This window comes from Papio anubis, chromosome 9, assembly GCF_008728515.1.
Source record: "Papio anubis isolate 15944 chromosome 9, Panubis1.0, whole genome shotgun sequence".
Lineage (NCBI taxonomy): Eukaryota > Metazoa > Chordata > Mammalia > Primates > Cercopithecidae > Papio > Papio anubis.
The window spans coordinates 49,681,927-49,754,015 of NC_044984.1; the positions used below are offsets into that span (position 1 = coordinate 49,681,927).

The window sequence follows — 72,089 nt, forward strand, 5'->3', positions numbered from 1 at the left end:
AACCTTAGATCTCACCCCAGTTTTGGGAGATCAGGGCTTCGCTGGAGAGGATGAAGTTTCTAGACCTCAGCAAGTTGTCCTATTGGTTTGAGCAATAAAAATAGCCCAAGTTGGTACCAGGCACTGATAGGAGATTTGCCACATGTCCAGGGCCACCTCCACTCAGGATTTCATCATGGTTGCCAATTTGTAAACCAAAAACAGTGTCTGTATTAATTTAAATTGTTCATTTTGTCAAGGTTGAGGTTGTCCCTAGGAAGAAGAGACACAAGCCATAGTAGGATCTGTGGCCCACAATTTTTTCCAAAGAGGATTTTGAGGGCTTCAATATTTAAAGTGGAAAAAGTGGGCAGGTGGGGAAAGGAGGAAGGAAAAGAAAGGGAGAGTATGTCACATTTTTGTGAGGCTTGGGTTAGCCATCACTGAATCTACCCGTTACATGAAAAGGAAAAAGTAGAGGAATAGCCAATTATATATTTGTCTTGCACTTCATAAATCTGTGCTTTGCTTAAGGTAAAGTAAACATAGAGCAGAAGTCAAATATACGTTCATCTCGGGGAGGACAGGGGGACAATTTTTAGTTTCCTTTTGTTCCACACCTGTGAAGATAAGCTGTTAATTTACATAGTCAGGGTGAGGGAGGCCCCTTGAGTAGATATATGTCCTCCTGTCTCATTATCTGTTTAGGAACAAAAGGAAAGTCAGCATTTTACATGACTCAGTTTCAAAGCTTTATTTTTTCCCTTTGGTATAGTGAGTTGGAGTCCTGAGATTTTATTTTCCTTTCACAGGGGTACAGACACACTGAGGATGAAAAGGTTTCAACCATTTTTCTTCTAAGAAGAAAGTATAATAGACTCTCGGGTAGGACCTCAAAAATTGATCAGCAGGAATTAATCATCCCTTTCCACTGCCAATACTTTTACCTTTCTACATGCATATTTGATTTTTAATCACATTTCTCTCTCTCTCTTTTTTTTTTTTTACAGAGTTTTGCTCCTGTTGTCCAGGCTGGAGTGCAGTGGCGTGATCTCGGCTCATTGCAATCTCCACCTCCCGGGTTCAAGTGATTCTCCTGCCTCAGCCTCCTGAGTAGCTGGGATTACAGGCACCCCCCACCATGCCTGGCTAATTTTTTGTATTTTTAGTAGAGATGGGGTTTCACCATGTTGGCCAAGCTGGTCTCGATCTCCTGACTTCAGGAGATCCACCCGTCTCGGCCTCCCAAAATGCTGGGATTACAGGCATAAGCCACCACTCCCGGCCCACATTTTTTCATTGCCATGAATTCTTAAAGGTTTTTCTGAACTCACAGCCCTTTGAATTCTATGGAGAATTTTCGTTTGCAAGGATTTCCAAAGCAGAAGTTTTTAGCATCTTGCTCAGTAACCATGTGCTTCCTCATTATTTCTGACAGTTAGTTCCCTCTGGGTTCAGTCTTAACTTTGTTATGCTGAAATCTTAGCTCTTTCTCTCCTCCCATTCTTTGGCAGGGAAGAACATCCGTTCTCCATTCTTTGCAGGTAACAACGTGGCTTAGATATGTAAGCAATGACTCAGTCCCTACTCAGTCTGCTCTTTCTTCAGCTGAGTCATCCTGACACCCACTAGAAAAACTGAAATAGTCTCTTAGTCTTTTTGTGTTGCTATAATAGAATACCCAAGTCTGAGTAATTTATAAAGAACAGAGGTTTATTTACCTCACAATTCTGATGGCTAGAAAGTTTGAAATTGGGCAGTTGCATCTGGTGAGGGCCTCATGCTGCTTCCAATCTTGTTGGAAAGTAGAAAGGCAGGTCATGCAACAACATATCACATGGTGAGACAGGAAGCAAGAGAGAGAAACCAAGGAAACCAGGCTCTTTTTAAGGAACCACTCTCCCACAACCTTATCTATTCCTATGAGAAAAGAGAGAATAAGAACTCACCTCCACTAGAGAACATTAATCTTTTCAGGACGGATCTTCCCTTATAACCTAAAACCCTCCAACTAGGCCCCACCTCCCAACACTACCACACTGGGGATACAATTCCAACATGAGTTTCAGAGGGAACAAATTCAAATCTACAGCACAGCCCAATGCCTTTTCAAGGCATTTTTAGTAACAGATAAACTTAGACCAAAAAAAATCTCACCCATCTCTTTGCAACTGGGCAGGATCACTTCTTTCTGATGAACTAGACTCCTCAAGGAAATGGGCCCAGGCTTCCCTCATACTGTTCCGTTGGGTAGCTACTAAGGCCCTACTTTCAAATTGCTTACCTTGTTTCCTTGGGCATACATATGAACAGAAGGGCCAAGTGCCTGCATTCTAGTAGTAATATACATTGAGAAACACATTTTATTCAAATGGAAAAATTGAGATCTATTTCTGTTGTAGGAACTAACATAGAATTCATTTCTGTGTATAAGAAAGCCTTTAGATCTAACTTGAATCATTCTGGCTGTTTTTAAGCTCATTGAATGTGGAAGCATTTCTTATAATTCTTTTGGGGGAGGATAATGCAAGGTAGAAAGAAACCACATGGAAAAATACCTCATGACTAAATCAAAGATTCAAACAATTAATATTGGTAAATCTGAAGTCACCTAGTTGAATATCTTTAGTCTTCATTCATTCATGTATTTAGTCACAGAGAGACTCAGGCATAAAGCACTAATCTTGCCCTTGAGGATATAGTGGTGGACAAAAAAGACAAAAATACCTTCCCTCATGAGCTTACGTTCTACTAAGGAGAAAGAGACAATAAACACATTAAATAAGTAAATATAAAATGTGAAATAGGGTAAGTTCTATGGAGGAAAATTATGGCAGGAAAGGGGTAGATAGAAGATGTGGGCTGCTGCAGGTGGAATTGGAATTGGATGAGAACACTGAGGCTGAAAGATGGAGAGAGGATTGTCCAGGGTCAGGCAGCAGGTAGGAGCCATGATGAGACAAGAATCAAGGTTTCTTTAGTCTCAGTCTTGTGTACATTTCTCTACTCCTCCTGCATGTGCCAAGATCAGAAGGCACCGTTACACAGATCACTACATCCTGACTCACCCTGTTGAAAGTAAGTAGGTAAAAATGCAGAACAATGCATTTTTTTCTTAAAATATTGATACAATAACTGGTAAGTTTAGGGAGTGGTGGAATATGAAAAGCGAGTAGCTGTGCCTTAAACTGCAACTTGTGAAAAAATATAATTCCCTGGTATATATTTGACTTATGGTTTAGAAAGCACTCTCTTATTCTTTTGTCTGATCTTCACAGCAGTAACTTGAGAGGAAAGCAACCTTTATATTATTATCCCCATTTTAACAAATGAGGAAACTCTCAGGGTGCTCTTGAGCTATCTCTGAATCTAATCAGAACCAAATACCTGGGAAGAGTTAACTTGAAATAAACACCCAATCCCTAGATTTTAGCAACTCTGGAGACCTTGTTAAAAATTTAGACAAATTATATTTAAAAGAGTTTATTTGAGCAAAGAATGATGCGTGCATCAGTCAGCACTAACACAATTGTTAATATTAGGTGTCAACTTGGTTGGATTGAAGGATGCCTAGATAGCTGGTAAATTATTGTTTCTGGGTGTGTCTGCGAGGATGTTTCCAGAGGAGACTGACATTTGAGTTAGACTGGGAGAGGAAAGCCCACCCTCAATGTGGATTGGCACCATTCAGTTGGTTGCTAGCTCAGTTAGAACAAAGCAGGTGGGAAAAGTTGGGGGTAAGCTGGCTTGCTGAGTCTTCTGGCTTTCATTCTCCTCCCATGCCAGATGTTTCCTCCCTTTTCTCCTGCCTTTGGACATCAGACTTCAGGTTCTTTGGTCTCTGAACTCTTGGACTTACACCAGTGGTTTGCTGGGGGCTCTCGGGCCTTTGGCTACAGACCAAAGGCTGCACTGTCGGCTTCTCTGCTTTTGAGCCTTTTGGACTATTGGCTCCTTTCTTCCTGAGTTTACAGGTGGTCTATTGTAGGACTTTGCCTTGAGATAGTGTGACCCAGTTCTCCCTACGAAACTCCCTTTCATATATACATATATCCTATTAGTAATGTCCCTCTGGAGAACCTTGACTAATACAACACAGAACCAGACAAAGTTCAGAAAGCTCAGCCAAGCATTGTGAGCAGTGAACTTTTACAGGCTACACACAGAAGCTGAGTAGAGATATCATCTGACAACTAGGAATCTGCCTTATTTGGATGTGGTGTGATAAAGTATTTGCCCTTTTTGGACATGATTTGATGAGTTGGCTGCCTGTGATTGGTTGAAGTTCAATTACTTGTAATTGGCTTTTGTTACCAAAAATGTTCCAGGCATACTCATTTTCTTGTGTTTTATTTTATTGTACTTTGCAGATATTGAACTTAGTACAAATAGAAGGTTTGTGGCAACCTTGCGTGGAGCAAGTCTATTAGCATTGTTTTCCCACGGCATGTGCTCCTTCACGTCTCTGTGTCACACTGTGGATGTTCTTCTAATAGTTCAAACTTTTTCACGCTATGGCGATCTGTGATCAGTGATCTTTAATGTTACTATTGTACTTGTTTGGGACACCACAAACTGCCCAAATATGATGTCAAAGTTAATTGATACAGGTTGTGTGTGTTTTCTGACTGCTCCATCAATTGGCTGTCCCCCCGCCTCATCTTTCTCCCTTTCCTCAGGCCTCCCTATTTCCTGAAACACAACAATATTGAAATTAGGCCAATTAACAATCCTGCAATGGCTTCTAAGTGTTTAAGCTAAAGGAAGAGTCACATATCTCTCACTTTAACTCAAAAGTTAAAAATGATTAGGCTTAGTGAAGAAGCCATATCAAAAGCTGAGATAGTTCAACTGCTAGGCCTCTTGCACCAAACAGCCAGGTGGTGAATGCAAAGGAAAGGTTCTTAAAAGAAATTAAAATTGCTACTCTAGTGAACACACAAATGATAAGAAACTGAAACAGCATTATTGCTGATATGAAGAAAGTTTTAGTGATCTGGATAGATCACATAAGACACAATATTCCCTTAAGCCAAAGCCTAATCCAGACAAAGAGTCTAACTCTCTTCTATGAATTTCATAAAACTCTTAGTTCTATGAAGGCTGAGAGAGGTGAGGAAGCTGCAGTAAAAAAGTTTGAAATTAGTAGAGGTTGGTTCATGAGGTTTAAGGAAATACATTATCTTGATAACACAGAAGTGCAAGGTGAAGCAGCAAAGTGCTGATGTAAACGTTCCAGCAAATTATCCAGAAAATCTAGCTAGGGTAATTGATGGAGGTGGCTACACTAAATACCAAATTTTCAGTGTAAGTAAAACAACCTTCTATTGGAAGAAGATCCCATCTAAGACTTTCATAACTAGAGAGGAGACATCAATATCCGGCTTCAAAGCTTCAAAGGACAGCCTGACTCTTGTTAGGGTCTAATGCAGTTGGAGGCTTTAAGTTGAAGCCAATTCTCATTGACCATTTCAAAAACCCTAGCGCCCTTGAGAATTATACTAAAACTATTCTGCTAGTGCTGTGTAGATGGAAAAAAGCCTGACGGATGACAGCACATCTTTTTATAGCATGGTTTACTGAATATGTTAAGCCCTCTGTTGAAATCTACTGCTCAGAAAAAAAAATTATTTTTCAAAATATTACTGCTCATTGAGAATGTACCTGGCCACTCAAGAGCTCTGATAGAGATGTACAAGATGATTAATTTTTTTCATGTCTGCTAACAAAACATTTATTCTGCAGCTCATCAAGGAATAACTTCAACTTTTAAGTTTTATTGTTTAAGAAATACATTTCGTAAGGCTTTACAAAATGGATGGATCTGAGCAAAGTAAATAAAAAACCTTCTGGAAAGAATTCACCATTCTAGATGCCATTGAGAACATTTGTGATTCATGGGTGAAGTAAAAATATCAACATTAACAGGAATTTGGAAGGTGTTGATTCCAACCCTCATGGATGACTTTGAAGAGTTCAAGACTTCAGTAGAGGAAATAACTGCAGATGTGGTAGAAATTGCAAGAGAACTAGAATTAGAAGTGGAGCCTGAAGATGTCATGGAATAGCTGCTTGTGATAAAACTAACAAATGAGGCCGGGCGCGGTGGCTCACGCCTATAATACCAGCACTTTGGGAGGCTGAGGTGGGTATATCACCTGAGGTCAGGAGTTGGAGACCAGCCTGACCAACATGGTGAAATCCTGTCTCTGCTAGAAATACAAAAATTAGCCAGGCATGGTGGAGTGTGCCTGTAATCCCAGCCACTTGGGAGGCTGAGGCAGAAGAATCGCTTGAACCCAGGAGGTGGAGGCTGCAGTGAGCCCAGATCACACCATTGCACTCCAACCTGGGCAGCAAGAGCACAACTCCGTCTCAAAAAAAAAAAAAAAAAAAAAAAAAAAAGGAGTTATTTCTTATGGATGAGCAAAGAAATTGGTTTCCTGAGATGCAATGTACTCCTGGCGAAGACGTATTCGTTCTTGAAATGACGACAAAAGATTTAGACTATTACATAAACTTAGTAGATAAAGTGGCAGTGGGGGTTGAGAGGATTAACTCAAATTTTGAAAGAAGTTCTACTGTGGGTAAAATGCTACCAAACAGCATTGAAAGCTACAGAGAAATATTTCATGAAAGAGTCAATCAATGCACAAACTTTATTGTTTTATTTTAAGAAATTGCTATAGCCACACCAACCATTAGCACCCACCACCCTGATCAGTCATCAGTCATCAACATGGAGGCAAGACACTCTACCAGCAACAAGGTTATGACTTGCTGAAGGTTCAGATGATCCTTGGCATCTTTTAGTAATTAATAGAATATTTTAATATTAAGATGTATACTTTTTTAGACATAAGGCTATCACACACTTAATAGATGGCCATATAGTGTAAACATAATTTTTATATGCACTGGGAAACTAAAAATTCATATGACTCACTTTACTGTGATATTTGCTTTATTGCAGTGGTCTGGAACTGAATGTGCAATATCTGAGAATTCAGATGAGGTAGTCCTGTGCTCTTAAATTAGGTTGCAGTTTGCTAGAAAGCAACTCAAATTACAATCACAGCCTCAGGCTAATAGTCTTCTACTTTTAAAATTTAACAGTCTATATCCTCTTCAAGCCAGATGAATGCCTCCTCTCCCTCACTTCCCATCCCAGCAGCCTCCACTGCCCTATTCCACCCAGCAGCCTCAGAGGCCTTTCTGTAACTCAGGAAAGTGATCTCCTAAATGCTTCTCCACCAATGTCACTTTCCTTGGAATCAGCTCCCTGTAATGACCTTGGCTTTCCTTGGCCTCCCCTTAGAATTCACTTAGGAACTCTAATTTGCATACATACACTTGTCACTTTTTGTTTTTTTGGGCAGCACTTATGAGGTCCCGCCTGTTTCCTGAGGGCAGCCTATCTCCCAGATTGGCCTCTCTTCCTTCTACAGGGCTTTCAGATAATGCAGGATAGAAATAGGGGGTGGGAGAAAGTCATGGCTGAGATAAGTCAGCACTGAAAGGGGATAGTGAAGAATTGGGGGAAAGGCTTGGACAACATGGAGAATGCATATAATAGAAAAAAAAAAGCACTTCTGCTCATGGCCATAGGAACAGAGCTCTAGCCCTGGATGCCAGTCTGCGATCTTGATCACATTCCTTTGCTCTATCTGGCCCTTTTTTGTTTCTTTTCAATGAGACAACTGGGTTAGTCCTTTTGAATTGTGATAGTCTGTAATTTCCAGCCTCAGTTTACCCATTGGGAATGGAAATATTAGCCCCTGTTTTGCTAAGTTCACAGTGTAACAATTTGGTTTACAGCTTGTAAACAAGCCTACAACTTTATCAAGACTGCAGCGCTGCACTCCGCTTAAGAAGCCACTGAATTGCCATGTGTCTAATCCACTTTTCCTAAACAATGCAGCAGCTGTGCCATCCACCCAGCTTCTGTCACTCACATGGGAGAGAGGAGGGAACTGCAGAGTGGGCTAGAAACAATGAGCAGTTGTCCAGCAGCAATCAGCCAGTTCCCTTGGAGTGCAGACTCCGTCGTTCCATCGCCTCATCGTCCCTTCACTTAAGGACAGTTTGTGGCTGGGGAGGCTGGCAGAGGAGTCTGGTACTCCCTGGTAGTCAATTGGAGGAGATGGAGCCAGGCAGATTCTGGAGAGAGCTAAGGCAGCAAGGGAGCAAGGGTAGTCGTTCTCAGGGTTAATAATAGAACTTGCTGCAAAAGATTCACTCTCACCAATTCAGTTCTTTCAGAAACTTTGAGGTGGGTGGAGAGGGTAGGGCAGCAGGGAAGCATGCATTGTTTCTCTCTCCCTCCCTAGTGTTCCCTGTGCAGATCCATCAGTCACTCCTCATGGACTGTGTGGCCTGAGACTAGAGACTAGGAAGCCCCTAGGGAACAGAGGAGATTATCTTGACCATACCCCACTACCTCCAAAGTGAGATCTCTGATAGACATGCTCCCTAGATGCCTTTCAGTTGTCCACTTTCAGTTGTTGAGGAGTAGTGTTTGGCAGAATTGAATGTGGGGATTGCCTCATTCTGCAGCCCCAACCCATTTCCTCATGGAGATGGGATCAAGGATGCTGTTAGTCTCAGGTTCTTAACATGGTTTGCGTCATGCATGTCCTTGTGAAGAGACCACCAAACAGGCTTTGTGTGAGCAATAAAGCTTTTTAATCACCTAGGTGCAGGTGGGCTGAGTCTGAAAAGAGAGTCAGCAAAGGGATATAGGGGTGGGGCCATTTTATAGGATTTGGGTAGATAGTGGAAAATTACAGTCAAAGGGGGTTGTTCTCTGGCGGGCAGGGATGGGGTCACAGGTGCTCAGTGGGGAAGCTTCTGAGCCAGGAGAAGGAATTTCACAAGGTAAAGTCATCAGTTAAGGCAGGAACCAGCCATTTTCACTTCTTTTGTGATTCTTCACTTGCTTCAGGCCATCTGGATGTATATATGCAGGTCACAGGGGACATGATGGCTTAGCTTGGGCTCAGAGGCCTGACATTCCTATCTTCTTATATTAAGAAAAATAACATAAAATAGTGTTGAAGTGTTGGGGCAGCAAAAATTTTGGGGAGGTGGTATGGAGAGATAATGGGTGATGTTTCTCAGGGCCGCTTTGAGCGGGATTAGGGGTGGTGTGGGAACCTAGAGTGGGAGAAATTAACCTGAAGGAAGATTTTGTGTTAAGGGGTGATATTGTGGGATTGTTAGAAGGAGCATTTGTCATATAGAATGATTGGTGATGGCCTGGATATAGTTTTGAATGAATTGAGAAGCTAAACGGAAGACACAAGGCCTGAATAAGAGAAGGAGAAAAACAGGTATTAAAGGACTAAGAATTGGAAGAACCCAGGACATCCAATTAGAGAGTGCCCAAGGGGGTTCAGCATAATTACTTGCTTGGTTGGCAAGTTTTTAAGCTCTATCCTTGAATTTTTATGTTGTCATATACTAGGCCAGATTGATTTAGGTAAAAACAATACCTTTCATTTAAAAATATACAGAGTCCCCTTTTTATAGCAGTAAGTTGAGGCCTCAGTGATTTTGGAGGAAAGAGAAATGCGAAGCTGGCAATTATTTGTTAAAGAAAGATTAGAAACAACTAGGAGAGAGTGAGTGAGATTGATAGTGTGGTGGAGATAGTTGGGGAGAGGTAGAGGGTGGCATAAAAATGGGAACAAGAATAAGAGTGAGTATGAAAGTAAAGACTAGGACGTCATCAGGGTGAAAGTATTGGAAGGTGCCCTGCCAGGAAAGATTATTTATTTACTTTAAGCGGGAGTTAAGAGTGGCAGTTTGGTGATAGAACCAGGAGATATCAGCTGTGATGGCTTGGAGAAACAGTGTAAACTGGCAGTGTAAACAAGAGCAGGGCATTTATGAGTAGTTGAGAACAGTGAATAGGAGTATGACTAGACAGAAGACAGTAGGGATGACAAGTTTTTGGGGTGCAGTCCAAGTTGGGCTGGTGTCTGGAATGAGACTGGGGCTTAATAAAAAGGAGTGTCCATACAGGAGCTCAAATGGGCTGTACCCTGTAGCATTCTGAGGACAGGCCCAAATTCTGAGAAGGGCAAGTGGTAAAAGTACTGTCCAGTCCTTTTTAAGTTGGACACTGAGCTTGGTGAGGTGTGTCTTTAAAAGACCATTGGTCTATTTTACTTTTCCTGAAGATTGAGAATGGTAAGGGGTATGAAGTTTCCACTGAATACCAAGAGCCTGAAAAACTGCTTGGGTGGTTTGACCAGTAAAGGCCTGTCCATTATTGGACTGTATAGAGATGGGAAGGTCAAACTGAGGAATTACGTCTGACAGAAGGGAAGAAATGACTGTGATGGCCTTCTCAGATCCTGTGGGAAAGGCCTCTACCCATCCAGTGAAAGTGTCTACCCAGACCAAGAGGTATTTTAGTTTCCTGACTTGGGGCATGTGAGTAAAATTAATTTGCCTGTCCTGGACAGGGGCAAATCCCCAAGCTTGATGTGTAGGGAAGGGAGGGGGCCTGAACAATCTCTGAGGAGTAGTAGTAGATTAGCAGATGGAACACTGAGAAGTGATTTCCTTGAGGACAGATTTCCAGTATGGAAAGAAAATGAGAGGTTTTAAGAGATGTGCTAGCGGCTTATAACCTATATGGAAGAGGCTATGAAATGATGAAAGAATAGAATGGGCCTGTGAGACTGGAAGGAGATATTTTCCTTGGTCTAAGAACCATTTGCCTTGTGTGGGAAGAGATTGATAGGTGGAAGTTTCAGTGGGGGAGTAGGTGGGAGTAACTGATGAGAAGGAGAAAAACTGGCTGTGAGGGACAGAAATTGGAATGCTAGCTGCTTCTTTAGCTACCTTATCAGTTGAGGCATTGCCCTGAGCAATGGGATCTGACGCCTTTTGATGGTCCTTGCAGTGAATGACTCCAGCTTCCTTTGGAAGTAAAGCAGCCTTGAGAAGAGTATTTATTAAAGAGGCATTAATGATGCAGGACCATTGTGTAGTGAAGAAACCTCTTTTTGCCCATATAACAGCATGGTGGTGCATGATATGGAAGGCATATTTAGAGTCAGTATAAATATTGACGTGTAGTCCTTTTGCAAGAGTGAGGGCTCGAGTTAAGGCAATGAGTTTGGCTTGTTGAGAGGTAGTGGAGGGGGACAGAAAGTATATGTGCCAGATGTGAGGAAGAAAATAGATTTTGGAAGTTGTGAGAACTGTAGAGAGTGAGTTGAGCATAGTTTGTGATTTTGAGAACCTCTAAAAATATTAAAGAAGCAGTAGCCACCTCACACAGACATGAGGGCTAGGCTAAAACAGTAAGGTCAGGTTGTTTGGACAGAAAGGCTACAGGGCGCAGTCCTGGCTCTTGTGTAAGAACTCCGACCACACAGTGATGCACTTTGGCCGTGTGTAATGAAAAGGGGGTGATGAGTTAGGGAGAGCTAATGTGGGAGCTCTTTTTTAAGGACTGGAAAGGGGAATGGGGAAAGGATTTAGGATCTATGGGGTCAGCTAGGTTTACCTAGAATAGAATGATAGGTTGTGGAGGGAGGTATTGAGGATAGGAAAGTATATGGGTTTGGCACCATAGTGTGGATAGGCAAAACAATTTGGTTGATAAGGCACAGATCCTGACCTAACCTGTAAGGCTTGGTTTTTGGACAGGTAAAATGGGGGAATTGTAAGGAGACTTTATAGGCTTTAAAAGGCCATGCTGTAACAGGCAAACGATAAAAGGATAAAAGGCTTTAATCCTTTTAAAGCATGCTGTGGGATGGGATATTGGCGTTGAGTGGGGTAAGGGTGATTAAGTTTTAATGGGATAGTAAAGGGCATGTGATCAATTGCCAGGGAGGGAGTAGAGGTGTCCCATATCTGTGGATTAAGGTGGGGAGATACAAGGGGAGGATGACAAGGAGGCTTTGAACTGGGGAAAAGGGTGGCAATGAGGTATGGCTGTAGCCTAGGAAGAGTCAAGGAAGCAGATAATCTAGTTAGAATGTCTCGGCCTTATAAGGGAACAGGGCAGGTGGGGATAATTGTCCAAGTTGGCACCAGAGTTGGGGAGTTTTAAGAGGTTTAGAAGCCTGGCTGTCAATAACCACAACAGTTATGGAGGCAAAGGAAATAGGCCCTTGAAAAGAAGGTAATGTGGAGTGGGTAGTCTCCATATTGATTAAGAAGGGAAGGACTTACCGTCTACTGTAAGAGTTACCGAAAGCATCTGTGATGGTCCAGGAGGCTTCCAAGGTGATTGGGCAGTGTCAGTCTTCAGCCACTAAGCCAAGAAGATCTGGGAAAGAGTCAGTCAGAGAGCCTTGGGCCAGAGTTCCAGGGGCTCTGGGAGTGGCTGCTGGATGAGTTGGACAGTCCGATTTCCAGTGGGGTCCCGCACAGATGGGATAAGGCTTAGGAAGAATCCTGGGCTGCAGGCATTCCTTGGCCTAGTGGCCAGATTTCTGGCACTTGAAACAAGATCCTGGGGGAGGAGGTCCTGAAGGAATGCCTGACCACTATGACTTAGGTGTTTTGAAGTTTTTGTGTGCTGGAGATGTGGCTGGGGTTTCTCTCACAGTGGAGGCAAGTAATTACAACTCTTCTGTATTATTGTACAGCTTGAAGGCGAGGTTAATGAAGTCCTGTTGTGGGATTTGAGGGCCGGAATCTAATTTTTGGAGCTTTATTTAATGTTGGGTAATAAAATGCATATTGAGAATAAGACAGCCTTCTGACCTTGCAGGATCTAAGGCTGTAAAGCATCTCAGGGTTGCTGCCAAATGAGCCATGAACTGGGGTGGGTTTTTATATTCGATGAAAAATAGCCTAAACACTAACTGATTTGGGGGAGGTCAGATAAAGAAAAAGGAGATTAACCTTGACTATGCCTTTAGCTCCAGCCACCTCTTTAAGAGGAAATTGCTGGGCAGGTGGGGGAGGGCTAGTCACGGAATGAAACTGTAAGTTGGACCAGGTGTGAGGAGGGGAGGTGATAGAAGGATTATGGGGGAGCAGAACCTGAGGAAGAATTGGAGCCTGATTCAACCTGGTGGGGAGTGACCTGAGGAGGAGCAGCCTGGGGATGAGGGGAGAGGTCAGATGGGTTTGTAGAAAAGGAAGATTGAAAAGACTCAGTGATGCTTGGGGTTGGGACTGAGGGGAAAGGTGGGAGGGAAAGAAGGAGGATTTGGGATGAGTTGCATTGGGAACAGAGACTAGGGAGGGACCAATGTGTAAAAGAATGCCTGGACATCAGGCACCTCAGACCATTTGCCCATTTTACGACAAGAATTATCTAGATCTTGTAGGATGGAAAAAATCGAAAGTGCCATTTTCTGGCTATTTGGAACCACTGTTGAGTTTGTATTGGGATTAAGCGGCATTGCAGAAGAAAATAAGGTATTTAGGTATCTGGTGTGAGTTGAAGAGGTTTCAAGTTCTTGAGAACACAGGCTAAGGGACAAGAAGGAGGAATGGAGGGTGGAATATTGCCTCTAGTGAAGGAGGCAAGCCCAGAGAAAAGAGAGGGTAGAGACACAGAGAGAAGGGGTGGGGGGTGCTTGTCACCCAGGAAAGTGGTGCTTGCCACTAAGGTTGAAGGATCAAGGCAGGCATCCCCACGATGATCAGACACCTCTAAAATGTGGGTGAATAATCAAGCAGACATCCCCACAGTTATTAAACACTAAAGGAAGACTGTCTTCCCAAGTACGTGACCGGCACTGGAGTTTTGGGTTCATGGACAAAATGTGTCTCCTCTGTCTCTACCAGAAAAGGAAAGGAACTGAAATTAAGAGAAGGGAGAGATTGAAGGATGGCACCAAGATTGAAAGGAGAAAGAGGTTGAGGGGTAGTGAGAGAGGTTGGAGAAGAGAGTAAAAAGAGGCTGCTTACCCGATTTAAAATTGGTGAGATGTTCCTTGGGCTGGTTGGTCTGAGGACCAGAGGTTGTAGGTGGATCTTTCTCATGGAACAAAGAACAGGAGGACGGAGGATTGATCTTCCAAGGGAGGTCCCCCGATCTGAGTCACGGCACCAAATGTCACGCACGTCCATGTGAAGAGATCACCAAACAGGCTTTATGTGAGCAATAAAGCTTTTTAATCACCTAGGTGCAGGTGGGTTGAGTCCGAAAAGAGAGTCAGCAAAGGGAGATGGGGTGGGGCCATTTTATAGGATTTGGGTAGATAGTGGAAAGCTTCAGTCAAAGTAGGTTGTTCTCTGGCGGGCAGGGATGGGGGTCAAAAGGTGCTCAGTGGGGCAGCTTCTGAGCCAGGAGAAGGAATTTCACAAGGTAATGTCATCAGTTAAGGGAGGAACCAGCCATTTTCCCTTCTTTTGTGATTCTTCACTTGCTTCAGGCCATCTGGATATATACGTGCAGGTCACAGGGGACATGATGGCTTAGCTTGGGCTCAGAGGCCTGACAGTTTGGATCTGCTTCCCCACCCAAATCTCATGTCAAATTGTAATCCCCATTGTTGGAGGTGGGGCCTGGTGGGTGGTGATTAGATTGGCGGGTAGAGTTTTCATTAATGGTTTAGCACCATCTCCCCTTGGTACTGTATAGTGAGTGACTTCTCACAGGATCTGGTCATTTGAAAGTGTTAGCACCTCCCCTTTTCTCTGTTCCTCCTGCTCACACCATGTAAGATACCTGCTCCCACTTTGCCTTCCATGAGTTAAAGCTCCCTGAGGCCTCCCCAAAAGCTGATGTTGCTATGCTTCCTGTATAGCCTGCAGAACTATGAGCTAATCAAACCTCTTTTCTGTATAAATTACCCAGTCTCAGGTATTTATTTATAGCAGTGTGAGAATGGACTATATCATTCTTTAAATGAAATACTCTCAGCTCTTTCTGTTCTCTCGTGACCAAGATAGCCTTAACTTTCCCCTCAGCTTGCCCAAATAGGTTTCTTCCTGACTCCAGGCCCTTGACCTCCCTTAAGAATATTTGCTTTAGAAAAATTTGTAGTAGTTCTTTCTATTTCTTGAGATGTAAATCTTCTCACAGCCTCTTTCCAGTTTTACAACTCAGGAATATCTTTCTCTAGGACCTGAGAACCACCTCTTTGAAATGCAAACATCAAGGAAGGTTGTGCCCCTGTCTCCTGGTTTCTGTGGGTGGGAAGGGTAGGAAACTTGGAATGGGGGCTTTTTCCAAATTGCAAAACTATCTTAATAGGAGAAAGTTCATTTTTTTCTTTTGGTATGGCGAATTAGTAAACACAGATGGTTTAAAATTTTTCCACCCTAGCCCTTTGTCTCTGCCTCACTAGGTATCAGATTTAGTTTGTGCCTTCTCCCCTAATGCTGGCAATAGCATCAGAACAAAATCAACTTCTGTTTATCATGTCTGGTGTAATTTTTTCCTTTTCACTTTTGGTTATGATTTCCCTCAAATTCCCTCAAGTCCCTCTCTTCCTGTCATTTTTTTGTCTCATAATTTATTAGGCAGCCAAATAATACACTTCTGGAAATGCATATATCTTACTTCTCCCATCCTATTAATACTAACACTTTCTCAGGGGAGAAATGTGTCCAAGATGCTCTGAAACCACATACTGCCTAAGAGAGCACTACATGTGCTCAAGCCCTGTTTATTGACAAAACATTTAACTTCCAAAGCAAACTACAGCTGTTAATTGCTTTAAAAACATGCCATGATTTAAAAAAAATTATTTGTGTTGTTTTCTGCCAGCAGAAATAGTGTTTTCCTCCCCCACAATGGCTAGGAGAAGAGACTCTGAATCCTACTTATCTCTTTTTCTATAAAGATGCAAAATTTTGGGTAGAGAAAGAAACTGGATTTAAGGAGGAGCCTCCAAGTTGATTTCTTCAAAGGAGGTCTCAAGAAGAAAGATAGGACTCTGGTGTTGTGGAAGATTTTCTGGAATTTAGTTAGGAGCACAGGGATGAACAGAGGTATAGAGGGAATCCTACTGTGAGATGAAGCATGCTTTTAGAGCCAGAAAGTGAGATGTCCTTCCTCTCTTAGCTTGGGCCCTTTGAAAGTATTAGAAACAAACTTGTCCCCTAAACTTGATCCTGAAGTCTCCTAACTGCCCTTGGCAATGTCAAAGCTTGGGAGAAAATTAAGGCTTTGTTCAGTTTACTGTGGTCCATATTATATATTTTAATACATACATAGTAGATACACCAGTGTACAGAGAAACGAAATGATGTGCCTAAGGTCTTTTTCTGTGCATGCAGCTTGTGGCAGCATTAGGATGTAGATTCCAAATCGCTCAGTCTGGTCTTCTTTCCCATGTACCATGCTGCCTTTCTCCTGCAGAATTTGGGGGTTTGGAGGACCAAGGTGTAGGGGCTGGATGTTGAGGGCAGTGCAGTTTCCTGCAAGAGGTTGGAATTAGGTTCTTCTATGAAGCCACTTCTGTCAGACCACATGCTGTTGTGGTGGTGGAGAAAGCCTGCAATGGGAATAAAAAAGATGCATATCATGCATTTTTGAAACAACTTTGGGTACTGAGGTTAGTAGGAATTTTCATACCTCAGCTGTGGAAATGTTTCTCAGTATTATAAGTGATATTTAAAGTCATTAGCAGCAGCAGCAGCAGAGTCATGTGACTTACGGTTTCTGCTCTTTTCATCATGAGGTGAGATTCCTGCAAGAATTTACCTCTTGCTGTTTAATACTTATAAAAGCATATATTTATACCTTTATTCTTTTGTATAGATTGCTGAGCACTATTGGAGAATATCACTAAACCACTATCAATTCATGTTCTGCACCTTGAAATGAGTCTAACATTATTCACCTATTCAACTAGCAATGCATTTTCTATTAATAATTATTTCTCTTGTTTTTTCCCCATAGTAGAATTCTCAAATTTTTACCATTCTTTTCCTGACTCACACTTTTTAGTAATGACCCTACAGGAAAAAGAGAGAAAGAAATAGGCAGAATTTTTCTTGACTTCCTCTCCAGATGACCAATATAACTGTACTGACACATATAATTTTTTTTTCATTTTGTCTTTCCTCTAATCTCAGAGAAATATCTGTCACACTACTTTATGGCTAGCTACACCCTCCAAAAGTGCCTTGGATCTCATCTCATCCCAGTTCTCAGTAACTTCACACCATCATCATCCCTGATATGGTTTGGCTCTGTGTCCCCACCAAAATATCCTGTTGAATTGTGATCCTGAGTGTTGGAGGTGGGACCTCATGGGAGGTGACTGGATCATAGGAGCAGATTTCCCCCTTGCTGTTCTCATGACAGTGAGTGAATTCTCATGAGATCTGGTTGTTTAAAAGTGTGGAGCACTTCCCCCTTCTCTCTCTCTTCTGCTGACCGTGTGAATATGTGCTTGTTTCCCCTTCCCCTTCTGCCATGAATGAAAGTTCCTGAGGTCTCCACAGCCATGCTTCCTGCACAGCCTATGGAACCATGAGCCAATTAAACCTCTTTTCTCTATAAATTACCCACTCTCAGGTAGGTCCTTGTAGCAATGTGAGAACAGACTCATACAATCCCTTCCCTCCTAAACCATGGCCTTTCCCACTCTATTGATTCTTTCCTTCCAGGGAAATATTTACTGTATGCTGAAACTTTCCCCATCCTAGAAAAAAATTATTTACCTACTTTCTTTTCATCATTTCTTCCTCACTTTTCATATTAACATTTTAAAGTCTTGTCACCCAAATAAAAATATTCTTATCAAGGTTAGTAATTGTTATCTAGTCACAAATACAATGGTATCTTTGCATTCTCCTTCCTATTGGATATTTTATGGTAAATGTGACTGAAGACTACACCCTCCTTGAGAGAAACATCACTTGGTTTCTATTTGCAACTTTTTTTTTCTAATCAATATTACTCCTTTATATACATTGTTTCTTGATAAATCCTTAAATATTAATATTTCTAAGTTTCTTTTTTACTTCAGATTCTGATTCTGCATACTTTCTTGGGTAAGCTATCTTTCCTCATGCCTTCACCTATTATAAGTAAGCCTTGAACTCCAAAAACCTCAATTTCTAGATTCCTTTATCCAACTGCCTAATGGATTGCTGTTTGAGTTTGCCCTCCAAAATTCATGTTGGAATTTAATTGCCATCGTGATAGTATCAAGAGGTGAGGTTTTAGGGAAACAATTAGGATTAGATAAACTCATCAGGTTGAGGCCCCATGATGGGACTGTTGGCTTGATAAGAAGAGGAAGGGAGAGCTGAGAGGGCATGCGCTTGCTTTTTTACCATGTGATATTCTCTGCCATGTTATGAAGCAGTAAGAAGGCCCTCACCAGATGTGGTCCCTCAACCTTGGACTTCCCAGCTCCCAGAACTGTAGTAAATAAATTTCTTTTATAAAGTAAAATAACCAGCTTGTAATGCTCTATTATAGCAACAGAAAACCAATGAAGACATGGGCCTCTTTTTTATAGTATTTTAGAAGTACCTTACACTCACCATGTTCAGATACGAACTCATCAGCTTTTTCTAAATAGTCAAACAAGATAACTAGATATTCTTTCAGTACAGTGTTAATCTTGACTTTCTCTTTACACTGCTATTTTACAATTTTGCAGGGGCAGAGATTACTTTAGAGATTTATGTTGGGTAGAGATGCAAAGAATTTCCATCCAGTGGAACCAGTAATCCGAGAGATAAAGTTTATGCTGTTATTGAATATTGACCAGTTTTGTATCTAATATGGCAATCTATTAAGTTATCTCTCTGTATAAACTGACTTCTCAAATAGTCTTTGGACCAGGTCAAGCATATTGCTGGTACCTTTAGTAATTAATGAGTTGAGTAAAGTCTTTGAACATGTTTATCTACATTTGCATGAGAGTCATTATTTTACCTTTTTGAAAATTATACTTTATTTGCCTTCCAAAGTGTTATTCCTATTTTACTTCATTCTTAATAAAATGATATTTACATCCATTTAATTGCCCAAGAGAAAACCTGTATGCCCTATCTTTCTTTCTGTTCCTTATTCCATTTTTCCTCCCCAAACACAAGTCTAATCGGTCCTGGCTTAGACATTTTACCTTCTAAATATCTCAGAATCTCACTCATCCTCCCCTCCATTCCCACTGCCTACAGCTTATTTCTGATCATCACATTTCTCCTTAGGTTTCTGCAGTCGATTCTTAAATTATTTTCCTTACTCCGCTGGCTTCCTACCCAGTCCATCTCCCATACTTCTGCCAGAATCATCTTTCTAAAAGACAAATTTAATCACATCACTTCCTTTGTAAATTTTTCAGTGGGTTCCTGTCTTAGACTAAATCAAAACACTTAAAATAACACAGGAGACTTTGTTTTATAACTTCCTTTCTATTTATCTTTCTTATTTTCAGTTTTGATCTTTCTCCAGCACATCCCCTTTCTCCCACTAGGCATAAGGTGTAGTTTCAGAACACAATGTGGTATTCCATTCACCTGTTTTTGAACTTATCTTTCTCTCTGCCTAGAATATCAATATTCTGCTTTTCCTTTTTCTACTCTCCTCAGTCACCTTCTCCCTGTTCAATGTTGGACGCATCTGTCCAGACTTACCTTTGCTACATCTTTGCCAACACACATCGTTAAAAAAAGTAATGTCATCTTCTGAGAGGTTAATTTCTGGTCCTTATGGCATTTAATGAAAAGTATTAATAATTGCTGATTTTCTTGTCATGTTTTTCACTAAACTATGTGCTCAAAGCATCCTGTGAACATTTCTGTTTATTCCGTATAATGCTTCTCTTGCTGGTGAGTTTACAAGAAGGCAAGTACATTTCAGTGGTGACAAAGGTAGTGAGAGAATTGCTACTTAGCTTAAAGGGTCAAGGCACACAGTAAATGAAGGTCAGATCCAAGTACAGGTAGTGAGGCTTGCCCTGATCCACAGTAACAGCCTAAACTCTTGCTCAATCAGGGCCATATGCTGTGATCAAAATGGCATTGACTTGAATTTCAGGAGACCTGGGCCTTAGTTCTGGCTCTGATACTAACTAGTTGCATGATCTTGTTAAGTCCTTTTCTTTTCCTGAGCCCATTCAAGTATAAAATGAATTTCAGGTAAATGAAATCATAAAATGCAAAACCACAGACAAAAGAAGACTGCTGTATCTTCTTGTCTCTTCCTCAGTCTTCCCTTTGTCTATACTGTCTCATTCTTTCCTTGGCTATGGAAGGGGGAAAGATAATTTCTATTTGCACGGCATAATCCCCATTTTCTAAGTTGTAGTTCAAATGGATCACCAAGGCTACTTCCAACGCTGCCAAGGCACACAACTTCAGGTGTCAACTTTCACATCAAAAGCAATGTAAGCATTGTTTTTGAGGATGTGCAGAGAAGAGGAGGTCCCGGCTTCATCCACACTACTTTACACAGTCCTTCTGGTAGAAAGAGCCTCTAGTAATTATACTGTACAGCATTTTCAGAAATATTGTCTTACGTAAGTCTTATATAGAGAGATGATGTCCACAAGATTCATCCATGCCATCACATATTGCAAGGCTTCCTTTCTTTTAAAGGCTGAATAATATTTCACTGTATATATATGTCACATTTTCTTTATCCATTCATCCACTGATGGACATTAAGTTTCTTTCCACATCTTAGTCACTGGGAATAGTGCTGCAGTGAAAATAGGAGTGCTAATGTCTCTTCAGGATCCTGATTTCAATTCTTTTGGATAAATACGCAGAAATAGGATTGCTACATCATATGGTAGTTCCACTTTTTATTTTTGTAGGAAACTTAGTACTGTTTTCCATAGCCTTTGCACCATGTTACATTCCTACCAACAGCGTACAGAAGTTCCAGTTACTCTACATCCTTGCCAACACATATCTTTTTTTCTCACTAATAGCCATCCTAACACGTTTAAGGTAATATTTCATTGTGATTTTGATTTGCATTTTCTTGACGATTAGTGATATTGAGAATCTTTTGATATACCTGTTGGGCACTTGTATGTCTTCTTTCAATAAATGATAATTCCAAAATATATAAGAAACGTCTTCAACTTAATAACAAAACAAACAAATAGATCATCCAATTAAAAAATGGGCAAAGGTTGACAACCATCCCTTTGAGATGTAATTATCAAGGAAGATAGAACCTTTCTCTTCCAGTCTCCATGGGCAGGTGGGCGTCTAACTTAAGCACTTTGTTTTAACTTGCAAAATCACTTCCTGTCTTAAAAATATGAGAAGTTAATTTTTTTCTTTGCATAAAGCCACTTGACTGACACAGATGGCCACTCCAATTACCAGGCAAGTGTAGGGTGAACTGTGAGCCACAGATGATTCTGTTAAGTCTTCTTACTTGAGGACAAAGTATTGTTTATTTGACAACAGCCATGTAATGGGTTGTATCTGCTTGGCTACGTACAAGGGTAAGATTTCGTTCTGTCTTTGCAATCTGTTTAGTGGATGTTCTGTAATGCATACCATAGTCTGCTTCAATGCTTATTCAAAAATAAAACTGCTTTCTTTCTTTTGCACCTTTGTGGAGTGATTTCCTGGGGTAGGAGGAGATTTTGTTTTTAATTATATTTTCCTAACAGAGGCAAAACAATGTTGGTAAGAATTGTAAATGAGGTGGAAAAATATTCGCATTTTCATGGTGTGCTCCCACTGTCCCTCCCCCTTGTCTAATCTCTTCCTACACTTCACATCTGACAGTCCCTCTTCAGAATTTATTTTGATATAAAAATAACTGTGTCCAGTATCATCATCTATAAAATGGGGAATAATGAAAGATCTTATATCATAGGATGAAATGATTTAATATCCATAAGTGCTAAGGATTCTGTCTGCTATGTAGTAATACCTACATATATTTGTTGTTATTGGTAATATTATCACACAGAACCATCTTACATCAAAGAGAAGACTGCAGCTACCCAACTTACATAGGTTCCACCAAGCACAAAACAGATAGTGCTTTGAGTTACCCACCATTTGGGGGTATCTCAAACTAGTTTTCTTCTTTGTCTTGTGCTCTGAATGAACATTCCCCCCCGTCCCTCCTGTCTCTTCTGCTGCCACCAGCAGGGTTGACCAAAAAAATGAACTTCCACCTCTAGATATGGTCACTTCACAAAGAGAATAAATATTGGCCTGTGCTACCTCAGATCTGGTAAAAGAAACAAAAAGAACAACAAAATATAAAAACTTTCTCCTTGGCTCTGCCTCTTATAAGCATGATAAAGGTCAAGTGGTTTAAATGTCAACACAGGAAACAAATAGAAAGGGCTGTGAATTTGACATTTTTGAGCATGGTGGAAATCATGAGGAAAGGTGTGGGTCATCCTTCCTCAGGAACTTGGAGGAAGATTAAAACCTCTTTCCAAGCAGACACTAAATGAGAAGGTGGCAAGTGAAGAAAGCTGTTGGCTGGGAGTCAAGGTCCTCTTTCAATAGAAAAGGTGCCTGTTTGACTTCATTTCATGTTGCCATAACAATACCACAGATACGGCAATTTGTAAAGGAGAGAAATTTATTTCTTACAATTCTGGAAGCTGGCAAATCCAAGGTTAAAAGCCCGCATCTGGTGAGGGCCTCCTTGTAGCATCACCCTATGGTGGAAGATGGAGGGCGAAGAGCACGAGAGAGCAAGAAACAAGACACAGCCAAACTTGGTTTTATAAAAAGCTCACTTGAGATAACGAATCCTCTCCCACATGGATTAATAGTGACATTAATCCATTTACGAGGACAGAGCCCTCATGACCTAATCACCTCTCAAAGGTTTGACCTCTCAGCACTGCACTGGGGATTGAGGTTCCAATATATCAACTTCGCAGGATTCATTCAAACCACAGCAGTGCCCTTGTGCTAATTACAGAAAGGCACTCACCTTATGTGAATGAATTAGAAAAAATTAGAACTCGCTCCTAGAAGATGAAAGCCCTAGAGTTTTTGGATGGCAAGCTCAGTAGGGCGGGATTCTAATTCCCATTTGCCTGCTCAGCTGGGTGTCTCTGGGCAATGCACGGGCTGCACAATGCTACACGGTGGCAGGCTGAGTGCTGCTACCACTTCCTATCCACTACTAACAAGTAGTAGTTAATACCTGGGACTTGAAACGACATTATAATGGAAGATCGTTAATCTCCAGGAAATAATTACAGACTCTGAACAAGGGAGAAGTGGGACTATTTCCCAGCAGAACTGAAAAAATTATCCCACTTAGCTCTGCCTTTGATTGTGGTGAGTGAACTTCCCCCTTCCATGTTTATCACACAGGCTTTAATATTGGCAGTACTGAGCTGTTGCTATAGCTCTCCCCTCTTCTTGAGATTTCTTAAAGGGTAATAGAGAAGTGGATTGAGAGAAATAGGTTATAGCTTTGTGAAAAGATGGTTAAACAAATGTACAGGACATTGGAAAAATTTGGGAACTACTGTGACCCCTTCCTCAGCCAAAGACTGTGTCAGGAAAGAAGAGATCTCTTATTTTTCTAGGTAATTATAGAAAAAAATTCTACAAAATATTTTCCTAATTTACTTGAGAGAAAAAGTGTATTTAATTTATAAATTTATTCTATTTCATTGATATGATAAACTATCTTTTGTAAGACTCGTAATTATTTTACATTTTCACTTAAGGAGGCAAATAAAGACAACTAAATTGGCTGACACTATGAATTTTAAGGCACAACCTAATTTCAGAGATGTTAAAATGTGGAAAAATGTGTGCCTTAGAATCAATAAAATACAGCATTTTAAACCATACAGGTAATGGTTTAAATGCTGTAATGAAGCCCCATCACAGGCAGAAAATGGAATCTAGTTAGGTACTGGAAATGTGTGACTCCTAGCAATACTTTCTCCCTAGCAATTCAATTCTGATATTTTAAAATACTAACCTTTAGACAAAGTTGGGACAGGTTTGTGAGAGGAACTTGCGTTCTGGGCGTTGCATAGATTGCCCAGAAGTGTATAACCATATAAATCCTGCACACAGCCTGCTTTGTGGACCATCTTGGCATTTTTCTTGTGCAAGCCTGACATCTGCTGGACAAACGACACTTAAGCAAAGTGCTGCATTTTAGAGTATATTCAGTTCTTGGCAAGAACCTACTTGTGGAGTGAGTATACACTACACATTTTCTGAGAAGAATTTGCATGTAATTTTTATCTTTCTTCTTTTATAGGTAAGGTGTTTTTTCCTTCTGTCTTCTTTTATGATTTTTCCCTTTATTTTTGATTTTCGGTAGTTTAAAAGTTACATGCTTAGGTGTAGATTTTTGGGGTTTTTTTTTTGCGTTTATTCTTTTCAGTGTTCTCTGAGCTTTCTGGATCTGTGGTTTGGTATCTGACATTCATTTGGGGGAAATTCTCAATTGTTATTGTTTCAAATATTTCTTTTATTCCTTTCCCTCTTTCTTCTCCTTCTGGAATTTCCATTATGCATATGTTACACCTTTTGTAAGTGTCCCCTTTCTTGGATATTCTCTTCTATTTTTTTTTCAGTCTTCTTCTCTTAGCTTTTAAGTTTTGGTGGTTTTTATAGCTATAGTCTCAAGCTCAGAGATTCTTTCCTCAGCCATGTCCAGTCCACCAATAAGCCCATCAAAGGCATTCTTCATTTCTGTGATGCCATTTTTTATCTCTAGCATTTATTTTTTATTCTAAGGATTTCCATCTCTCTGCTCATCTGTTCTTACACACAGACTACTTTATCCATTAGAACCCTTATCATTTGAGTTGTTTTAAATTTCCAGTTTGCTAATCCTAACATCCCTGTCATATCTGAGACTGGTTTTAATGTTTTCTCTGTTTCTTCAACCTGTTTTTGCCTTTTACTATGTCTTTTTTTTTTTTTAATAACTAGACACGATGTACTGAGTAAAAGAAATTGATGTAAATAGGCTTTTAGTAATGTGGTGGTAAGGTTTAGGGAGAAAGGAAGTGTTCCATGGTCTTAGGGTTAGGTCTGAGTCTTCCAGTGAGCCTGTGCCTCTGGATTGTGACTCTCATCGGTGCTTCTCAGTCCTCTCTGTCCCCTTTGATGGGACGGGTTGGCTAGAGTAGGCTGGAGTTGCATGTTTCCCTTCCTTCAGGTCAGTTAGTCTCTGATAAAACCTCATCCGGTTAGGTTTTTGGTATCTAGTTTCTCCCGAGGGAAGACTTTGTTAAGAGGAATAGAATGCTCTGGTGCATTTCAAAATGGTTCCTTTCTCCCGTCCCCTGTTGGAAACACTAGGGGATTTTTCTCCAGTATTTCCTGTGAGAACCTGATGGAGCTCCTAGAAGTAAGACTCCCAGAAATAAGGTCTCCCTAGAGTTTTTATTTCTCAGACTGGTCCATGCTGAGCATCCAGTAATTCCTCGATTATTGTACGGGTTCTCTACTGTGGTTCTGATTGCTGGGGGAGTTTATGCTTTGCGGTTTTTGCTCCGATAAGTCATAAATCTTTGTATTTGCCCATTCTCTAATTTGAGGGGAAGTGGTTTGCCCTGTGACCCACTTCTCTGATGGGTCTAGGACGGTTACTAATTTTTCAGTCTGTTCAGCTTTTTACTTATTGTTTGGGCAGAGTGGCCACTTCCAACTCCTGACGTGCCAAACCAGCAACTGAAACCATCTGAAACTTCCTGAAGTGCGCATGACATATTGATGCCTTCTGCTATTTACCTCTTTTGTGGGTGACTAAGTATATACATATGATTCATATACCCTGAGATGTTGGTAGTAGGTAAGAAAGAAAGAAGAGTTTTAGATTCCTAAAACCACAGAGAATTAGAATTAAAACAGTTAGAGTTGTAAATATATTTGTGTGTCTGAGCAAGTACCACTGATATTTTGGAGTATTAACCAAGAAAACAATTGGACTAGAAAATGCAGAAAATGGTACCCAGATATCCAAAACAAAGGAATCTCTAAGCAAGATTTATTTACTTAATTCAATAAAGATTTTAATTTATACTATCTGGGGAAAATACCATTATCCCTTATGTCATTTTCTTTGTGGTTGTAGTAGATGGGTGGTTAAAACTACAGGAAGACTAATTTTCTTTAGTTTAAATAATAAATTACTGGCCAAACTATTTAAAGGTATAAGAGATACCTCTGAAAGAAAATTAATACTGAAAAACTCATATCTGGAGGAAAGAAATTTTAGCTGCAATAAATAACAGTGTGAAATTCATTTCCTGCTTTGACAAGGGGAGGGAGAGCTATGCTCATCAGACCGTAGTTGCAGAAAGGAGATCAGACCCTAAATGAGCATAACTGGGAGGTACATTGAGGAGTCTGCCGAGTCCAATGATGTGGGCTGATTAGAACATAGCTGAAAGCAGGTGTTGGGATATTGATTGCCATGGCTGGTCCTCACCTGTTACAAAACTTCTACTACAATGCGTTTCAAACTTCAATATGCAATGAATTATCTAACCTAAAGATCTTGGTAAAACTGTGATTCATTAGGTCTGGGGTAGGGGCTGATAGTCCACATTTCTAACAGAATCCCAGGGGATGCTGATGCTGCTTGTATCTGTAGACTACATTTTGAATATTAAAGTTCTACACAATGTCTCAGGAACAGCATTTCTCAGACTGTGATTACCAGACCAGCAGCAATAGCATCACCTGAGAACTTCTTAGAAATGCAAATTCTTTGGTTCTATCCAGGCCAACTCAATCAGACACTCTGGGAGTTGGGATCCAGTCATTTGTATTTTAACAAGCCCTCCATGTGATTGTGGTGGCTGCCAAAGCCTGAGCATCATTGATCTAGAGAAGTATTTTCCAGCCATAATAGAATCACCTGGAAGCTTAAAATAATTAGTCATTGGTTTCCAATTAAATCAGAACCACAGGATGTGGGACCCTTTATTATGGGTATTTTTTTTTAAAACCTTCCTCATTTGATTACAATGTGCAGCCAGGTTTGAGAACTGCCTGAGAGAGGCCCACTTACTTCAGGAGTCTTTGCCAGCAAAAGTCTGGTGGTGGGGCGGGTGCCTCTGTCTGCTGGGCCAGCGACTCTGACTCTCCTCCTCTTCACTGTTGCTTTGTACCTGTAACCAAGATCCCACAGAACTCAGCCAGAGCCAAGGGGGAAAGGGGGTAAGGAAAGGTGCAGGTGGCAGGTAGCTGTAGGGGAAGGAGGCTGAGTGTATTTGAGAGACACCCTCTTCTGTGGTGTCAGGGACACAGTAATGAGGAAGGCAGGAGCTGAGGTGTGGCTCTACATTCAAGGAGAGGTGACATACATGCAAATGATATTTCAAATAATCACGGCTTCTTTTGTGGCAAAGATTAAAAAGCTTTTTAAAGAGATCCCAATACCTCATGGAAGTACCTTCCACAGACCCAGGCAAGAGGAGTTCTGAGTTTTAGAGGGTCAGAAGAGTTGGTGGACTTAGAGAATGTGCCCATGTGTCCTGCACTATTTGTTTTAGAACGTTCTTTGGTTACTCAGAATTACAAGGTTTGCTGGTCAAATGGCCCCAAGCCGGTTGCAGGAACGTGCGCTGGTTTTGACTGACGACTGTTCTCTCAAGGGCTGACCTCTCCGGTATTGTATGCAACCTAGGCCCAAATGATGACTGATGGCTGTTTGTGTAGGTGGGAGCTTGTGGCATTTGGATGTGCAGGCTCGGGTGACCAAACATGGGCATGCAAGGTCCCTGATGGTATAGGACAGGTCCGGGCATGGGAAGAGAAGGGGACAGATCAGGAGCTGGGGAGTGGTTCTGCTCACACTGTAACGTTCTAGCACAGAAGGCCTAAGAGTCTGAGAATCCTAGATTGAAATCTGGACTTCTAGGTCTTTATGGTTAGATATTTGTCAAGGTAAGGGAGAATTTATTTTATTTAAGAGTGGTTAGCTTTGTGTAAAACTGTTCTCCATTTGTAATCTTATGAGGACCACAGCAAATGGTAATGACAGGTGTACTTTATGAGAACATTAAATGGCAATCAGATCAGGTAAGTATTACCAAAGGAGCTCTGAAAACTTGACTGCTCTTAGGAAACCAGGCCTCTTTCTCTTTCTCCTTGTATATTAAACCTGAATTCAAATCAGAAAGTATATATCTGGCTAGGACAGGAAGCCTGGATTTTTTTTCCCCCAAGGGTCCTAACCCTTCATCTTCTGGGAAAGAATCTACAGCCTTTCTCTGCCAGTCTCTCCCTCACCTCCAACCCACTTACCTCCTCCAAGTCAAAAGTGTCCTGTGGCTGCTGGCTTAAAGACCGACGCAGTTCTGGTCTGTCTACACTCTGCTTCCATTTCTCCTGGGTGATGGACAGGTCCAAGGACTTAACCTTCCTGCCCATGAGATTCTTCTGGAACAGGCTCTTTCTTGCTCTGCTCTTTCTTTTCCAGAAAGTCTCATCCTTGGCTGGATGGGTTTCCGTATTGGTGGCTGGTAGACTACACAGCTCTCTCCTTATCTGAGCGGGGTCTGTGCTCCACTGTGGATCTTCTATGGGCAGAGAATGTGTGCAACAGGGTACCTTGGGGTTCGAATCCAGAGTTTGCGATGGTGCTAGCACTGTGGACATCCCCTGCTGTGTTTCCTCTTTGCAGCAGAGGACAAATGGATAAGGAGAAGTGGGCAGCTTTTCACCCTCAACAGGGGGCACAGGATCTTCCTGTGAGAATTGTCCCAAATCAGAGTCTTGCTGGAGGACCTGCTTCTCTTCTTTCACTTTGTCCATCACTTCCAACACAACTTGGTCCAAACTGTTCTTTCTGGGGGTGTTGTGGGGTGGTGGTGGCCGATCTCGGGGGCATGTGTACAGACACATCTTAGAGATGGCTTTCCGAAGGCGGTCTCTGGGTGAGTGGGGTTCAGGCTCTCGGGACACAATCCTGATGGATGGCACATCAGTTGGATGGTTGCAATTCCAGAACATGTGGGATGGTGTGAACTTTTGGACGGGTGTCTTAGACACGTAGGAGTAGAGACAGAAGAAGGCATCAGCTGTGACAGCCAGTGTTTGCACCTGCTTAAACCTGCCTGGGTAAAAGAGTTAAAGATGGTGAGTCTGGGGTTCATCAGCAAATTTTCTTAAATCATTCCCTGCAGAAGGCTCCCCAAAGCTCAAAATTCAAGGAGAAGCTTCCAATTTTCCTACTAGTGTTTCTCCCTTTTAGATTTCTAACACCCAGGGTTCTTTTTCTTGAATTTCATGATTTCTTGACACCCCATCCCATGTAGATATTCCAACTGGGAAATAAAAAAGAGGGATAAGATTTATAGACATCATGCTGATACGATTCACCAAAAGGCAAGAAGGCCTAAAGGAAGCAGTAATGGCCTGAAGTCTCTTGAAGGCTATTTCTTTAAGAGAAAGAATCAGACAGAGTTCTCCATCTTCAATGAAGACAACATAAGAGGAAATAGACACAATAGGCAAAGGGTCAAAGCTAACCAAGAGAAAGCAGGATTTGAAGTCACTGAGTCCTGCTGTGAAAATCTAAAGGGTAAGGGAAATAGAGCCGGTGTCTGGGAGGGATACTCACTGGCCAGCATGAGGCAGGGGTCTTCCATTTCAATCCTCCGCACCTGGGACTTCAGGAAGAGCTGGAAATCAATGCCCTTGGCCTGAGAGGGGGTGGTGAAAAATCGGGCGGGTATCCGAGAAGTGTCTTTGTGATCCTCTTGGCAAAAGCCCAGACTGAAGAGGACATCTTCTGCATCTTCTTGCACTTTGTCGAGAATCTCTGAGATGCTGAAATGAGGGAGTTTGGGTAAATAAGGGACAATTTTGAGACATACGTTAATTCAGAACATCAGAATATCTAACAAAAGTGTCAGAAGACTGAAATTCTTTTCTGTTCATTTCTCTGCTTTTCACTGTGACTTTGAGAAAAGCTTTCACTTCTCTGAATCTAAATTACCTGTCTGAAACAGGGAAACTACAATCCAACCCTAGTTATAAAAACTGAATAAAATTTTAGAACAGTACTTTGAACAACTTATTGCAGATGGATAAAAATTTAAGTAAATATGAAAAGATTTTGAAAAATGAAGAGCAGTATAGATACAAATAAATTTCACGGCTGAATCATTAAGTGCTCAGTTCCCAAATTTGCCATCCGACTTGCCCCAGTGGTTTTTGTGTGGGACGCCTAAGCAATGAATGTGTAAGAAACATAGAACCCCTGAAGGTCAACATTTTTATTCCTGACCTCAGGGCAAAAAGTAATCAATAAGTACATCCAAAACCTGATTTTGAGAGGTATGCTCCTTTCTAGCCTGTTTTTGGTACGGAAGTCCTGTGTTACAGAAAATCGCGTGCATGCACTCTCCCTGTATCGTATCAACCTGGATTTACGTCTAAATCGGAGTTCCACCAACCTGGGTGACACTAGAGCTTAGTAATTGTGTTTCAAACAGTGAGGCTAAGGGAAGCTATTGTTATTTGACGCTTTGAATAATCACTATCACTCTCTTCAGAAAGTATTCTGGGCTTTTTGATCAAATAGGGAACATCTTGTTTAGCTAATAGCTGGACAGTCGGAATCCCTGGATCTACTCTTGTGCTTGCCAGCTTTTATCTTCATGGTCCTAAGTTTCCCTTTCTGTGAATTGTGGGCATAAAACTGGATCAGTGCTTCTCAGCCATGGCTACATGTAACGGCCACTTTTGCAGGCTTTAAAAATGCATATATTTGAATCCCATCTCCAGACATTCTGATTAAATTGAACTAGGGTATGAACTAGGACTAAGGCTCAGTGAGGATAAATTACTAAACCTGGTCATGTGACAAAATTTAGGTCTCAGAACCAGGTCTCAAATTCAAATTTTGACTTCAAATTTCAGATACATTTCATTATATCATACTAGTTTTCCAGACTTTTCATCTTTTTTAAAGAGTTATTTGTGTGTATATTTTGCCCACCCTATTAAATCATTCAGCTCCTGGGGTCAAGCTATTTGTCTGCTTCATCTTTTCTTTTTTTATTTTTATTTTTATTTAAGTTCTGGGGTACATGTGCAGGATGTGCAGGTTTGTTACATAGGTAAACGTGTGCCATGGTGGTTTGCCGCACCTATCAACCCATCACCTAGGTATTAAGCCCAGCATGCGTTAGCTATTTTTCCTAATGATCTCCCTCTTCTCACCTGACCCCCTGGCAGGTCCCAGTGTGTGTTGTTCCCCTCCCTGTGTCCATGTGTTCTCATTATTCAGCTCCTACTTAGACGTGAAAACATGTGGTGTTTGGTTTTCTGTTCCTGTGTTAGTTTGCTGAGGATAACCAGCTTCCAGCTCCATCCATGTCCCTGCAAAGGACACGAACGTGTTCCTTTTTATGGCTGCCTAGTATTCGTGTATATGTACCACATTTTCTTTATCCAGTCTATCACTGATGGGCATTTGGGTTGGTTCCACGTCTTTGCTATTGTGAATAGTGCTGCTTCATCTTTTTCAAATTCCGTACAGTCATTGCCTGGCCTGCATGTCTGAATGAATTAATATTTTACTGCTTCATTCAATCAGCAAATTAGTCAATCAATCAATGCATTGTTTACTGAGCATCTACTCTGAGTCTTGGAACTGTGATGGTATCAATACTGTATCTCCTGGGTACAAGTTTCAGTGGGAGGAGACACCTATATTTTACACATAGTTTTCAGCTCTGAGAAGACTCCTCTGCATCTTTCACAATTCTTGAAACAAATATGGTCACATTTTTCAAGCATGCAGTAAAAGTACATAACAGCTCCAGTAAGATATCCGAGAAAAAAGAGGCCATGGCTCTTGGTTCTATTCTCCTATGCTTCTCATCTTCTCCACCCTTCCACCCTGCCAAACTTTAGTACCTACCTTGAACTAGTCTTGTTGGTCCCTGCAGTCATGCTGCTGGAAGCCAAACTACAGCCAAGATCAAGTAGCTGGAAAGGCCTGGCTGTCTCGAGGAAACTCCTGCAGAGATCAAAGCTGATGTCATACAAATCTTATTTCCAGTTTGCACCCTGGCTTCAAGGAATCCCTGCTGGGCTTATTCACCCCCTGATGGGTACCTTTTAGTCTATGTAGTTGTTGTTCATTGGAAAGTCTCACTTTCTAATGTGAATCTTTAGGTCTTTATTTTAATCTCTTTGACCTACCCCAATTCACTGATTTTTAAAGGAGACATCATTTGCCCTGGCTGAACCTAACACTTACCTGGAGAAGAGTTTGCCATTGGCGGCCAGTAGTGTGGCTGGACAAGAAACAGAGAAGCAAAGAACAAATTAGAAGGGAAAATGAAAATCACCTGCGTTGCCCCTCTGAACTTAAAACTCAGTCCCCTCCGTTTCCTTTTGTCACTGTGACAGACTAGCTGGACCCCATGAATTCTGTACTTCTTGGGGCCTCAAGATTACCTAACACAGTTCTGGAATAAGGACAGATATGCCAGAGAGTAACTGGCCTTAAGCCTCTGAACTTCTGACCCATGACTGATGTCTAGGGAAGAGCCCCTCTGTGCTAAAAAGGATAGAGTCATTTGGTCCTCCTGGCTAGTGTTCCTGCCCCCCCTACACGAGTCTTTACAGGTCCCAGGAGACACTGGTAGGTTGCTGTGCTTTCATTCTTTACTGATGCCCTTCTCCTCCTGAAGTATCGTCTCTATTTTACACCCAATGCACAAACTTGTTTGGAGTTTCTGTACAGAAAACAGTCTTAAAGATATCTGGGCAGCAAATGTTATAGTAATTTTATATGTCATTGTCCCGGGGTCAAAGGAAAGTTCCAATGATGAACCAGTAGGAGTCATGATAGGCCGATGAGGAAGTGTTTCTGGGCATGTGATGCCTTCTGTATTTTACGTTAGATAATAATGAGACTGCCCTTTCCCTATAGATAAGACCCCAGGGATGGGCTGTTTCTTTTTGAAGTTTTGCACTTCCATCCTATCCAAAACTCATCCAATGTATATCCCATTCTCATCCCAACCTCAGAGAACTGTGCCACTTACCCTCTGCTCCCAGGGTCAAGTCATCTTCAAAGCTGGTCCCATGGCTGCAGAAGCCTGTCCAATAAACAGGTGAGGGTCACAGAAAATAAGGATGGAACGTAACGCATGCACACGCACACACCCCTGCATACACGAACACCTTCATATGCCCTTAGACTAGACTTGCACAACTACATAATCATACTAGATATCCACATGTTTGTCAAATTATTGTACATATACCACCTCAGAAGTCATATTCGTTTTTGATTCAGAAAGAATCATACATACATTCACCTATAACCTCTCCCCTATATCACATAGTTATGTACACAATCCCCTGCCAAACAGCAAACACACGGGGGTGTGCACTCACACCCATATAAACACATATCATCAAATATATAAGAACTTTATAAAAGTTCTTATCCTACAGCAGTGGTTGTTATCTGAGCAACCCCTAGCAGAAGATAGCCTATGACTGTTAGTGAGCCTGTGGGCTCTGAGCCAGCATTTTCTTCTGGATTTCCTGAAGCCTTGTGACCACGAACAGTGTTTTGCAGCCAGTTTAAGAACACTCAGGTACTCTTTTGCATGCCTATACACGTACATGTACATAAACACTCACATACACACACGCACAGGTATGTCACTCTCCAGGTAGAAGAACAACAGAAGGACAGAACCTGTACTCACCACTGTAGATAAACTGTCCTGCTTCCTCAGAAAGTCCTTCTTCGGAGTATCTAAACCAAAAACAGTCTTATAGGTTGAAGTCACTTACTACATTTTCCCAGGAGCTTTTAAAAGCTCATACATGTTCATATTCTTTTCCAATAAGAGTCAGTAGTATTTAATTTGCTTTTATATTGGAGAAAACAAAGACAGAGTGGTTACTTGACTGAAAAATTCACAGAAGTAGTTGGGGAAACCGAGGCTGGAATGCACTATGTTTTAGATTGTGCTTCTGTTGTCCTGGCCACAGGACTAAGAGACAAAAGTCAGCTTAGCAATGATTCTTCGATCTTTAGGTAAAATAGGAAAGAAAGAATATTGAAGCAAAACTGGAGAATTACATTCATAGAAGCAGGGGTTTGCGTGCCATAATTTCCAAATGGCAAACATAAATTTCTAGGTTTTCTTAGAACTTTTAGATCACCTTAACTACCCACACTTCCTTCCTTCTCTCTGAACCATGTTATTGCTGAATATCATGTCATTCAGGAAACAGAAGAAATCGTATCCTGGTTAGAGATATTTTAAAATTTTCAGACATGGTCTTATCAAACATTTACCATCTCCACCAGAAGAACAAACAGAAATCAGCATAAATGGTAGTGAGAGACAGCTCAGTTTTACAAACAAGGAAGAAATTCTGTCTGTCAAAAACAGGTGTGTGAAGTAATCTGTGACAGGGCTTTGAAATGGGACCAGCACATCTAGATGCTAGTCCCGGCTCATTGTGGCTCTTTTGTTCTCGAATATCATGTAAGGGAATTTGGATCCCTAGATATTATCATCATCTAAGTCTACTTCAAACACTGACATGTTGTGAATTTTGTAGAGTTTGCTTTCCTAAAGCTTTTTACATGGAAGTTGTTCATGGTGCTTTAAATATAATCTCAAGTGGAGGTTGGAGGGAAAAGGGTCAGTAACGTGAGTTAGCAGGGAAACTGAAGAGCGTCCACTGGTGCTGGTCCTAAAGGAGCTTTTCTCTTCATCAGTCTCCAGCAATCCAGATTACTCTCAGGCTACTGGAGTATCACTTCATGGCGTGTGTAACAGTGGGAATGGGCTTACTAACCAAATATCTCTAGGTCAAGTTCTGCCTAAATTTTACAAAATAAGTCATTACATATATAGATATCTTTTGCTTGTAACTCCTTTCAATAGTAAAAAAACCAGCCATGCTTACCAAAATCTGAATTTTCATATGTCCTCATGAAAATTCATAGAAGCAGGTTCTACATCAAAGGTTCGTTATAAAATGTGAAATAATAGGCAAGCTCATTAAGAATAGGTAACTCTAATAATGCACCTAGAACTATAAATATATTTTTCTCTTCCTAATATATAATTACATAAAATATGCGATGGTATAATACTACAAACATGTGTAACTATATATAATATTTACTATTACTACTAAAAACAGCATGATAGCTAATATAGTCAAGTACTAGAATATTGCAATTTACTACTGCATTTAATGCTTGTGTTGTAACTGCACAGTAGTGCAACTACTAAGGCCTACTATTACTAGAGGTACAATTTAAATAGACTACAATTCCATTTCTAGGTTGTACCCAGTGGACATGCCTGTATATGCTCCCCCAAGTAAATACTAGTAGTGATAACCAAGAAATAGAAGCCTCCAAATCCCTATGTATTATAAAATTAAACAATTATGTAATAACTATACAACTTAATATTGCACAATAATAAGAACGAGTTACTACTGCATGCGAATACATGGATAAGCATCATAAACATAATGCTAAGCCAAAGAAACACACATAAAACAGTACATGTTGTATGACTATTTCTATAAAGTTCAAAATAATCCCAAACATATCTATGATGTTACAAGTCAGGGTATTTGTTACCCTTGGAGGCAGGATAGTGAATGGAAGGGATGGAAAGGAGGCGCTTGGAATGCTGGCAATGCTTTGCTTTAGGTTTCATGGGTGTATTCCCTTTGTGAAAATTCACTGGGCCATTTATGTATTTATTTATTTGCCTATGATTTATTTGTTGACAGGGTCTCACTCTGTCTCCCAGGTTGGAGTGCAGTGAGAATAGCTCACTGCAGCCTTGAACTCCTAAGCCCAAGCAAGCCTCCTGCTTCAATCGCCTGAGTAGCTAGGACTACAGATGCTGCCATGCCTGGCTAATTTTTAAAAACTGTTTTGTTTTTTCTTGTAGAGTTGGAGTAATGGTACATTGCCCAGAGTGGTCTTGAACTCTTGGGCTCAAGCATTCCTCCTGCCTTGAACTCCCAAAGTGCTGGGGTTACAGGCATTAGCCATGTGCCTGGCCTCAGTTATATATTTAATACTCATTTATTTTTCAGTAGGTATATTATACTTCAATATAATTTATATTAAAAAGAAAAAAGTTACTGATATGTATGCTGAACTTCAATACGATTTACATTTAAAATGTCACTGATAAAATTTCTGGTTTGTCCAAAGCAAAACTCACTTGTATTCATTGGATACAAGTTTTTATTGGGTGCTCATCCTACATTTTTCTGCTTTAGTTATTATCTGCCAAGTATTTCTATTCTGTTTATGAGGAACAGCCCCTGATGGGTCTTGGGGAAGTCTGTGGAACCTTCAACAGAAGTGTGGACATGGGCCTGGAGCTATTGATGCTTTCTCACTGAGCACAATGATTTGAGACTTTATGGCCATCACTCAAGTCCCAGGCCTTCCATGGGTTATTGGATAGGCCATAAAATCAATGACCAGGGACTAGATCTATAGCTGCTCCCCTCTTCCCACCCTTGCACTGAAAAATTCCTTAGCATCGTTTTAAGTCTCAAATGAAAGAGCCAAGATATTGCTCTTCCTGTATACCCAGTCCCTAAACAAATAGTAGGGAGGAGGGGTTGGATTGTGGGAAGAAGTATATGGCTATTTTTAGCTTCTTCTAGATGTTTCCATAGCTACCTGCCTGCAGAGATTTAAGCTGAAGCCCACACAGATGATTTTTGGGCTCCCAACCCCACCTCTGGTGATTCATGAGCAACACAGTCATGTCCCAGAAAATCTCGAGAGCTTAGGAGGAGAAAGAAAAAAGGAGAGGCATAGTTTGCAAAGACATGCATGATCAGATCCGGTGGCAGAATAGCCGGCCGCTATATTCAATTGCACTGAGAAACATTGACACTAAATTGCCTGAGATGTTGGTGTACTATCCTGGAGAGCTTGTCAGAAAAGAAAATGCTCTTGCTACCAGAGGATGTTTGGCTTTGGAAAGAGAAATTGAAACTATGTGGTCTTGGAACAAAATTTGAAAAGTGCCCCTCAGGGCACCTGGCAACAGAGTGGACAGATAATCAGTAAATGTGGGCTCCTTGTTTATCCTCTTTTCTCTGTGGTCTTGGAGCGTGGAATATTGTGGTAATTCAGAATCTCATATTTAGAATGCATTTTCCCTCTATCTTCTTCATTATCTATTTTTTTTTTTTTTTTTTTTTTCTGAGACGGAGTCTCGCTCTGTTGCCCAGGCTGGAGTGCAGTGGCCGGATCTCAGCTCACTGCAAGCTCTGCCTCCCGGGTTTACGCCATTCTCCTGCCTCAGCCTCCCGAGTAGCTGGGACTACAGGCGCCCGCCACCTCGCCCGGCTAGTTTTTTGTATTTTTAGTAGAGACGGGGTTTCACCATGTTAGCCAGGATGGTCTCGATCTCCTGACCTTGTGATCCGCCCGTCTCGGCCTCCCAAAGTGCTGGGATTACAGGCTTGAGCCACCGCGCCCGGCCTTTCTTCATTATCTATTACCAAAAGTCAAGTGTACTCTCACTATCAATCATCGTCATTATCATCCTTTAATTTTTCTAGCTTTTCCATGCAATTAAGAAGTATCACATACTTAGACAGAATTAGAAAACAGAGGAAATTGGAAAATTTTCTGACTCCAACAATTCCCCTTCCAAAGACAAATGCAAGTATGTTGATTAACTCTTTATGGCTGTTTTGAAGTTTAAATATTTGAAACCTTTCCAAAACACAGATACATAATGAAAATGTAACAGATACCCTTGTTCCAGTCACTCCATTTTCACACATGTAAACATTTTTCCATATTTCCTTCAGAAAAAATAAAATATTCAGTAATATATAATATAAAATAAAAAATCAAATACTAAAGATATAACTAAAGTCTTATTTTACTTCTAAAGTCAATTCTTTTCCTTCTTCCAGATAATCACCATCCAAGAGTTAATATGTATCATTTATGGGCATATTTTTTCTGATAAATAAACAGATGTAGATAGATGGATAGATATAGACAGACATTTTGTGGAATGATAGGTAGGTATAAACTCCTCCTTTGTAAAACTCACCAGTCACTATTAAAAGCACAAAACACATACACATATATTATCTCATTTAAACCTCAAGAGAGCCCTTAGACTGTATTATTCTGAGTGTCCCACTTTATAGCTCGGGTGTCTACAATGAACAGAATTTAAGTTATTTGCTTATGATTGGTTAAACACTTAGTAGCACAAGAATTAGGCTCAAATCTTGGAGACTTTTCACTAACCAGACCACCTTTTTGTCATAAATTTTGGTTCAGGGTTTATCTTTGTAGAGCATGAGTGAAGAAAGATGAGTTCTAGAGTTTATTATCTTGTATTTCTGTGAATTTGTTATTTTCAGTTAGAATGAAAAATGTTCTAAGTCAAGGAGCATATTTTAAACTACTTGGCACCCCTCTAGGTTATTCAGATAATCAGACAGTTAGCAAAAGCGTAATTAATAATTGTTGACATGAATTGACGACTCAAGAGTAGTTAATGAGATAAGGACATTAACTGAGCTGACTGTTTCCCCTGTACATATCTGGTAAGCATTTTAAATCCTAGGACAGTTCTCATTCTAGGCTTCTCACCCAAACCTGCAACCATTCTGATTACCACCATTCTTTTCTTCCTGTATTTTGTGGGTCCTCTAATTGACTTTGAAGTCAATGAATTGTGAATAAGATGAGAGCAATGAGAACAATAGGTTTTTTTTTTTTTTTCAAACAACAAAACAAACACAAAATAAATCCTTCCTGGCATTGCCTTCTTGGGCACAGGTGAAATAAACAACCTTGGATTATTTGGTGCTATTTATTTCCTACCAAATAAGCAAGAATGGGTTTCTTTATGCCAATTAGTAGATGAGTTTAGATTAAAGGCTATATAAAACTTGAGACATTCCTGGAGGGAAAATAAGGAGCAGGCAGAAGTTGTCCATTCTGAGAATTCATTATTACACAGAAGACTAAATAGGTCACAGAATCCTTCCTTTTGTGTCTGGGAATACTGAGCCTAAGAACGGTCTAGGCTGATGGGCTGTGGGGTCTCATATTTAAAGTATCTCTGAGGAAAGAGATAATGCACTGCCTTGAAGTGCCTGCTCCAATTCTTCCCTGCTTTGAATCACTGTCATAAACCCTTCTCCTATGTTCTGCAGTAGAAATAAATAACACAGATGAATTGCTCTTCAGCAAGAAAGATCAGGTTTCCAATTCCTTTTGTTACACAATGTAAGACTCCAATCTAAAGGGGAAGTCAGGGGGAGTAGGGGTCTGGAACTCACCCCAACTATTCCCCATCCACTCTTAGCTTTAGACCGAACACAACCTCTATTCCTAGACCTGGTGCCTAATTTAGTCTTAGCCCCGAGTTGCACTTGATTCACAGTTATGATTACCGGTTCACCCTAAACCCGCAACACCCCTCCAACAACCACCTCGACCTTACTTCTAATCTTTAGGCCCAATTCAAATCCATCTTCCTGTCTCTGAGTTTCCAGGAGTTGTATCTGTTAGCAAATCCAACCATCAGTCACATACCACCCCGTTGCCTGTCCAGCACTTACCCACAATCCTGCAGCCAGTCTTCAATTTTATTGATTGGATTCCCTAGAAAAGTCAGATACTAGATCACTGTGAGAACTGAACGAAATCAGACCTCCTCCCTGCAACTAATTCCATTCCACAAGTTTATTCTTACATAAGCTGCGTCATGAATCTTTTTTTCTACATAAAGCTTTTCTTTAAGATATGAGAGGAATACACCGTATATAAAAATAGTGGATATTTCTTCTCTCTCTCTGCTTCTTTTCTCCCTTCCTCCCAAGAACCTGGAAAGTGCCCAAGATGTCAGGCCCACTGCTGTCTTTTGAGAGTTCCTTTCCCACAAGGGTGGATCCTTCTCATTTAAAAAGAAAAAGAAAAAGAAAGACAATCTTGTTTTTGTGCTTTTTTGCTTCCTACCAAATAAGCATTTATATCCATCAGAATTTTTGTTTTACTCTTATGACTGTGGTCTCATTTGAACCTCAAAGAAGCTCTGAGAAGTGTAGGAAAGGTACTACTATTTCAACTGGACAAATAAGTCTTAGAGAGGTGAGGGACTTCCCAAAGGCCACACAGCTTGTTAGTGACAGCATTGTGGCCAGAGTCTAGGCATCCAGCTTGTGTGTGGTCTTGTTACACAGACAAAAGAGAAACACCGCAAAGCATTCATAGAGAACCCCCAGCCTCGGGTTCTTACAGAAGCTTCTCAGGATGATGAAAAATGTGCTTTTCCCTTTTTCCCAATCTTATGCCTGTCTCTTTCTCACATAACTCATATTTTGTATTACTTTAGCTTTTCTCTTAAACATATTTAAACCAGTCAAAACAGCCCTCCACGAGGGCCTCGCTAAACAAGGGACCTGTTCACACTCTGCAGACCTGGGCCTGCTGTCACCTTTTATCACCAGACAACATAGACATCTGTCTGATGTTCATCTCTTACCTTCTTGGAAAACGTCATCCAGGCTGGAAGGCTCAGGATCTGGGACATCCTGCAGGGCGGCGGCAGCCTCCTCTTCTAGGACCTGGGTCTGCCAGTTACGGCTCTGACGGAGCCAGGCCCGCCGTTTCTCCCAGGATGTGGGGCTCAGCACAGAGTCCTCCATGGCCCTGGCTCAGACTTCAGAGCCTCCCGTAACAGTAATGCTGTCCTAAGAGTTGAAAAACAGCGATGCTCCCTCATCCTGTGCTCAGAAACCACCATGATGCTCAGGGTTGCCCCCGAATTTTCCTGTCTCTGCCCAAAGGAGCTTGGTCTCTCTACACATTCAAGAGTAGGGAGGACATCCCTAGCTCATTTTCTGTCTCTCCTGCAAAAAAGGAATGCTCTGAAAACTCTAAATATCAGGGTAAGTCTTTCAAGTCAGTAAGTTTGAAAGCTTCAGACATCACGATTTAATGGATATTAAGAAAACTCTTCTGACTTAAAGAATCTCAATTTCTCAGGGTAGCTGAAATGCTGTATTAGAAAACATTTTTTCTTTAATCCTTAAGAATGTTATCTACCAGAATCTTCCATTATGACTAAAACATCTATAAATTTAAAATGTATAAAATTCATTTATTTTTTAATCCTCATCAAGACGTATGAAAAAGTTGAAGGTCTCAACGGTGAAACAGATTTTCTAAGGTCCCACAACCAGGATGTCACTCCACCTATAGGAATTCTAGGTTTGTTTGTTTAGTTTTTCTCTTGATTTTTTATGTTCCTGTTTTATATATTAGGAGTCCACATGTGACTTATCTCAGAAAAAAATGCCCTGTGATTAAAAGCAAGGAGACACTGCCTTAACCAATTAGCAGCCAGCACCTTCAGGATAATCACTTTCTAATTTGTCAACCTGTGCTTCTACCTAACTATGAATTTATTCCTCAGCTCATCAATGCAATTACTAATCCTATAGATTCATATTTCATGTAACATTACCTAAACATGCCTGTATTCTTCCAAGAGACACAATGATGGCACTAGATACACATTCAAAGAGGAACAGAGGGGAAGAATCATTCAATTGTCCAAATAGAGCTTTAAAAAGCTTGAGGCTAATGTAATATTCATTGGCTCATACTCTGTTCTGCTGCCTCTCCCCCGCTGGCCATACTTGCATCCCACCTCACTGAGCAAGTAGGAGTGGGGCTGAAACTCTCCAGGTCTTATCCCCCTATTCCCTCAAGCTGCCATAAACAACTTCATCTTAAGAGCTACACTTTTAACTATTGGAATAAAATAAAATAAAATAAAATAAAATAATAAAATAAAAATGAAGACTACCAGTTTACAGAGACTTCTGTTCCTCCAACACTTAAAACCATTAGTGAGGCATCCAGTGATTTAGGCACTAAAATAGCTTTTTTGAAAAGAACATCCTGAACATAAAATGCATTCCTAGGACAATAAAATTGTTTTTAATGCCTCTGCTTGTTACAGACAAAACATACCTAGGAAAAAATAGTACATAATTACTGTTGTCTGATCTAAATTCCTTCACTTCAGGTCCGTCCAAGACATATTTTTCTTCCAAGTGAGACAGTAGTTAGCACTATGAGACTTTGCTCGTTAACCCTGGGTACCTGGCTGTTTGTCTACTGCCTGTGCCTTTCAGAGAAAATTAAATCATTAAATTAAGTTTGTGTCATAAAGAAGCCTCAAAGAAGAGTAGCAGAGATGACTTGCTATTCTCTGGTCAGAGCTGTCGGGAGGAGATAAAGACAGGATGAAACTGCCACTAGAATGACCTTAGGACAAGAATCTAAAAAACCTTGATCAGTTTGTTTACCTAGTCCTGTGATCCGAAATATTTAATAGATTGGTTCCAGAACCCAGAGAAGAAAATCACAAAGGCTAACTTGCCTATTGTTTTTAATTTCCAAAGGAAATGGACCTCCCTTAAATCACCGGGAATCTTCAGCTCACAGAATATTTTTGGTAGTAGAACTCAAAAGGAAGGTAGGAAGCCAGGAGGGCAGGAAGGCAGAAGGGCAAGAGGGTAGGCAGAGAAGGAGGAAGAGAAGGAGGGACGGAGGGAGGGAGGAATATCTGGCTTCCATACTTTATTCTGCCACTTCAAATGGGATAACCCTGGAAAATTTCATCCCTTTATTTGGTCTCAGTTTGTCAATGAAAACATTACAGCCGTAATATTTGATGCGTCTGGTACTACAAACTTCTGGATGTGCCGTTTTACAGTCGAACCCCTACAATGCCTAGCACAATCCCAGAATCTCACTAATTGAAATGGAGGTTGGGGCTTTCAACATCCTCTGTGATGTGACTCTATTTTACATTCCTCCCACATCTTCAAAAATATATCGCAATAATATAGGGTAATTTCCTCTGCATCCCCTGAAAATACTTACCTCTTTTTTTAACCTCAGTTTTCTCATATTCTTCCCCCTTTCTCTTCATCTTCCTCAGTCTTTGCCACACTCATCCTGCAGTGTCCAGCTTTTAACCAACCTCCTCCATGGAGCCATGCCTGGCTTCCACAGTCTACCTTAATCACTTTCACTGAGCTCTTTCTCTGCTTGAGTTTTTTCTTCTTAGGTATTATCACTAACATACTTTACATTTTACTTATTTACCCAATTTATTGTTTACTCTTCTGATTAGAATACAAACTCTAAGAAGACAGAATTTTGGGGTAATTTACTACTGTGTTTCTAATACCTAAAACAGAATCTAACACATTGTAATAACTTAATGAATACCCATTGTCTAAATGAGTGAATGTCTAGAAGGTGACCGTTCCTCATAGGAGCCCAGTGCCTTTCAGAGTCATCAGAGACACATGCAGGGAGATCAACTTCAAAACAGTAACAATAAGCTGGTAACTACGTGCTTACTAAGCATGTAAAAATGTTGTGGGTTCAAAGCTGGAGAGAAGAGAGAGGGTTATTCTAAGACTTGTTTCTATCCTAGAAGTTCCTACAATTGAGAACAAAAGTTGTATTTTCTTGACTAGTCCCTGTTTACTGCCTGTCTCTATGTCCTATGTACGGAAGTTTTACTTAATGTTAATTCCTAAAGGAAAGTGCCTATGGAAACAATCCTTAATGCTTAAGAGTTCCAAAGAAAGGCTTACAAATAAATGGCAATTGTAGGTATGACAATAAAAAGACCAGACAGGTTAAGTGTTCACTGAGAATGACAGACATTTTCCTGGCAATTTGGGTGAGAATGTAATAATTTTTCTACTTGAAAAAGTAACAGTGATCTCAAGTCTAAAGAAAAGACACAAGGTAGATCTAAGCTGATCTTCACAACTCTAGCACACATGATAGGGGACTGGGAAATCGCACAAATAATTTTTTTCCCAATCTCAGCAACACTTGAGTTGTAGAAACCTGTCGATGGAGTGTTATATAGGATTAGTATAAGTACAGCAATATCAAGAGGCAAAAAGAAATGGTAGTGTCTGGTTAGTGGTAATAGGAGGAAGTTGTACTGCTGGGAGATAAGAAACTGGGTTTTTTTTTTTTTTTTTTTTTTTGTGGAAATCTGCAGGAAGCAGCAAATGATTATCAGACAAACACATCAGCCATGAGAATGTTAGAGAGAATTAAAAAACGAGTGCACACAGATGTCAAGATAGCAGCTTTGTAGGTCTTGGGGCCCCTTGTAATAGAGACAAAGACATGAAGATGTTTTCTCCAAATAAGTCATTCAAACACGTACACTGATAATACAATGGAGTTTGGTGCAGTGAAAAGAAAACTGATTAGAAATCAGGAGACTTGGACATTTTTCTGACTTGTCCAATTAATTGACTTATGGCATATCAGTTAGGTTTTTTATTAAGGTTTCAGTTTAATCCTCCAGGAAACGGATTGGTTGGACTCAACGTTTGTGTAAATTTACTTCCACTACCAATGTTTATTAACTTATTTAGGTGAGTTTGAAATACGCATAGGAGTAGTACCCATAAAAGAAAGTGCATTTATACAGTTTCCCCATTAAAAAATTGGAAATGGGTCAGTGGTCTCTGGAGTTACTTCCCATTTACCAAATTCCCTTTCAAATTAACACCAACATATGGAGCTCCTGCACATGTGGCCTTCACACTGGATCCAGGAAACTGGTGAGCCTGAACATGAAGGCCATATGGGAACTTATATAGGGAGTCAGTCAGGTGCTACGCATTGACTGTCAACACTGCTTGAACTTTTCTGCTTCTTTGCTTTAGCTTATAGTTTCATCCACTTTCCTCTCTAATCAAACAAATTCTTTCTACCCTTTAACGGCCTACTTAAGTCATCTCCTTTCTCTGACCTACCTGTAGCAACTAACATCCATGCCTGCACCATATGCAACAAAACAGTAAGTGGCTACCTCTCTTGTCATCATTTACCACTACTTGTAACTTCTCCCCTAAACCCATCATAGAACATAGCACAGTACTTTGCAAGAGAAGGGACTCCATAAGTGCTGTACCTGCAGAGGAGCAAGAATCACCCTGGCACTGGGAAATTATCCCCAATTAGTATTCATCATAGGACAGGTGCTCCTGACTGTCCTCATGGCCTTGGATCCTAATGTACATTTTCGCACAGCTTGTAGTAAAGACGAAAAAGGCTTAGAGCATAGTCTTTCCAGTCCTTTGCTGATATAACACAAGGTCACCCAAGTCTGACTTAATTTATGAAGCTTGAACTACCAAATTCTCCTATTTAAAAATAAATATTTGCCAGTCTTTCAAGTTTTTATTCATTTCTTCATCAAAATTTCCTTCTGGAGTTCATCTGTCATCTCTCTTGATGCTGGCTTATAGTATATGATCACATTTGGTCTTCTCTGTGAGGATAGAAATATAAAGCCTGCAGATATCTGTTCTCCAATTTTCCCACGAAACTTAAGACATTCCCACACTGGTACTATTGCTTCTTGCCTGAATCAGCCCAAACCTTATTTCTCCCCTCTGCTACCATTTCCAGCCTTTTGTTCTTTCCTCTTTTCTACATTTCTTTAGAGGTTCATTCCATAAATCCTTCTCCACAATCTGTCAAGAGTTCTGAAATCCTGTTACAGCCAAGTGGAGTAAGACAGAATTCTTGTTCTGAGGATGCTATAGTTAAAAGCAGAAATTGTAGCAGATAGGATTGAGGTTAGACAGGAGAAATATCCTCTACTGGTTAAGATTAGGGAGTTAAGAGCTGTGAAATGAGTATCTTCCAACAAAAATTATTACTAGAGGCAGTAACTGTAGCAGCAGCAGAAAGCCTGTAGAGGTATGTCATAATTATGACATGAAGAATATCACCTATTTCTAGTCTCTGTTTTCCAAGGGAAGCAGTCTGGGATTCACTACATATTGACATGGGCAAGTCAAAGGTAGGTACTCATAATAACTGGTATGTAGAGAGGACGGTATATGTATCCATAAAACTTTCCTGTAAACTGCTTAACTGAATCCTGACAACCACTGTAGAGCTAATCACTGTTACCTGACACTCACGGAGATATGTTACTTGTCCAAGGTCACGTCCCTGTAGTGCTGAGATTGAAACTCAAGTTGGTCTGACTCCATGTTATATAGTTTTTCTGCTGACATTACAATAAGAAAATGGCCCAATGTCACCATCCAATGTAATTTGGGATTTAAAAAAAAGGAGAAGTAGTTTTAGTAAATTCTCTATTTCGCATGCTATGCAAGCTCTCCATCTTATAGTCTAGTAGAGAAAAGGCAGCATGAACACAAGGTAATTTATATTTGGTTCTGTGACAGTCTTAGTGCGGGAAGTGTTGCTTTGTTTGTGTTATTAGAATAGTTTCCTTTCTGACTCCAGCGAGGTGATTATGAAGCAGTTTAGCCTTCCTCAGGCTTACAGAGTGGTTTTTTTGGCAAGGGTCCCACTAACTTCCAGTTGGGAGGAGAGAATCTGCCTGGAATTCCACATTACTTTCAGATTGTTGTGGCATTCAGAATATTTCATAATGGTTTGGGGCACCACAGAGCTATGAGAGCTGATACTGTCACAGCCCTGTGGTGGGGCCCCACTCAGTACATGGGGCCTGTCTGGGGAGTCTTGAGGAAAGAGCTGGGATAGCTGGGCTGGTGACAGGTACTCAGAGGGCTTGGGAAAATGGATAATTACCATTATTTGTTATAGACATATTTTAATATTTTAGCAACTATTAGCCTACCAATTTGCACCTGACAAATACCAGCTCTGCTTACAGATACTTCACTATGGGGAAATTTTCAAGGGGCTCAGTAAGGAAAACCAAAGCTTCTTTTACTTTAAAGTTCAGAGTGTTATTTAGAAATTAAAGAAAAGGAAAACTGTGGAAAGAGTTTGGGCCTTGGAATCAGAGTTAGCCTAATTTGGAATCATAGTTCTGTCTACTTCCTGCGTATTTGTCCTTGGTAACACTATCTTTCCTTCTATACCTAAGTTTCTTTTTCTTTTTCTTTTGTCTTGCTGTGTTACCCAGGCTGGTCTTGAACACCTGACCTCAAGCAATCCTCCCACCTTTGCCTCCCCAAATGTTGGAATTATAGGTGTGAGCCACCACACCTAGCCTATACCTAATTTTCTTCATGTGCAAAATAGATACTGTGCCAAATTAGTTGGGTGACTGGCAGCTGTAATCAGATAACATATATTAAGTCCCTGATGTATAAAGGTGGTGCTTAATAATTGATAGATATGATTATGAATCTGCCCTCAGTCTAAGATGTTCACTAAAGTTGAAACATCTTGAGGAATAAGGAAGGAAAGAAGGAAGGAAGAAGGTGTGAACAGCAGGGTACAGCTGACAGTATAAAACCAAGATGGTGAAAAAGATTTTTTTAATATGTGGTAAGCAGAGATAAAAAGTAAACAATGAAAAGTCTTTCTTTCTTACCTAATTCTCCAAGGGACCAGAGAGATTATCTAATCCTGGTCACTCATTTTGTAGTTGAGGAAACAAGAGAGAGAGGAGGGAGAAAGAGAGAGAGAGAGAGAGGAGAGAGAGAAAGAGAAAGAGAGACAGAGAAGCAGGCTTGTCTGGAGTCACAAAGAATATTAGTGGTTTTAAATGGGGACCAAACTCACAAGTTCTGAGTTCCAGATGCATGCTTTCTTCCTTTATATCATACAGCCTTCCTCCTGCCACACTTGGTTTCCAAGGTCCAGTCCTAGGTTTGTCTTTAGTGCTCTGGGGGACATGTATGAGACAGACTTCTCTTCTCTTCTGTCTGTTTTGTGCCTATGCCCCAAGCAGTGCCTGTAAGTTGAGACTGAGAGTGAGAACCAGTGTGGGAGGAGAGAAGAAGGAAATGGGGTTTCCATGATGTGGCCCATAAGACCTTCTACATCCACAGCCAAGATATACATCATTACCATCGCAAAGAGCTGTGGGAAATCCCAGAGCAGCTAACATTTCTCTGTTTGTGAACTGGGCAAATTCCACCTCAACCCAGGGGAATTGTCCCCCATTTGACATACCCCAATCTGCAACAAATTCACACATTCCTTCATAGATAAGAACTGTCTTCTAGCTCCTAACCCTCTTTAATGTCACTCAGGTTGGAAGATCATCAGAACAAGAATTTCCCAGAGAATATTTGAGCATTCTGAGACTTCTGTTGTCCAAGGAGCAGTTCAGTCTGCTCAGGGAAAAGGGGAGATGTTATTTGGTAAATAATAGAAACAAAAAATGCCCATTTATCAATGGAACTCCTATTTCCCTCCCTTTTCATACTCTTTCTGCCACATATAAATGTAGCTGAATAAATACTGAAAGAAGATCATCTAAGACCTTTTTCCTCTCCTTCCCTTTCTTTCTTACTTCCACTTTCAGGATATGAATTTTAAGAAAGGCTTGTATAATGCTACAGGAAATACTGAAGTTGTGTATTTGGAAAAAAATCCCATATTCTCAATGTAGGGAGACATCAAATATCTTCATTTGAATGGGCAATAAAGACATCAAGAATAAGAAACAGCAGTTTATCTGAGCTGATTTGTAGATGGTTTCATCAAGAGAAAGTAGGAAGAATGAGCAGATTTCTCAACCATTGAGTTAGCTCTGTGAATTTGTATCTTTAATTCTTCAGTTTTATCTCCTTGGTAATAAGCTCTGTCCTGCATATACTCATTTTCTTCTTTCCTGCTTTTCCTTTTCAATATCTGCACACAATCTTCTTGTCCTCATCCCTCTGCTTATTTGACTGAACTCTTTTCTTAATCTAGAATCTGTGTTTAGGTCACTCTGTCTCAGGCCTGTGTGTGGTAGGGTACCTAGTACTGTGGGTACTGGAATATCCACTTTGGTCTTGTTCCTTAGGTGGAAAAGAGAACAGTTGTCAGTTTGCAGGTGGAAATAAATGTGTGATCTTTTCCCCTTACTGTAGCCCAGAAGGAACCTTGTAAGTCACAGTATTGGCTGAGACGAGACCTCCTTTTAATTCTCTACTAGAATCCAAATCATACACATTGAACTGAAAATGACAATTGGGCCTTCATGTTCACTACATAATGCTGAACCATAAACATTGAACTGAAAATGATGGTTGGACCTTCATGTTCGCTACATAATGCTGAATCGCAGGGTTCCATCTTAATTTTCAAAAACCCAAGAGTTATGAGGACATGTTGGTAGTATGGCTATATATGGTTTCTAAACACCCTGGGGTGCATGTGAATAACTCATATGTTAGATTGCTCTCTATCCCTCCTGCTATATCTTCAGCTTGTTATTTCTGATAATAGTCTAAGTAGAGACAGACAATAAATCTGACTTCCCTTCTTCCTCCTAACACTTCATGCTGCAAGAGAATCATACAAGATCTTTATCTCTAATCACTCAGCTGAACAACTGTTGAGTCTGATACTTGGGCACACAAGTTGAAGGTTCCTACCTCCAACCTCCCATCCTAGGTACTGCCCTGCACCATCTAGAAAGTCTTCTTAGCTCTCTACTCAGGACCACTTGTGGTATACAGAGGAACTAGTACTTCCCTGGATATCTCCTGTAAATGCTCACAGTCTTGTCAAATCAATTCTGTGGAACTCTCCTCTTGGCCTTGCACTGCCCTGGGGACCCACCCTTTCTCTTCCACCCACTGGTGAGCTCAGTGGCACAGAAGGGGGATGGGAAAACCCCAGGGTGGAGGATCTTTCCACTCCTCCATCTACCCCAAAACTCATGTAGGTGGTAACAGGCTCTGCCTGCTACCACTGGGGCAAGGGGTGTTGGAGGATCATGAAGCTCCCAATATTATGTAGGTCACTGAGAGGTCAACACATCCATCTATCCGTCTTTGAGATGTGAACCCTGAAATCCGGTCCTGACGGTGGCTCTCCATCTATCTTGAGCCTCCCAGTTAATTTGACCTTGCATCACTCAAGTGTGTACATCCTCCCTCATAGCTGACCTCAATATATCTTGCTGCAGTTTATCTCAACAAGTTTCTTCTACAGCTTCTGAAGAAAGAGGTCGTACCCATAGAAAGCAAAGTTGATTTCAGCCAGGTACTCTCAATGCTTGGAGCTATGGACACTAGAGTAGGGCCCGAAATGAAACCTGGAAACTTCTTCCTTGAGAACTTTTCAGTGTTATAATCAGATGGAAATTGCAGCAACAGTGAGTTCAGCAAGACACAGAGAAACTTTGCAGGTGAGAAAAGTAATAAAATTCCTAAAATAGTTATTTAAGTCATCAAAGAGACCCAAGTTTCGAGAATCTAGAAAGATTACCTCTCTGATAATAAAAAGAAAACAAACAAACGAAAGCAAAAGGCACCCGGTATCATTCTCATAGGCATAATGATGGATGCTTTTAAGGTTGAAGTAAGAGCGGTGGGAGATTTTCTCCTGATTTTCCCTTGTCTTGATCTTGATAGCCTGATTTTTCTCTGACACGTTTCCTTCTTTCTCTTAGCATCACCCTAAATCAGTACAGCCTTGAAACTGAGATAAAGGCTGTACTTACCTGTCCGCTGGTAGAAAACTGAGTTTGAGGCAAAGCAGTTGTCGAAGCTGGGCCGAGGCCTTCACAGGTGTGGGCACAGAGGTGAAGCGAGGGAGAAAGTATCATGTTGTAGATTATGCCTTTCTCCCTGAACTCATTCAACTGCTGTTGCCTGCTCAAAAGGGGAAGCGGAAATGAGAACACACCACACACACACACACATCCACACATGTAGACGCAGTCCCCGCCTCCCAGCCCAGCCACATCCTTTGCTCCGGCTCAGGAGACTGAGGGCAGGACAAACCATCTGGAGACACGGTGCTCACAACTAGGAAGACCTTCCTGCCCCAGAGTTGTCTCTGTCTTTCCAGAAAAACAGATCTTTTCCTATTAAGGCAAAGGTACAGTCCATTTAAAGAGGTGTGTGCAGGAGTCTTCCTACCATATAACTAGAATTCCGCTGCTGCAGACAAATCCTTCTGGCCTCCGGAGAGCTGTCTGAAAATGGGAAAGCTCTCTCTCATAAATGATCTGGCGTTTATCTCAGAGAAGATGTTTCCAGCCCTGTCACACACTTGAGAGGGATCCGAGCCAGTCGCTCTGTGTTTATAACTTTCAAACTCTGGTAAATTCCCCCGAAGCTTGTTTTTGAATACTGCTTACTTTTTTTTCTGTTAGTTTCTTAACTTTGTTTTTATGTTCAAACCACTTCAAAGTTTTCGTTTTTGTAATAAATGACTGCTTTCCCCCACGTTTTCAAAGCTGAACTTTTAAAATCAGTTATACCCTGAAGATGTCTTCAGTTTATTGGTTTTCAGTTTGGAGAAGGCTTAATGAACTCTAAAAGGTTTCTTCCAGTCCTCAATCACTCTCACCCACCAGGGGCATTCAGCACTGCTGACGATCCCTCCTTGCTTCTCCAGTATCTCCGAACACACTTTCCTCTCTGTATGATACTGCTGCATTTTGGGTATCTTCTTTCTCTCTCTCTCCTGATTCTACTGTTTCCTTCTTTAAATCATTTATTTATGAATATATATCACAATATTTATTCTACAAGGCACTCCTCTAATGTGTTAATTGTGACTGATTTCCCATGTTCATTACCTTCTTTCTGATTTTTTGGCTATTTTTTTTTTTTTTTTTACCATGTTTCTAAATTCCATTTCCAATCATCAATAGGACAACTCCACTGAGTATCCATAGTATAGCTATAATATGATAGAAATAATCCTAAATAAAATTCTCGCTTGGCAAATTAAGTTCCCAAAACATTATTTTCTTCAAGTATAATGTGAGGAAAATGACAATTCTCTCTGTTTCTCACTCAACCCTTCCCCCACCCTATTCCTTTTACATAGGCATGAAAATATCTAACATGTTTTCTTAGGACATAGTAGGTGCTAAATATGTGTTTTTCTGAGAATTAGCTTCACAGTCAACAAGTAAAACACTAAACCCAACATGCCTAATTCTCTTTATTTACTATTCTTTTCTGTACAAATTAACTGTAAAAACTCAACTAATGGAAACTTAACAACTCTTAAATCCTAAGTTTCTGGAATTCAATGTTTTCCTGAACAGTTGTTTTTCAATATGTTTGGGATATGGAGAATATCACTTCTGTAGGGAGTTTGGAAATATGTGAGGGAGATTTAATTTTCAAAGAAATGGGAAGCTGATACTGGTATTTACTTCTGAGGGTCAGTGATGATAAGTGCTTTGGAAGGGATAGGACTGTTCAGCACAAGGAATAATTGTCCTGGCCCAAATGTCAGCATTTTGTTAACATTGATAGTTTGATGGTTAGGAGAGCAGGCTTTACAGTGAGGCTCTGGCATCAAGTAGCTCTGTAGTCTTGGATACACTAACATCTCTAGGTCTCAGTTCGTTGGCTGCTAAATGGGGATAACCTTACAGGAGTGATTGTAGAGCTATAAGAATAAAGGAATACAGAGTATTTAGTCCAGTGCCTACCTTACAGCAAATGCTCAAGAAATTGCAGCTATTTTTAAGACTCTTGAAATATAATAGTTTCTTTTCTTTTAACTTTTATTCTAAGTTCAGTGGTACCTGTGCAGGTTTGTTACATAGGTGAACTCTTGTCATAGGGGTTTGTTGTACAGATTATTTCATCACCCGGGTATGAAGCCTAGTACCCAATAGGTATTTGTTTTGATCCTCTCCCTCATTCCACCCTCTACCCTCCCATAGGCCCCAGTGTGTGTTGTTTCCCTCTACGTGTCCATGTGTTCTCGTCATTTAGCTCCCACTTATAGGTGAGAACATGCGGTATTTGGTTTTCTGTTCCTGTGCTAGGTTTCTAAGGCTAATGGCCTCCAGCTCCATCCATGCTGCTGCAAAGGACATGATCTCATTCTTTTTTATGGCTGAGTAGTATTCCATGGTGTATACGTTCCACATTTTCTTTATCCAGTCTATCATCAATGGGCATTTAGGTTGATTCCATGTCTTTGCTTTTGTGGATAGTGCTGCAGTGAACATACACATGCTCGTATTTTTATAACAGAATGATTTATATTACTTCAGGTATATACTCAGTAATGGGATTGCTGGGTCTAATGGTATTTCTGTTTTTAGGTCTTTGAGGAATCGCCACACTGCCTTCCACAAGGGTTGAACTAATTTACACTCCCACCAACAGTGACAGTGTATAAACATTCCTTTTTCCCTGCAACCTCGCCCACATCTTTTATTTTTTGACTTTTTAATAATAGCCATTCTGAGTAGTGTGAGATGGTATCTCATTGTGGTTTTGATTTGCACGAAATATAATATTTTCAATTTATCCAAATGCTATGTCTATCTGTCAAAATTACCTCATTCATTAAAGATGCCATTTCACAAGCAATTGCTAGAGATCTTTTTATTAATAAAAAAGATTTATTTATTTTTTGATTTTTATTTATATTTATTCTTAATTTTTGTGGGTGCATATGTAGGTTTATATGTTTATAGTATTTGTGGTTTATTTTTTGAAAGAAATATTTTTCTCTTCTACAAGCAGCTTCTGAAAGACGAAGATGAAGACTACATGATTCCTAGGAGGAGAAGGAGGCCCAGGGTATTTCTCGGTTTATCTTCTTTCTCTGTTGTATCATCTTTCTCTTTCTTTCTTTGTTTCTTTCCCTTTCTTCTTTCCATTCCCCTTCCTTCCTTCCTTCCTTCCTTCCTTCCTTCCTTCCTTCCTTCCTTCCTTCCTTCCTTCCTTCCTTCCTTCTTTCTCTCCTTCCCTCCTTCCCCTTTCTCTTTTTTCCCTCTCACCTGCCCTTCCCACCCTTTGAAAATGTTAAGTGTCTCTGTCTTTGGCACCATGAACTTCTCTGAGCATATATTCCAGGTGCTTCATGAAAACGGCTTGTTCTTTTTATACTAGATGCAGTAGTTCAGGGTTTCCGAAGGGTTTTTTGTGAGCTTGTTCATTTTTTTCCCTTGGTTAAAAATAAAAACCCTTATGCTAACTGAGATAATGAATTTGTTCTCTACTGCCTGTGTGATTCAGCACTTTGGTGCCTCATGATAGGGCCTATTTGTCATTCCATGGCTCCCTCTCTTGTGTTTTATAGAACTTAGTAAAAACACTGAACTAGGGGTAAGAGAACTATCTGAGTTTAAAACTATACTAGTTACTTAATTTCACTGGATATCAGTATCATCTTCTGACAAACAGAGAAATGTTTTCTAAGATCCTCTTGGCTTTAGATGTCTGTAACATCTGTACAGACTATTTTTCTCTACCCTTTTATAACTACATGTAGCTTATTATGGAAAATGAAAATATTAAGTGACAGATATTTGGTAAGAAATTATTATAAAGGTAGTAGAAAAAGTACTTTGAAATACTCTTTTCCATGGAAAAGGCAAGTAAATATTGCTTTTGAATAATATTATCCTCCACACATGTAACCTGAAAACACTGATAAATAAGAACAATTTCTGAACACTGATGTGCCCATCAAACAGATGGGCTGTAGTTGGGTATAAGTTCTGGAGCTGCAGAACTAAGGGCTGAGCTGGCAAGTTGCCCAGACCTGGGGCAGAGCCAAGACAGCTGTCCATAGAGGCTGTACCAAGACAGAGAAGCTGCTGCTCAGAGCCACTGCTCTGGGCCGAGCAGCTGGGCCCCTCTACCCAGGCCCAGATGCAAATCATCTGCCTCCATTTCAGCTCTCAACCTTCTTCTTTCTCAGATCCTGGGGTTTGCAAATGCCGTTTTTGTTTGGTTTGGTTGGGTTGTTTCGTTTTTTTCTAGGAGTCTGTTCCTCCAAAATGCTGATGTGGGAGTTTGAGTGAATTTGTCTCCTTCCTATCCCAAAGGCTCAAAAGTAGAAAGAGAGAGTGGCTAGAATTGTAGGGGAGAGAGCAGTGGTTTAACTCACCACAGATTTTCTGAACTTTCTCCAGGCAGAAAAGTGTCCACCAAGGTCATCTGGTTCTTTTCTCTGCTTCTATGTTCTGGTTGTTAAGGATACAGAAAATGGGATTTGATAACTATTCTAGTCTAACCATTCTCCTAGATTACTCCACTCAATGCCAGAAAGTTCTTCCTTCTGTCTGGCAGTATCTTCCCTGTGTAAAAGTCCAGCAGAACAGAAGAGCAATCCATCTCAGGCCTCTGCAGAGGTGTTCTTTCGGTGATCTGGATTGCAGTTCTACCCAAGATGTATTTTACTGGATACCTTCTGAGTGCTGGAAATGAGATAGATCTGGGGAAGGGGCTGAGGGGAGTGTAGAAGGAGAGGAAGAGATACAAGGGGGAGAAACAGTGTCAAATATTATCCCTTAGAGGGCTTATTTTCTAGTATGATCAAGTAATTTGGGGAAATACAGGGTTAACAAAAGACAAACATGTTCCTTTAAGGCAGTGGTCCTCAATCTTTTTGGCATCAGGGACTGGTTTCATGGAAGACAATGTTTCCATGGGAGCAGGCTGAGGGGGATGGTTTGGCGATGAAACTGCTCCACTTCAGATCATCATGCCTGCCACTCACCTTCCTGCTGTGCGGCCAGGTTCCCAACAGGCAACCAAACTGTGCTGGTCTGGGGCCCAAAGGTTGGGGCCCCCTGCTTTAAGGCATAACTTCTTGAGGTTTTTAATAGATTAACATGAATTATGACGCTCTTAGAAGGGAAATTTTTGTATTTCCCAAATGTATTGGCCTATGGATTCCCCTCCCTTCCCCTCCCCTCCCCTCCCTTCCCTTTCCCTCCCCTCCCCTCTCCTTCCCCACCCTTCCTTCCTTGGAACATCCCAAGGAAATTATTTTGGAAAAGTTTTCTTGCACTACAGCCACTTCTCTGGATTAAATCGTGACATTAACATCTTTGATTATATTCAGATGGCTATGAACACAGGATTGACTTTTCAGTGAGGCTATGTTTCATCTTTCTTTTGATCAAGCCCATTTAACTCAGAATCACAGGTCTTAATTGAGTTCTTCAGTGTGATTTGCGTGGCGAGTACTCAGTGTTTTGTAAGCCCACGGAGGAGGGCAGAGCCTGGATGTGGGTGTAAGTGCAGTGGAGGAGGAGAGATCTGGGGGTTTCATAGGATGGGAGGCAGGAGCCTTTTGGGGCTAGAGAGAGATCTATCAAGAAAAATCGCATGGACTTGACAAACAAGAAATGTGGAATAGTTTTAAAACTTGATCTCTCTACCTAGAAGAAAAGAGGGCTTCTAGCAGGGTTCCTCCCTACACCAGGGACCTGGTACAAAGTAAATACTCACAGCAATTGTATAATTATTGATGGGGAAAGAAAGAAGAGGAGGAGTGAGAAGCAGTCAAAATTTTTAGATGAAAGAGGATTTAAGGTGGTTTGAGCTATTACTTTAGTATGTTCAAGCTGCTATAACAGAGAAAAACCCATAAAATGGGTGATTTACAAACAACAGTAATTTATTTCTGGCAGTTCTGGGGTGATGTCCAAAATCTAGGTGCTGGCGGATTTGGTATCTGGTGAGCGCCTGCTTCCTAGGCCATAGACACCTGTCTTCTCACTGTGTCCTCATGTGATGGGAAGAAAGAGCTAGCTCTCCGGGGTCTCTCTTATAAGGCACTAATCCTGATCATGAGGGCTCTGCCCTCCTGACCTAATCATTTCCCAAAAATGCTACCTCATAATACCATCACCCTGGGGGTTACAGTTTCAACATATGAATTTGAGGGGCTGGTATGAACATCCAGACTATAGCAACCTCGGAGAAACCATGAAGGGAGCGTCAGGGGTCAGTGACTTCATGGATTTGGGGAACATTTAAAACTGGGTTCTTCAGGCCCAACACTCCAAAGCCTTGAAAAGGATAAGCATCAAAAGACAAAGTAGCAGGTAAAATTTGGGGGTTGTTGTAGATTTGGTATAAGGGAAAAATAGGTAGGGTGAGTGAATATGGCGTTAGAGCTTAGAGGTAGAACATGAAAACCTGGGTTATTGTGAGAAAGGGGCAGGAGGTCACAGATTGGAGGAAGGGGCAGATTTTTTTTTTTTAAGCCTAGGTTCATCTCTCATCTCCACAAAGCAGAAGCCTTGAAGTCTGAGGCCACTCTACCGAAGTCAGACTGCATTCCCCGTCCACAGGAGTCTGGACTCCCTGGTGCGCAGAATGGACACTGGTCAAAGCAGAAGAGGGTGCGGGGCAGAACCCAGCAATGAACTGCAGAACAATAGACCAAGGTTTCTGGAAAGATGTTAAGTGTTTCCTCAGTGTAGTGTCAGTTAATCAGAGGAAGTGGGACAACTGCGGCCTTCTCATCAGAGGGATATCTGCAGGTGGCGAGATGGTGCATGTGGCACCCCAGAGTGCGGTCCATGCACGCAGGAGTGTCAGGTCCAAGGAGAGTTCTCTTTGTTAGGTTTGAGAAAGAGTAGGAGGAAGAGGTGGAGGAGGAAAAGAGAGAAGAGAGACTGAATCAGAGAAAAGCAGAGAGAGAATCTGAGGGAAATGATTTACACGCAAGAGAAAGTGAAACTGAAGTGTAACCACCCACCCAAATTGCAAAAGGCAACTTTTCTTGTCCACCCACTAGAGGAAACATCTTATCTTTTTCAGGCACCTGGCCTGGCAGCAATCATCCTCCTCCCATCGCCTGCCCTGCCTCCCTTAGAGGTGGGAGCAAGAGCAAGTGGGAGTGAAGGAGATGTCAATGACTTGAAATGCTCCACAGCTACATATTATAATTTTCGCTATACTTATATTGAACCTGTCTCTTTTCACCTACGTGTTAAGGAGTGAGAAGTAAAAAATCCTGTCCTTTAGGCCTTACTCTGCTTCTTTTCTTGATTGCAGATTCCTTAAATGTAAAATGAGGAAGTAAAAATAAATTGTCTTTAAGGTTCTTCCCACTGTAATGTTTTACATTTCTAATAATACTATCATTTAATGAGTGAATACTCTGTGAAAAATGACTAATATATCTCAACTTGAATCCTCAAAACAATCTCAAAAGTGGATATTGTGATCCACAGATGAATTACGTGAGATTGTGTCTCTTTCTGACTTTTCCCACCCTGCAAACCTCTGTCTTCACAGATGAACCCCCAACCTGGTACACAGTCATGCATCGCTTAGTGACGGGGACATCCTCTGAGAAATGCGTCCTTGTGCGAACATCACAGAGTGCACTTACACAAACCTAGATGGCACAGCCTACTGCACACCTTGGCTCCACAGTACAGCCTATTGCTCCTCGGCTGCAAATCTGGACAGCATGTTACTGTGCTGAATGCTGTAGGCAATTGGAACACAGTGGGAAGTGTTTGTAGATCTAACACATCTTAACGTAGAAAAAGTACAGTAAAAATATAGTATAAAAGATAAAAAATGTTACATCTGTAAAGAACACTTACCATGAATGTGGCTTGTAGAACTGGAAGTCGCTCTGGGTGAGTCCGTGAGTGAGTGCTGGTGACCATGAAGGCCTAGGACATTACTGTACATCACTGTAGACTCTATAAACACTGGACACCTAAGCTACACGAAACTTACTTAAAAATATTTTTCTCTCTTCATTAATAAATTAATCTTAGTTTACTGTAAATTTTTTATTTTATACAATTTAAAATTTTTGACTTCTTTGTTAGTAACAGCTGAAAACACACATTGTACAGCTGTACAAAAATATTTTATTTATAGCCTTATTTGATAAGCTTTTTAAATGTTTAAATTATTTTATTTTACTTTTTAAACTTTTTTAAAAAATTAAGACACAAATACACACATTAGCCTTGGCCCACACAGGGTCAAGATAATCAGTATCACTGTCTTGCACCTGCACGTCTTATCCCGCTGGAAGGTCTTCAGGGGCATGGAGCTGTCGTGTCCCTATGATGATGATGCCTTCTGGAAGAGGTCCTGAAGGATCTGCCTGAGGCAGTTTTACAGCTCACTTTTTAAATAAGTAGAAGTAGTGCACTGTAAGACAACAATAAAAACTATAGTGCAGTAAATACATAAACTACAAAAACTATACATAATTATACATAAACTATACATAAAAGTTTGGTGCAGTTCAGTATATGTATAGGAGCAGAGCAGTATACATAAAAGTATAGTGCAGTAAATACATAAACTACATACATAAACTGTTACTCCAGTAACAGTTGTTTATTATCATTATTAAATATGTGTTATACATAGCTGTATGTGCTATACTTTCATATGACTGGCACGCGGTATTTGTTTACACGAGCAATCAACACAAACGTGTGAGTAAACGTGAGTAATGCGTTGTGCTACCACATTACCATTGCTACGACGTCACTAGGTGATAGGAATTTTTCAGCTCCATTATAGTCTTACCGGACGGTCCGTCCTTGACCAGAATATTACTATGCAGCTCCCGACTGTACTCCTAATAACCACCAGGTGGCAGCCTATACACATTCTTTAATCTCACAGTTACATAGGTGGAAATCTGAAATTAGCCCACTGCCCAGGAGGCTGTCTAATCCAGACTGATGAATTAACCCAGTTATGGAGTATCTGGGCAAGCCCTGTTTGTCTGATTTGTATCACAGGAGACTGAACGAATTTAGGAGCTGAATAAGCAATTGAAGATTTCTTCCTTTGATGTTTTGGATTTATTTTTCATCTTTGGAGACAGGGTGTCCCTATTGCCCAAGCTGGAGTGCAGTGGCATGGTGACGGCTCACTGTTGCCTCGACCTCCCGGGCTCCAAAGATCTTCCGACCTCAGCCTCTCAAGTAGCTGGAACTAGGCACCACCACCATGCCTGGCTAATTTTTTGTAGAGACAGGATCTTAGTTGCCCAGGCTGGTCTCCAACTCCTGGGCTCAAGCAATCCTCCCACCTCAGCTTCCCAAAGTGCTGGGATTACAGGTGTGAGCTACCACCATGCCCGGCCAGATTGCTCATTTTAAATTAAAGAATGTTCAGGGTTGAATAGAATTTCAAAAGGTTAAGGAGTAAAAAGAAGTCTGTCCTTGCAGAGAGATCTGAGTGAGCATAAATACCAAGATGGAAAAGTATAGAGTATGTCTGGGAAAAATCAAGTAGCTCAGCATGGCTATACTGTGAGTTGTGTTATGAGAAAGAATGAGTGGAATCTGGGATAACCTAAATTAAGTTTAGATCTAAGAAATCTTGAATACCGTATTTTGGGTTAGGAACTTTAACAGTTTTCCTTTGAAATGGAGAACTTCTGTACACCTGTCACTCTGACTTAACATTGTTAATATTTTGCTTTATTATAATGTCTTTTTTCCCAACATTTTGAGAATCAGTTGTAGATATTACGCCCCTTACCTCTTAAAATTAAAGACAATGATTTTCATAACTATAGCATAATTATCAAAATTTTAAAAATTAACATTGATACAGTCATCTAGTTTACAGACTTTATTCAAACTTGATTATTTTCCAAATAATTTGTAGGATCTGCATATAGTTTTCATGTCTCTTTTGTCTCCTTTAGCCTGAAATTCTTTCTCTACTTTTCTTTATCTTTCATGGAAGTTGACTTTTTTTCCTTCCCAAGTTTTGTTTTAGGTTCAGGGGGTACAAGTTACATGGGTAAATTGGGTGTTGGGGGGTTTGGTGTACACATTCTTTCGTCACCCAGGTAATGAGCACAGTACCTGATGGGTAGTTTTCTGATCCTCACCCTCCTCCCACTCATCACCCTCAGGTAGACCTCGGTGTCTGTTGCTTCCTGCTTTGTGTCCATGGTGTACTCAATGTTGATAGTTTTAAAGAGTATAGTCCTTCTATTCTGTAGAGCGTCTCTCAATTTGATTTGTCTGCAGTTCATGTTATTCAGTCTGGGTTAGGCAGTTTTGTCAGGATTACTACATGTGATGATGTCTCCCCAGTGTATCACATCAGGAATCATGTGGTATCAGTTTTCCTATTATTGGTAATACAAGGTGGTATTCTTTTTTTTCACTGTAAATTTATAATTTTCCTTTTTAAATTAAAAAGTACTTTTAAATATTTTTAAACTATGTCAATATCCTATTCCTTATTAAACTTTCAACTCTCACCCACTAGTTTTGGTATTTTATCTTCTTAAGAGTTGGGAGCCATCAAAAATACATTGAGTTGGATAGGATAAAATCAGAACCATGTTTAGAAGTGTCACCCTAGAAGCTGTGTGTGTGTGTGATTTTACTATCTTCAACTCCGATGCATTGTAGGCCTTCCTTTTCTTTTCTTTTTTTTTTTGGTTTGTTTTATTTTTTGAGTTGGAATCTTGCTCTGTCTCTTAGGCTAGAGTACAGTGGCGTGATCTCAGCTCACTGCAACCTGTGCCTCCTGGGTTCAAGCAAATCTCCTGCCTCAGCCTCCCGAGTAGCTGGGATTACAGGCGCCTGCCGCTACACCCAGCTAATTTTTGTATTTTTAGTAGAGACGGGGTTTCACCAGGTTGGTCAGGCTGGCCTCGAACTCCTGACCTCAAGTGATCTGTCCACCTCGACTTCCCAAAGTGCTGGCATTACAGGCGTGAGCCACCGTGCCTGGCCTAGGCCTTCCTTTTGTCTGGGACTCTGGTACTCAAGTTCTGACCTGCTCCAGGTAATCTTTTAACCTTGAGTCTAGCACATAAGAATCTTGGTAGATTGGGGATGCCCTCCCATCAGGCCAGTGCAGCCAGGCTCAGATCATACATTTTGGATGGATTTATTCCTTTGGGCAGATTCCCTTGTGCAAGGCACAACCAGCGCGATCATAAGTGCAGAGACCTAACAGCTCTGGATTAGATTTGGGGAACATTCGAATCTGGGAGAAAACAAACATACATTAAGGTCTTCCAACTCACCCATCTCTCTTTTGGTTGTTTCACTGTATGTCCTCTCATGTAAATCTCACAACAACCCTTCAAGGAAGGCACTAGCATTCTAATTATACAGATGAAGAAACTGAGATTCAGGAGTCTCTGTAAAAGGCCACAATTTAAAGCTTGATATCTGTGATTCTGAAACCTATATGCATTATATATGCTACTTATAATCCATTGATTGCAATGACAATTCTAAGAGCAAACCCTGTCATTGATTGTCACTGACATACCAGCTTTTTAAATACACATTTTCCTCACATTCTCATGACAAGTTGTGGGAAATAGAGAGCAGATGACATTTGTCTCATTTGATAGATGAAAATCAATGCCCACACAGCTAGTGGGAAAATCAAGCCTTTTGACTTTTAGTCGAGAGATCTTTGTAATTTTATCATGTGCCCTTTTTGGGCACATGAGGATTTAGGGGAGTGAGGGAGAAGAGATAAGGAGAGAAATCGATAGGGGTGGAGGACATCAGCAGGAGGAAATCTGTACAATCAAGATGGCTTCCTGGTCGTGAGCTGTGGAGCTGCCCAGCGATGCCCGCAGGCTTCAGGATGCAGGACACATCTGTGCCCCTGGTTCCTCTTGCCAGAGCCCAGGAGATTGGCAGGGACCCTAGGGAAGACCCACTTCTGGGTGCAGGGCAGATGCTGAGCAGCTGAGCAAGCAGAACTCTGCAGGCCGGCGTGGGGGGTTCTCCTCTAGCTAACTTGGGTTTCCAGAGGCCTGAGAGCACAGCCTCCATATCTTCCTCCTTTGGGAGGAGGAAGGCTGGCTTCTCCTCCCTCTGACTCCCAGTGGTTCTCAAGGCCCCAGTGGGAGGTATTTGCCTGGGAAAAACAGAGCTGAAAGAGCAGCAGAACCTCAAGGTATGAAGGAAAAGGAGAAACTGGCTTCTCCTCTGCTTTTTCTTACAAGACAGGAGGCAGTTAGGATAGGGCCAAGAATGATTTTGTGAGTCCTTGGAGGGGAGAGGAAAGGTTAAAAGCCACGGGGAAAGTTAACTCTGAGGGTAAAGAAGAAGATCCCCAGTGTGTCCCTACATGTCTACCTACTGTCTGCAATAACAGACACATCTGAGTGGGACTGGCTTAGGTTTGTCATAAAGAAAGATTTCCAAGGTTTTCTGACAACAGGAGGGATGTGATGATGCCTGGAGGGGCCATGTGTTCCATAGGGAGGCAGTGACTAGAGAATGGGCTGTCTGGGTTTGACTCCCTGCTCTGTCATTAACCTGCTATTTGAATTTGGGCAAGTTACGCAGCCTTGAAGCCTTCGCCTTCTCATGTAACATGAGACAATCATGGTGGCGACCTCAAAGTGATGTGCAAGTGAAATGAGGGAGTATGTAAAGCTTAGCATATCATCTAGTACATAAGAAGAGAGCAGAGACTTTAGCTGTTGTCACACTTGTCACTTCCAGAGAAAGGGCATTGGGTTGAGGGTGAAGAAACCCGGTTTCTATTTGTTTTTGTATATCCAGTTCTTTCCTTGGCAAACAATATCTTCTTCTTTTCCCCCATATGTCCTCTGGTAAAGAGGCAGTATTGCGTGAGCTCCAAATTCTATTTTAACTTCTGATAGTAACTCACATTTTGAGCGAATGCAAATTACTTTCCCGCTCTCAGCCTCAGTTTCCCCATATATAAATGGAGAGGATGATAGCAATTTGGAGTTGTGGATTATTAGCATAATGTTTCGGGTCAGACAAGCCTGGATTTGAATCATACCTTTAAAACTTACTAGCTATGTGACTGTGGGCATTTTACTTAATATCTCTGAGCCTCAGTTTCCTCAATTGTTACATGAGGCTTATAACACCTAACACTTTTGTTGAGCTTGACAAAGACCACTTAAGACAGTAAGTGTAAGCAGCTTAAACTAGAACCCAGCTGAAAGTAAGTACCCTGGCAGCAAATTTGTAGCTGGTAGCTTTCCTGTATGAACGAACGAAATCACCTAAGGAGTACTCTTTTAATCACATTGCTTCTGCCTGAAACAAAAAGGAGATAATAGATATGCAAATTTCATGTCCTCATTTTGCTTCCCCCATTTAGATTGATCCACCGAAAATGTATCTAAGAATATTTGTCCCAAATTCAGCCATAACCTGCTCCAACATCCCTCATCTATTCCCTCCAGGGTAACTCACAAGGCCCATCCATCAATTCTCAAACTCACCTTTGTCATGCAGAGTGGACCAGCCTGGAGCTACAAATCCCCCTCCCCCAACACCCACACACCCCAACACACACGCACACTCACACACACACATACACTGCACACGTAATTTCTCAAAAGCCAAATTAAAGTCACCGTCCATCCACTGCCAGAAGCCCCTTTCCTCTTCCTTACTCCCAAAGGAATCCTCGCCCTTCATTGACATCACCCTCCCTGCCTGACTCCATCCTGTATCACAGACGCGCACTGGTCACCATCCCACTTCTCCTCCCCTTCTCTATTGCTTGGTAATTATATTCTCCGCCTCCCAGTGTCATGCTAATATAAGCTCCTGGCACAGCTGCCCAGATTAAATTAGAGTCCAAACCAGCAGGCCGACTAATTATATTTTCTGGGATGGAATTGTCTTCCCCCACCTTTGGGGTACGGGGCCAATAAAAAGTAAATGAGCACTGCCAATATTTGCAGAGGATATTTGACTCTTCTTGCCTGGGTGGTTTTGTCCTCCCCAACCAATCTGGGCCCTTGAATTAGATTACACCAGAATGAGAGAAGAGAGTTTTACTCAAATGACCCTTCTGAGTCCTATCCATTTTCCTGCAGGTCAGCTCAGCTGGGCCTGACCACCATCGTCAGGCCAAGGAAGAGAAAATGGCATGGAATCCTTTCTCAGGAATGAGACTCTTCTGCTACCTTTGTGAGTCCCTCCCTCAGTCCCAGCACCGAAATCTTTCCTCCAGATACTCACTGCAACCTGTCCTGAAATGATTGTTGCTGAATTATTTTTACTTCTGTCTCATGTGAAAAAGAGTGTTGCTTCCCTTGCAGAACACTGTTCCAAGGCCGATCCTTCAACTTTTACCTTTCCTTATTTATGGCTAGAACAACATAAAAGTTTCAATTGTGAAAAAAAAAATATTTTAGACAAGTTAAATTTGACAGAGTTTAATAGTTTTTTTTTAATTAAAAAAAAAATTTTTTTTTCAGAGACAAGGTCTTGCTATCTTGTCCAGGCTGGTCTCAAAATCCTGGGCTCAAGCAATGCTTCTCCTCTGACCTCCCAAAATGCTGGGATTATAGGTGTGTGGCATTGTGCTGGCCAACAGAGTTTAACGGAACAAGAAAAAAAAAAAAAAGATTCATGAATTGGGCAGCCCCCAGAATCACAGCAGATTCAGAGAGTCTCCAGGGATGCCTGGCGGTCAGAGCGAGTTTACGGACTGAAAAAGGAAAGTGATTTACAGAAAACGGAAGTGAGGTACGGAAATAGCTAGGCTGGTTACAGCTTGGCGTTTTGCCTTGCTTGAACATGGTTTCAACAGCTGTCTGTGAATGGCTGGAGTATGGCTGCTGAGATTGGCTGAGACTCAGCTTTTGTTACAGAAGCATACTCCTCAGTTAGATTTCCAGCCTGCCTACCTACTAAGTTAGGTTATGGATAAGGACTTAAGTATGAAAGTACGGAGGCTTTCCAAGGCCAGGTCTTAGTTTGATATAAAACAATTTCCCTAGATTCAAAGTTTACTTCATTTCTTGATTCCACAAACATTTATTGTGCACTTGCCATATGCCACATACTGAGATGGGTATTGAAACATGTAAAGGCAGAATTCTCGCCTTCAGAAAGATCAGGGCCTCACGATGGGTCTAAATGTGTGTAGATGTGCACAGATCAAGAAATCTGTGCAAGGTGCAGTGGAGGCATAAGAGGCTTGCAATAAGAATCAGAAGAGGCATCACTGAAGAGGTGATTCTTGGTGAGGTTTTGAAAAATTGTTCAGAAGACCAATAAAACGAGGATAGGAATTCTGGGTAGAGAGAGAAAAGATATAGGGGCAAGAAAGTCATAGCAATTTCATGACCTGCACACATAAAGGATAAGATGAAAGGAGTAGCCAGAGACGGCCTTGAGCAGCTGAGGGATGTTTTACTTCTGGAATTTTCTGGACCCCAAATTAATGTCCTTCTAACTGAGGGAGAGCCGACCTGCCTCTTAAAGGTCCGGGCAACCCCAGTTAGGGCCTTTTCTTTTGCCACCAACTTTCCTCTCAAATTTGCCTACAATAATTCCTCCCACAAATAATTGTCCCATTTAGGTGTGACTACTTCCTTTGGAAGTGCATTTAAAGAAGAATCTGATATTTTCAAAGCATTGAAGGAAAAAATTCTCGTAGTAGAATTTCTAAAAACAAAAGAAAACATCTGACTGGCTCTCTGATGTTCTTCCACATACTCCGCAACCTTCTCTGCCTCTTTATTTATTAATTTGTTCGTGCAGCACCAGGTTTTCAGCACCATACCAAACACTGCTCCAGAGATGATTTAGGGGAGAAGAAAAGGAGAGTCTTTCCCCTACAGGAACTCAGTCTAGAGAAAGAGAGACAGATACATAGGTAATTAGAAAGAAGATGCAATGAGAGCTCAGAGGGGAGGCATGGTGTTTGTTTCCAATCACAGCCGTTAACAAAGTACTGGAAATTGAGTGGTGTTTATTGTAGGCTAGCAGCTTGAAATCAAAGTATCAGCTGGCTGCATTCCTTGAAATTTATAGGGGAATTCTCCCTTGTCTTCTCCTAGATTCTGATGGTGTGCCAAAAATCTCTGGGATGGTGTGCCGGAAATCTTTGGCATTCCTATGCCTGTAGATGCAAATCTCTGTCTTCACATGGAGTTCTTTGTGCGTGTTTTTGTCTTCACATAGTCGCCTCCTTTTTTTTTAAGTCGGAGTCTCACTCTGTCGCCCAGACTGAAGTGCAATGGCGCCATCTCAGCTCACTGCAACCTCTGACTCAGCCTCCTGAGTAGCTGGAATTACAGGCGCGTGCTACCATGCCTCGCTAATTTTTGTATTTTTTTTTGGGACGGGTCTCGGCATCTGTCACTAGGCTGGAGTGCGGTGGCGGATCCGCCAAGCTCTTTTCAGCTCTCCGGGTTCGCCATTCTCCTCAAGCCTCCCGAGTAGGACTGTGAGCCATGCCTGTTGTGTTTGTGTGCTTTAGTAGAGCCAAGGGTTTCACCTGGTAAGCCGGATCTCTCAGCCCTCATTGATCAGCCCGTCTAGGCCTCCCAAAGTGCTGGGATGCAGGCACGAGCCACGCTTGACCAATTTTATGTTTTATTTGAGGGTGGGGTTTCACCATGTTGATCAGGCTGGTCTCGAACTCCCAACCTTGTGATCTGCCCATCTCACCCTCCCAAAGTGCTGGGATTACAGGCGTGAGCCTCTGCGCCCGGCCCATAGTCGGCTTCTTATAAGGACAACAGTCATATTGGATTAGGGTCCACCCCACTCCAGTATAACGTCACCATCATTTAACTAATTACACCTGCTATTGCCCAGTTTCCTAATAAGGTCACATTCTGAGGTTCTCATTAGAATTTCAAAGTATCTCTTTGGGGGAAACACAGTTCCACTTGTAATAGGCACCTGTTTTTTCCTCGGTGTATCAAGAAGGTTCTTAGAAGCAGGAATGATTGAACTAAGTGTTTATTCCAGAGAGTCAAGTAAAAATGAACTAAAACAGTGATTTAGAGGGAAATAGTCCCATGGAAGAAATGACATGAGAAGAGCATGAACGTATGGAAAAGGCACAAATAGACCAGGGCAGTGTAAAGAACTTCCTGTAGCTATAGCATACAGTATTCAAAAACAAAGTGGTGAATGATGGGATGTGAGAAAGGTACACAGATCAGATAATTACGGGTTTGGTAGCTGTTTTATCCTGGTATCAGTTGAGACCATTTCTTACTTATGGACTTGGGATTTACTGCCCTGACACCACTGAAAAGCAGAAGGCTGAGCAGTTAGTAAGTGTGACGTGGGAAAGCGGAAGTGGGAGACAGTTCTGTCCTTAGCAGCTGCAATCGACCCCCTGCTCCCCTCCTTTCCTTCTGGAGTAGGCACAGCCATCATCACTGGACTTTCCTGTGAAATGGAAATCCCAACAGAAAGAGACTCTGTCGTATTCATCCATATATTCTCAGCACAACAGCTGGCCCAGTGTACACACTGGATTTAGATTGGTCGAATGAATGGATAGATGGAAAAGTACATTCAGCTCAGCAAAACCCTGAGCCGGCCCTGCTGACCAAGTAATGCACCTAGGCGCATGCCATTTCCGCATCCTGGTGCCTACTTTACTCCTCTTTGTTTCTCTGTCTTTAAGGTTCCGTCAGGGATGGTCTTTCAGGTGATGAAGAAAGACTCACAGAAGACTCTAGTAATCTGTGTGTTTACTACAAGGCTATGTGGGGAAGTGAAATAGCACGGGAGTATGCAACAACAGAAGCCTGATTATTCCGAGTCCCGGGGATGCCAGGACGGGTGCACAGAGAGGAAAGTGAGATAATTAAGGCACCAACCTGGACTCGAACTCACTTTCTGTGTAACCTTAATACTGTTACTTCCCAAGAGAGGATCTGCTAAATTCCTCTCACCAGCATCCAAAATGAAGCATTTCTACTGTGAGAGTTTTGCCTTCGGCCCCTTCAGAGGGGTTTGGTCTCCACGTCAGAGCTACACAAGGTCTTCTCTGACCCTTAGCCCAATCAGCTACACTGTTGGGCTTTAATTTTTGCACAACACCTATATTATAATTTTAGAGAGAATGAACCACTGTTCTCAGAAAGGGACAGTAGACCAAACAACTTATTTTAAGATCTCTCTTCAGAATAAACCAGACTGTATCACCATGATACAGGTCTGGAATTCCATAGCCCTTGACAATTTTTACACTTCCTAAACACATGCCTTATATGGACATACTTCTGTCTTTCATGCTGTCTTTCAAGCATTTCCTCGCTCAGTTATCTATCTCCCCAACCACTCTGAACAATAAGAAGGTTATGAACATTGCAGTCAGGCAGACAAGGGTTAGAGTCCAGCCATGGCATTTAATAAGGGTGCACGTTGGGTGATTAATGTTCCTCTTAGCTTCTCAGTGTCCTTATCTGTTGTAAAAGATGCAATAGGCTGGGCGCAATGGCTCATGCCTATAATTCCAGCACTTTGGGAGGCCGAGGCAGGCGGATCACAAGGTCAGGAGATCGAGACCATCCTGGCTAACATGGTGAAATCCTGTCTCTACTAAAAATACAAAAAATTAGCTGGGTGGGGTGGTGCCTGTAATCCTAGCTACTTGGGAGGCTGAGGCAGGAGAATCTTGAATCCAGGAGGCGGAAGTTGCAGTGAGCTGAGATCGCGCTACTGCACTCCAGCCTGGGCGACAGAGCGAGACTCCATCTCAAAAAAAAAAAAAAAAAAAGCAATAATGTTTCTTCATAATTTATATTGAGTATTAAATTAGAAAATGGTGTGAAATTAGCTCAAGATATGCCAGTTTTCTTTCTCATTTCCTTAAGGGCAAAGATAATTTGTCAGAGTTCTTTGTGACCATTTTCCTAGGACCCGTTTCAGAGCAGGCACACAGTTTGCTTATTGATGGACTAAAATCAGTTTGAACATATGTCTAAAAGAACATAGCTTACAAGGTGATAACAAACATTATAGCTACTTACAACAATGAATCTGGGTCTGAAGTTCAAAATTTTAAGTGTTCCTGTAACTGCTGCCGCTTTCAGAATATGGGAAAGGAACGTATAATTTGTTTCTTGCCTAATTTTGAAAATGCTGCAGAGCCTGAGTGGTTTACTAGACCTGCTCCCTCACTAGTAGTTCCTCGTGTCCCTTTGCTGCTCTTTATGGCCATTTTTTTCTGTACACGTATCCACCCAGCCAAAGGACGTATCCATCCAAGACCAAGGTATGGAGAAGAGTAGAGAGGATTGGAAGGGAGGAAATCATCCAGGAGAAGGAAGAGAGCTGATGGGAGAAGGAGGGGCAGATTCTAGATAAAGACAGAGAAGGCAGAGTTGTACATCCTTCTTCTCATTTTAGGCCATTCTCCTTTCTCCTTTTTGCAGACTGACTCTTCAGACCTCTTGCTATATCCTCTTGCCTTGCATGTATATACTATAACACATTTAATCAATCGTTTCCACAGTGTCTTAAGTATTTTAAAGTCATATGCTCCTTGAGGCATGGGACAAAGATGTTTGTTTTGAGTAAAGAATTCTCAACGATAACTTCTCCCTGGAAAAGAGAAACAGGATTTCTTTCATAATAGGAGGGATCTAGGACAAGCTGAAACCAAGGTAGAACATCTGACTGTAAGTGTCAGGAGATTTTTTCCTAAGAAAAGCTGTGAAATTTAATTTTCAAGTTTGGATTTAAACATAAACAATATCGTTCAATTAGAAAGAAACTCGTTAGTCCAATTCCTCCACTAGATCCCCAGTGCCTGGAACAATGCCTGGGCATCATAAATACTTTGTAAACATTTCTGCAATGATGTCAGCTTGTCACATCAATAATGTGGGGATTGTTGAGATAACCAGAGTTCTGCTCAACATACGTAATAAGTGTACTGTGTTTTGTGTTGCAGAGACTACATTGAGGAGTATGACAAGTTTTCAGCTTGAGAAGGGCTTGCATTCTGTAGGAGAAATGAACAAACAGCATTAATGGTGATGATGCAGCATGGAACAAGTGCTATGACAGAGATTAAAAATCAAGTGCTTATTCATTTACTGGAAAGACAGAAGACCGATTCAGCCTGGAAAGAAAAATCCCTGAGAAGATGGTATGGACTAAACAAATAAATGGGATTTTAACAAATAAAGAATAAAAATTATTTCATTTTATAAAGGGAGGCAGAATAATCTAATCTGAATATGATTTGGATGTGAGTAAGGGTTGCAGGAGATGAGGGTGGGAGTGTGTAGATATCTGGGGTAAAAGCATTTCTCACTGAGAAGACAGCAAGTGCAAATGCCCTGAGACAGGATCAGGGCTTTTGAGGAATTGCAAAAAACCCAATGATCTTGGAGTAGAATGTGCAAGCCAAAGTGGGTCCAAGATCAGATCAGAGTGATAGGAAGGGGAGGAGGGCAGAATATGGAGAGTCTGGGATGTGATGGTAAGAATCTGGGCTTTTACTCTGAGTAAAATATGAAGTCATTAGAAGTTTTGGAGCTAAAAAGGGGCAGAACTGTCTCTCTCACTGCTGTGTTGAGAATAGAATGAAAGGATCAAGGACATAAGTTGGAAGACCCGTCAGGAGACTATGGCAGTATTCCAGGTAAAACATGATGGCGTCTCAGACAAGGGTGGTGGCAAAACTAGTGGGATTCTTAAATTTTGGAGGTGGGATCAATAAAAATGTGTTGATGGATTGGAAGCATAAGAAAAAGGGCACCCAGGAATGTCCTCAAGTTCTTGGCCTGAGCAACTGGGGAAAGGGGGTTATCAATAGTAACTGAGAACCTGAAGCTTGGAGGGGGAGCGATATGGGCGACGAGCAGGAGCTCAGCTATAGACATGCTAAGTTTGAGATACGTTTTAGTCATTGTTTCGTGATATCAGGTTGGCAATTGGATGTACTGGTCTAGAGTCCAGGGTGGAGTCTGGGCTGAAAATGCATACTTGGACATCATCACTTTTTGACAAGATGACTTTAGAGCATAATAATACACATTTAGTTGACTGTAGAAGGAAGATAGAATTGTGATGCCAAAGTCTGTGGCTTGCTCCACCATGGTGAATTGCTTTCTAAATGATTTTAATGTTCTCTGTGTTATAATGATGTGGAATGTTCATTGGAATGGTACATTTGACTAGTAACTTATTTTAAAGTGGTAAAACATTTTTATTCTAAAAATAGAAAATTAAAACAATCACACATAGCCTACTGCCCAAGTGATAATCATTGCTAAAAGTCTGTTATATTTCTTTCCCATCTTTTTTCTTTGAGTGTTTCCAAATGTAGAATTTCTAAAATGTCTCCTAAAATAAGTTGTTGATAAGACAAAGCTGAGTTTTTTTTTTTTCATCAACTTTTATTTTAAGTCGGGGGTACATGTGCAGGATGTGTAGGTTTCTTACATAGGTAAATTTGTGCCATGTTGATTTGCTGCACAGATCAACCCATCACCTAAGTATCAAACCCAGTAGGCATTACCTATTCTTCCTGATGCTCTCCCCCAACCCTGACAGGCCCCAGTGTATGTTGTTCCCTGCAATGTGTCCACATATTCTCATCGTTCAGCTCCCACTTATAAGTGAGAATATGTGGTGTTTGGTTTTCTATTCCTGCATTGTTTGCTAAGGATAATGTCTTCCAGCTTCTCCCTTGCCCTTGCAAAGGACATGATCTCATTCCTTTTTATGGCTGCATAATATCCCACAGTGTACATG

The 72,089-nt window shown here is 41.1% G+C and overlaps 1 protein-coding gene across 6 annotated transcripts; it reads right to left on the minus strand.

The window, feature by feature from the left end:
- Window positions 1-16,073: 16,073 nt before the first annotated feature.
- Window positions 16,074-50,905, minus strand: TESPA1 (thymocyte expressed, positive selection associated 1). 6 transcript variants are annotated; one of them, XM_021923268.2, is made up of 13 exons: window positions 50,776-50,905; window positions 50,355-50,505; window positions 47,474-47,645; window positions 40,380-40,587; window positions 39,457-39,499; window positions 33,552-33,601; window positions 32,877-32,930; window positions 32,084-32,120; window positions 31,742-31,840; window positions 29,432-29,640; window positions 28,114-28,925; window positions 26,876-26,975; window positions 16,074-16,409 (listed from the first exon to the last, which is right to left on the minus strand). In XM_021923268.2, exons 4-12 carry the CDS (start codon window positions 40,540-40,542, stop codon window positions 26,877-26,879), a joined length of 1,566 nt encoding a protein of 521 aa, XP_021778960.1. In that variant the 5' UTR covers window positions 40,543-40,587; window positions 47,474-47,645; window positions 50,355-50,505; window positions 50,776-50,905; the 3' UTR covers window positions 16,074-16,409; window position 26,876. The 6 variants fall into 6 exon arrangements, with proteins under 6 accessions (XP_021778960.1, XP_009179161.2, XP_021778961.1 ...); XM_009180897.4 differs by having other exon boundaries at window positions 50,355-50,902; XM_021923269.2 differs by having other exon boundaries at window positions 47,474-47,658; window positions 50,355-50,902.
- Window positions 50,906-72,089: the final 21,184 nt, after the last annotated feature.

Coding starts and splice junctions, on each gene's coding strand:
- TESPA1 (XM_021923268.2), bottom strand. CDS start 40,542: ATGGAGGACTCTGTGCTGAGCCCCACATCCTGGGAGAAACGGCGGGCC. Junction 28,926..29,431: donor CCCCTGCCTCATGCTGGCCA/GTGAGTATCCCT, acceptor TCTTTTACCCAG/GCAGGTTTAAGCAGGTGCAA. Junction 26,976..28,113: donor ACACTTTTGACTTGGAGGAG/GTAAGTGGGTTG, acceptor TCTTGGTTACAG/GTACAAAGCAACAGTGAAGA.